Genomic DNA, 72,089 nt, shown 5'->3' with positions numbered 1-72,089 from the left:
CAAATGTAGGACCATGTATTTAGGGCATCACCCCATTCCCAAAACACACCCAAAGGGAAAAAATTTTTTGACCATGCCAATATGTGGCTCAAATGAAAGGTATTTGAGATAAGAAAACGAATTTGGGTGTTTGGGTGACGCTTCATCCTGTAAACTCCTCTTAAGCCAATTGCAATACGGGGTTTAAATAAATGGTATTTGGGAGAAGAGCACGATGCTGATATTTTTTTCAGGGTCAAGTATCTGGGAGACCACCTCTCCCCCGAAAACACCACTAAATCAGACATCATGAGAATATCGGGCTGAAATGAAGTATTTTAAGAGTGAAGTACACCTTACATCCAAACTTAAATTCGTAGACCAATAAAGTTCATGTGGGATTCAGATAAAGGCACTTATATTGTTAAACTGTTAGTCAAGTTAGTGATATACCACTAAAAGATCTTTAATTGTCCAAAATAAATATTCCAAGGAAACTTTTGTTCCATATAAAGCAGAAGAACGCGCAGCGGAGCGGGCCCGGGTCAGGTAGTTGCTTAATAGAATTAACACAAACATTTGACATCAATTATTTATTGCCTTTATCTGCAAATGCAAAATGCAAATTTTGCCCTTGAACATTTCACTAAGGAATAGGCAAACTTCTCACATATCAATGAGTGCAGTCCGATTCAAGTTTAAGCTCAATGACATTCGATTGATTTCATCTACCGAGTAAAAATTAGTGGGCAAAGAAAGAAAACAGCTTACAACTGCAAAAACGTGGAAATCTCTTCATATTTCTGATTTCTAGCTCTACCACCTTATTTTATCTCCAATAAAAGAAAAAAGAAAGAAAAACTTTAGGACTTATAAAGACATGATGCAAATTATAGCCATATACGGCAATAGTTGGATGCAAATTTACCGGACATTTTTTCCAACTAAAACGGATTTTCGATCGATTTTAATAAAGCTCGGAGGAAAAATTAGCGCCATCTCTTAAGCAGTACGTACAAATTGGTAAAAAAGTATTTTTTTGAAATATGTAACATTTTTAGTTGCTTAATTTTTATAACCTCCACGAAATACTAATTTCGTCATTCTGTTTGTAACTACTCGAAATATTCGACAAAGTTTATATATTCTTGTTCGTCATGACATTTTAAGTCGATTTAGCCTTGTCCGTACGTCCGTGTGTCTGCCGAAAGCACGCTAACCATCGAAGGAGTAAAACTAGCCGCTTGAAATTTTGCACAAATACTCTTATTTGTGTAGGTCGGTTGGGATTATAAACGGGCTTATCAGTCCATGTTTTGGTATAGCTGCCATATAAACCGATATTGGGTCTTGACTTTTTGAGCCACTAGAGGGCACAACTTTTATCCGATTTGGCTGAAATTTTGCATGAGGTGTTTATTACGACTTCCAATAACTGTGCCAAATATGTTTCAAATCGGTCCATAACCTGATATAACTGCCACATAAACCGATCTGGGGTCTTGACTTCTTGAGCCTCCAGAGGGCGTAATTTTTATCCGATTTCGCCGAAATTTAGTATAACGCCTTCTCCCATGACCTTCAACACGCGTGTCAAATATGGTCCGAATCGGTCCATAGTCTGATATAGCTTCCATATAAACCGATTAATTCTTGAGACTCTAAAGGGCACAATTCTTTCTCAAATTGGCTGAAATTTTACACAATGACTTCTACTATGGTCTCCAACATTCAGTTCAGTCCGGACCATAGCAATTCTTTTCTTTTTACCTTTGTTTTCCTAAAAAGAGATGTCAGGAAAAGAACTCGACAAATGCAATCTATGGTGGAGGGTATATAAGATTCGGCCCGGCCGAACTTAGCACGAATTTACTTGTTTTATTTTATGCTATCATTAACGTTCGTCTATTAAAGCCCGTCATGTGTTTTGACTGCTTAAATCATTTTTCCTAAAGGAAATCGAGCTAATGGCCATGAGAATTGGGGACGCCTCATCTTGTAAACTCCCCTTAAACCAATGGCAATCTGGGGTTTAAATAAATGGTATTTGAGAGAAGAGCACAATGCTGATATTTTTTTAATGCCAAGTGTCTGTGGGGCCATCTCACCCCCAAAAACACCCCTAAATCAGACATTATGAGAATCTCGGGCTGAAATAAAGTATTTTAACATCTTACATCCAAACTTAAATTCTTAGACCAATAGGGATCATATTGGATTCAGATAAAGGCACGATATATTATTTTTGTAGCATGGTATTTTACTAAAAACTCTTCAATTGTCGAAAATAAATATTCAAATAAAAATTTTGCTCCATATAAAGTAAAAGGAGGCGCAGCGGAACGTGCCCGGTTCAGACTGTTTTATATATTTGTAGAATATAACTAAAAAGAAATGACCAAGTCACCAGATTCCTTGTACACATCGCATCCATTGGTATATATTTCGAAAGGTGGCTAAAGGTGTTCGTTCATTTTATTGCTCTGTTAATATACACATAACTGTCGATGCAATTGCAAATTGCAAATTTCCCATGAACATTCCGTTAAGGAACAGGGGCAAACTGCTCACATATCAATGAGTGCAGTCCGATCTAAGTTCAATGATGAACGAGAACTTATGCACTTATTTATATTTCATATGAAAAAGGAACATCGAATGCAATTGCCATGGAATTCATGGGCCAATTTGCAAGATACACATTTCCATTTGCCTACTTGTCAACATCTCAGTCATAACACTTCCTTCAATCTACCTACATTTATTCTTTTAGTGGACTATGCTGCATTAACTGGGATACATTACTCCGTTTGCGTATACATAGGTAATTATATCATTTATGAAATTTACCTTAATCTGCCTGTGCCAACATTTATTTAATTTTTGGGCTACGTAACACATCAGTTGTACTTTGCTGTCCTTTGGTAGTAAGTACAACAACATCACATAACTTGTGTGTAGTGCAACAACAATCTCTTTTGAAAACTATTTTTAATTGCTAGTTTTCATCACTTGAATTTATTTATTTGTCTACGACGGCAGAACTACTGCTGTAATAGCAACAAAATTAACTATTAGCAGCCAATTATCAGAAGGCTTTTTGCTCTGAGTGTTGGATTTCGCAAACAAGTTTTTGCACTTATTTAGGGAACCACTAGCGTGGGTTTTTTTTTAATTTGGTACAAAAATTTCAATATTTCATTTCACATGTCCCTGATTAGAGTCAACACAAATTATAACAAGTAAAAGCGTGCTAAGTTCGGCCGGGCCGAATCTTATATACCCTCCACCATGGATCGCATATGTCGAGTTCTTTTCCCGGCATCTCTTCTTAGGCAAAAAAAGGATATAAGAAAAGATTTGCTCTGCTATTAGAGCGATATCAAGATATGGTCCGGTTTGGACCACAATTAAATTATATGTTGGAGACCTGTGTAAAATGTCAGCCAATTCGAATAAGAATTGCGCCCTTTGTGGGCTCAAGAAGTAAAATAGAGAGATCGATTTATATGGGAGCTGTATCGGGCTATGGACCGATTCAAACCATAATAAACACGTATGTTGATGGTCATAAAAGAATCCGTCGTACAAAATTTCATCCCAATCGGATAAGAATTGCGCCCTCTATAGGCTCAAGAAGTCAAGATCCAAGATCGGTTTATATGGCAGCTATATCAGGTTATGGACCGATTTGAACCATACTTATCACAGTTGTTGGATGTCATAACGAAACACGTCGTGCAAAATTTCATCCCAATCGGATAAGAATTGCGCACTCTAGAGGCTCAAGAAGTCAAGACCCAAGATCGGTTTATATGGCAGCTATATCAAAACATGGACCGATATGACCCATTTACAATACCAACCGACCTACACTAATAAGAAGTATTTGTGCAAAATTTCAAGCGCCTAGCTTTACTCCTTCGGAAGTTAGCGTGCTTTCGACAGACAGACGGACGGACGGACGGACAGACGGACGGACATGGCTAGATCGACATAAAATTTCACGACGATCAAGAATATATATACTTTATGGGGTCTCAGACGAATATTTCGAGTAGTTACAAACAGAATGACGAAATTAGTATACCCCCCATCTTATGGTGGAGGGTATAAAAATTGCATTTAAAATGCATCTATATTAGGTCCTTTTTACTATACAATACAATAAGTGAAATTGAAGGTTTAAGGTTCCCAACAAAACATTATCTTACTTTTACTTCCAATGCTACATTCAATGTCATGATTTTAACATATGACTATCGCAGAAAAAAACTATACTTTTTTGCTACAGCTATTTCGGTGGATTATATTAAACTTTTGCCAAACAAAAAAAGTAGAATTTTATTCACCTAATTGGCTGAAGAAAAAAATAAATTTTAATGCGACAGCCCTATGTTAAAATCCTGACACATAATGAACCATTGGAAGTAAAGTTAGAAAAAGTTTTGCTGGGTCAAATTTCATTCTTAGAGATGAAACAATGAAATTATTTTTTTTTTACCAAAAATCCCAAAACACTATATTGTCACATTTTGTAACTTTAATAACTTCTGACTAAAGAATTTAAAGTTATCATATGCAAAACGCGTTGGGAATATCATTGCGACAAACAAATCTGTTTAAATGGGGAAGAACTATTTTTGTAGAAACTGTGTAAAATTTACAACCACTGTTGAGCGTTATTCATATATTTTTTAATTTTTATACCCACCACCGTAGGATATGGGGTATATTCATTTAATCATTCCCTTTGCAACAAATCTAAATGTCAACTTCCGACCCTACAAGGTATATATATTTCGGATAGTCGTAAAATTCTAAGACGATTTAACGATGTCCCTGTGTCTGTCCGTCCGTCTGATGTAATCACTCTAGAACCTTCAAAAATTGAGATATGGAGCTGAAATTTGGCCCAGAGAGCTCTTTTTAATGCACGCTGGTTAAGTTCTTGAACGGGACGAATCCGTCCATATTTGGATATATTGGGTTGCCTAAAAAGTAATTGCGGATTTTTTAAAAGAAAGTAAATGCATTTTTAATAAAACTTAGAATGAACTTTAATCAAATAGATAATTGTCATTTTGTTCGATAACCTTTTGCCATCTTCCTGGCAAATTTAGTATTCCACGCTCATAGAACTTCTAGCCTTTATCTGCAAAAAACTGAACCAAGTGCGATTTTATAGCCTCATCATTGCCGAAAGTTTTACCATTTAAGGAGTTCTGCAAAGATCGAAATAAATGGTAGTCTGATGGTGCAAGGTCAGAGCTATATGGTGGATGCATCAAAAGTTCCCAGCCAAGCTCACTCAGATTTTGGCAAGTGACCAAAGATGTGTGCGATCTAGCGTTGTCCTGGTGGAATATGACACCTTTACGATTGACCAATTCTGGTCGCTTCTCCTTGGTGGCTGTATTCAATTTGTCCAATTGTTGACAGTAAACATCCAAATTAATCGTTTGGTTCCTTGGAAGCAGCTCAATATATATATATATATATATACACCCTTCCAATCCTACCAAACAGTCAGCATAACCATCTTTTGGTGGATATCAGCCTTTGAAGTGGTTTGAGCTGGTTCACTATGCTTGGACCATGATCGTTTTCGACTAACGTTGTTGTAAACAATCCATTTTTCATCTCCAGTTAGATTCGTTTTAAAAACGGATCGAATTCATTGCGTTTAAGGTGCATATCACAAGCGTTGATTCGGTTTGTTAAATGCCGACTATATTACTACTATATTACCGACAATTACTTTTTGGGCAACCCAATAGCTGCTATATAGAGCGATTTTCTGATAATGGGCCTGAAGCCCATAAAAGCTTTATTACCCAAATTCGCTGATATTTAAAACAGTGGGTTATTTTAAGCCTCCCAACATCTGATGTAAATATGGTTTAGATCGGACAATATTTAGATATAGCTTTCTATAGACCGATCTCCCTAAAAAAGGTCTGAAGGCCATAAAAGCTTTATTTATTGCCCTATGTCGCTGAAAATTAAAACAGTGGTTATCTTATGCCTCCCGAAGTCTCACCCAAATATGGTTCAGATCGGACTATATTTAGATATAGCTGCCATATAGACCCATCTCGCGATAAAAGATCTGAAGCCCATAAAAGCTTTATTTTTTATCTGATTTCGCTGAAATTTGGAATAGAGTGCAGTTTTAAGCCTCCCAATATCCGACCTAAATATGGTTCAGATCGGACTATATTTATATATAGCTGTCATATAGACCGATCTGCCGATAAAGGGTTTGAAACCCATAAATGCGCTATTTGTTACCCGATTTCGCTGAAATTTGAAACAGTTAGTTTTCTGAACCTCACGATATCCGACCTTAATATGGTTAAGATCGGTTTATAATTGGATATATCTGCCAAAAATACCAATATTTTGTTCTACAAAATTGAATAGTGACATTTATGTCCGTGCCGAATTAAGGTCCTGAGGTGCTGTTCAATGTTTGCCCCGGCCGAACTTAATGCCTTTTTACTTGTTTTATGTTAAATCCATTTCGTTTGTGGCAAAATTTTTAAGCAACTTTGTCTGAGGTAAAGGATGGTTACGTTACGCGAATATTCAAAAAATTGTTGAAGCCATAATGAGATGACCATAAAGATCTACTAGGAAACACTATCTGATGCAATTAAGCCATGTCCGTCTCTCTTTGCGTCCATATGAATATATGTACACAGCGCATTTCATTTCTCAGCCGATACGCGCGAAATTTCGTGAAATGGGATATTTCGTAGAGATATAGCTTCCATATATATGCATTGCCCGATTTTCACTTCAATAGCCAATAGCGTTTATCAACCGATCTTTTCAAAATTTTGTGCAATGTTTTCTTTTATTTCTTTTATAATGGTAAAATCGGTTCGGATTTAGCTCCCATATATACGTTCGAACGATTTTGAGCAATATTTCAATAACGAAATTTAGCACATAACATTCTCTTATGAATTTTGAAAATTCTAGAGAATTTTATCAAAATCAATGCAGATTAGAATATAGCTCACAAATACACGCATCGCCCGATTTCCACTTAGTATATTGCAATTTTCCAAGTGTATTGTGTATTATTATATTAATTAAAAATTCAGCCATTTGAAAAAAAATTGAAAATCGATTCACACTTACCTTTGCAAATGACAAAATACTGAATCAGCTTCGAACAATTTTTTTATCTCGCAACCAAACATGAAAATTTTGAAAATTGCCCCATACACGCAAAAAAATAATTAATTTCACATAAAGGAATTTTTCGTCAAGTAAAATTATTTTCTGAAAAACGTTGGACTTTGTTAATAAAAGTACATGTTATTTTGCAATAAATTCTTGCAAGAGTTCGATGTAACGATACACAATTATACTAAAAGGTGGGCCCTCAAAATTGGTCGGTGTTGCAATATTTTGCTCGGTTTGCGAAAGGCGCATATATGGGGCAATTTTCACAAATTCCATGTTTGGGCGTGAGACAAAAAATTCTTTTTTTGTCGAGGATGGTCCGGCATTTTGTCATTTGCGAAGGTTAAGGTCAAAACGGAATAAGCGCGTTCAGCTTTGTTTTTGAGTGTCACGTTGCAAAAATGCAGCTTTGCACACAAATCCCCCAAAATCAAAGCCGAAAAGTTCAAAAAATGTTCACTTTGACTCCTGAAAGTGAGTGTCATTCAGTGCTGCCACATGTAGATAGTGTTTTTAGTTGTCAAAGTCAAAAATTGTTTAACTTTTGCGTGTTGATTTTTTTGCATTTGTTTGCAGAGCTGCATTTTCCAACATGACGATCCTCAACGCGCTCATTCTGTTTTGGCCCTAAGTGTGATTCGATTTGCATTTTTTTCAATTGGCCTAATTTTTTAAAAAATATGATATTGGGTTGCCCAAAAAGTAATTGCGGATTTTTTAAAAGAAAGTAAATGCATTTTTAATAAAACTTAGAATGGACTTTAATCAAATATACTTTTTTTACACTTTTTTTCTAAAGCAAGCTAAAAGTAACAGCTGATAACTGACAGAAGAAAGAATGCAATTACAGAGTCACAAGCTGTGAAAAATTTGTCAACGCCGACTATATGAAAAATCCGCAATTACTTATTGGGCAACCAATAATACACTTAAAAAATATTACATTAGCCATCAACGATATTTTCGACAAGTAAACTTCTTTTGTAAATAGCATTGGAACTTTATGATAAAATTGCAAGATCTTTTATGATAAAGTCATGCAAGGCTATAAACGATTATGGACCGATTGAAAACCAGAAAACCCAGTTTGCAAAATATCAGCCAAATTGGATAATACTTGCTCCCTCTAGAGGCTCAAGAATTAATTCATGGCATCGTTTTATATGGGACCTTTGTAAGGATAAAGCCCGGTATAAACTGCGATCAATACATAATACATGCATACGGAGAAACGGTTCCCGCTCCGTATCCCTGTCCAGAAGTATCAATATTCATCTGATTTGATTGTGCAACGCCAAAAACCTCCAAGAGCAACACGAAATACCTCCTGTGTTAGTCGTTTAATTGGTCCTCGATTTTCATGCCTGTAGAAGCTTCAATATTTCTCCGATAACTTAATCCAGCGATCAAAAATTTAAGAACACTTCTCTTAGAACATACAAGTTATTAATTCTCAAATTAAATCAATACAATTTAAAGTTTAAAACTGTGGAAATAAATGGGGAATGAAATTTGATGTCACCAAGTAAATGTCCATTTCCGTTGAATTCCTAAATTACAGCGATTTTTCTGTGTGGTGCTTGTAACATACACACAAACATAGGTTTTGTAATAGCGACTTTCAGCAGGGCTTCGTCCGAGCAACTATTTATAGTAAGTGTGCTACTGACAACAAATAGTGTTTTTTATGAATATTTAATAAATGCTTCCTCCCGCATGCAAATTATTTTAAAACACGCAATGGCATGCATTAATCAACAAAGTCCAATGAACTTTAATTTCAGTTTAATAATCTTTTTTTGCCATCAGTTTGAAATAACATCGTTTTAAAGTAAACAGGAAAAAGGATAGAATTTACAATCAGTGTTCATCATTGCACAGCACAGTTGGATAGAATAGCAATAACTGGAGGCCACCGTGATCCAAAGTTTGGCATATCTGCATATGACGCTGAAAGTCTGTAACGGGAACATCGGAAAAGTTGTTCAGCTGTAGTCATCCTCTTCTATTGCTGGCGACATTGGTGAGCTAGTATTAAACATGTAAAAACTTTTCCTCAAAGAAGTATCGCCTTACGGAATGCGGTTTACCATTGAGCTCAAACTTGGGTCGGGCAAAACTCAATGATATATGAGAAGACTGTCCCGTACCTAAAGTTATGGATTTCAGAAGCCCTCCACCATAAGGTGAAGAATATTTCAGCCAAAGCCATTATGCTTGAACTTAAACCGGACAGCACTCATTGATACACTCAGAGACTTGTGTAAGAAAAAAACAGCAAAAATAATTGCTGAACCAACAGAAAGTTTACTGCCAATATTAACATAAATCTATATACATATATCAACATGAAGGAAATGCTTTATATATTACTTGAAGTTCATAAATCTGAGAGGTTTTTTTTTAATAATTAAAAAAAATTTATTTTATAATCAGCAGACAGTGTTTCTTTCTCTGGATGTATGGTACCATTTTCTTGTATCGCACCACAAGTATATGGAAGATTCCCGGGAGAGATTGATACACATCCGTTACCGACTCCATTGGCATATTCGCTCCTAGCATGGCTAGCATATCTGCTTTCTCTTTTACTGACAACACCCTTTGCCCTGGTACCCAGCACAGAGGGAAGCAGTGGCTTTCTTGTAGCCACAATAGACTATCTCTACATCGGCCAAACTCTTTGGATCTTGAGCTCGTATTGGTGATGACCTTCAGTGTCGTAAGACTGTCCTGAATATACTCCGATGAAATTACTCCTTCGGTCGTTACCCATAGCCTTCGGCTGCACTTGCTTATCATACCCCTCCTCCTGGAAAATGATACCCTCATTACGCGTACGAAGAGAGAAGTCAATGTCGAGCTCGAGGCAGTGGACATCACATCCGGCGCCGTTTTCCATTTTGGATATATCTGTTTATATATTAATATCTGCGAACCCAATTCTTTCTTTCTGGCACTCCTATGTAATAGGCACCTGAACAACCAATCGTCTATTGACCTTCTCTATCTGGAAGCCCGTACCACCCGTCTCGCCCCCAGTCCGGGCGAGGAAACAGGTGGCAAAAAAATAACATTTATATTTGCGCCTACGAAATTTTGAAATAATGTATCTTATGTTAACTTTTCAACGATTTCAAAAATGCTACACATACAAATCTCAGCTTTCAAGTTTTGGAGATATGACCGTTCAAAGTTGACCAATTTGTGATTTTCGAAAAACACGGCAATTTTTAGTTATTTTGGTCTGATTTCAAGTTTAATATGTCGAAAACTAGATAAGAAAATGTCTTTTCTTTATTTTTTCTATTGATGGCTATACTTAATAAATGTTGAATTATCAAGAAAAAGTAAAAGCGTGCTAAGTTCGGCCGGGCCAAATCTTATATACCCTCCACCATGAATCGCATTTGTCGAGTTCTTTTCTCGGCATCTCTTCTTAGGCAAAAAAAGGATAAAAGAAAAGATTTGCTCTGCTATTAGATCGATATAAAGATATCATCCGGTTCGGTACACAAATAAATTATATGTTGGAGACCTGTGTAAAATGTCAGCCAATTCGAATAAGAATTGCGTCCTTTGGGGGCTCAAGAAGTAAAATAGATAGATCGATTTATATGGGAACTGTATCAGGCTATAGACCGATTCAGACCATAATAAACACGTTTGATGATGGTCATGAGAGGATCCGTCGTACAAAATTTCAGGCATATCGGATAATAATTGGAACTTCTAGAGGCTCAAGAAGTCAAGATACCAAATCGGTTTATATGGCAGCTATATCAGGTTATAAACGGATTTGAACCATACTTAGCACAGTTGTTGGATACTATAACAAAATACTTAGTGTAAAATTTCATTCAAATCGGATAAGAATTGCGCCCTCTTGTGGCTCAAGAAGTCAAGATTCAAGATCGGTTTATATGGCAGTTATATCAGGTTTTTGAACGATTTGAACAATACTTGGCACAGTTGTTGGAAGTCATAGCGAAACACGCGTCTAGCTTTACTCCTTCGAAAGTTTGCGTGCTTTCGACAGACAAACGGACGGACGGAGATGGCTAGATCGAAACCTCATAAAGTATATATATTCTTGATCGTCATGTCATTTTAAGTCGATCTAGCCAAATCCGTCCAAATCCGAGATCCGTCTGTCTGTCGAAAGCACGCAAACTTTCGAAGGAGTAAAGCTAGCCGCTTGAAATTTTGCAGGAATACTTTTTATTAGTGTAGGTCGGTTGGGATTGTAAATGGACCAAATCGGTCCATGTTTTGATAAAGCTGTCATATAAACCTATCTGGGATTTTGACTTCTTGAGTCTGTAGAGGGCGCAATTCTCTTCCGATTTCACTGTTTTGCACGTAGTGTTTTGGTATCACTTCCAACAACTGTGTTAAGTATGATTCAAATCGGGTTATAATCTGGTATAGCTGTCATATAAACCGATCTGGGATCTTGACTTCTTGAGGCAATAGAGCGCGCAATTCTCATCCGATTTGGCTGGAATTGTGCATAATGTGTTTTGTTTTGTCTTCCAATAACTGTGCTTTGCATGGCGCCAATTGGAACATAACCTGATACATAAACCGATCTGGGATTTTGAACCTCTAGAGGGCGCAATTCTCATCCGATTTGGAAGAAATTTTGTACAACGCCTTCTCTCATGACCTTCAACATACGTGTCTAATATGGTCTGAATCGATCAATAGCTTGATACAGCTCCCATATAAGCCTATCTTCCGATATTGCTTCTTGAGCCTCTATAAGGCGCAATTCTTATCCAAATGAACTGAATAATTACACAATGACTTCTACAATGTTCAGCATTTATTTACCGTCCGAATCTGACTATAACTTGATATAGCTCCAATAGCGTAACAGTTCTTATTTAATATTCTCTGTTTGCCTAAAAAGAGATACCGCGCATAGAACTCGACAAATGCGATCCATGGTGGAGGGTATATAAGATTCGGCCCGGCCGAACGGCCGGCCTGCAGTACGGATTTTCTTATAACTCTCGACATTAGTTGTTTCATAGAAATCGGCCCAGATTTAGATATGGATGTCATATATGTATATCGCCCGATTTTCACTCCCAGAGCCACTGCAATGGCATTTATTGGCCAATCTTCCCTTAATTTTGTACAACGCTTTCCTCAACCACTTCCACAATGTCTATAAAGCTTGCTCGAAATCGGTTCAGATTAACCATAGCTCTCATATATATTCTCGTCCGATTTGGAGTAATATTGTAATCAATTGGCCATTTTTTAATACGGCAGGAAGGATTTTTTCTTGTTTCTCGATATTATAGATGAATTTTATAGAAATCGGATCAGATTTAGATATAGCTGTCATATATATACATCGCCCTATTTTAACTTCTAGAGTCACAGCAAGCGCATTTATTGACCTATCTTGCCAAAAATTTTGCAAAGCGCTTTCCTCGATGACTTTCACAGTATTAAGTTAAGAATCAGATTTAGCTCCATTATATATGTTAGATAGATTTAGGGTAATTTGCAGTAATGTTGTCATTTGTCAACCGTAATTATTACGATTTGAACACATTTGCTCGAAATTTGAAACGGATTGTTTAATAACTCATCTGGAAACATCCACCAAGGTCCATCAAAATTGGTTCCGAATTGAAAATTGCTCCCACATTGTACTTATAGGATAGGTGTAGGGTATTATTCGGTCGGCAGCGTCCAACATTTGCCCTTCCTTACTGGTTTTGCATGGAATTTTTTTATTTTATTTTCTGAATTTTTTAATTTTAAAGCCCTACAAGAGCCCATTCAATAAAATTACAATGAGCACTACTCTCAAACATAAAACTTCTTAAATTAATAAGGGATGTATGGAGTAAAAAAAACCATGTGTCCACTTGGGGGATCAGGGCTTTGGCATTTTCGAACTCGAGGGGTTTATCAAATTTTTTAATAAAGAATTGGCTATTTTGAAGTACATATAGCACCTTTTCAAGTTGACATATCTTGTTCAAATTTCATTTAAAACCTATAATATGTCCTCTTCATAAACAAAGAAAGAAAAAATCAAGGTATTTAAGCAAGTTTTTTCAATAAAGACCAATCAATGAAATTACTTTTTTTTGGCCAAAAAATGCAAAAATACATTTTTTCAAATTTGTTGACTTCCAAACTGTATAAATTTCAACTGAATAATCAGATGATGACAATTGGTGGGGCAAAGTCGTTGTAAATATTGTCACTAATCTAAATCATACATAAATTGAAAATCGTACCACAAATGTCTTCGCAAATTGCAAAATAAACCTCCTCAATATCCAAAAAGCCGCCAAGGTGAACTCCTTTTACTCGAGAGACCTCTCTGGGTGATGAACAACGCTAATACAAAGCGGAATCATCTGATATTCTATTTATGCAAATATGCTAATAAGTATGACACAAATCAGCTTGTTGCTGGTCCAGAATCCTCTTCAGTGTCTTAACTTAGTAGGATGAAATACTTATCCGCCTGAAGTCCTTGGCTGCACAATATTGCAGCTTCTTTGGGGACAACCACGCCCCTGAAACACCCCCCTAATCTGACAAATTTACAGATCAAAATTGGTTCAATTGAAAAGAATTTTGGAGTAGAGGACGAAGTGTTTTTGAAGCCGTCTTATCTGAAAAATATTGCCAATCAGGACATAATTAATCGCCATGGAAATATGGGGGTTGATATGAAAGGTATTTAGGAATAGAATACAAATTTGAACAGAACTTTCAAGTCAAATGCCTGGGGCGACCTCCAGCTCCCAAAACGGACATGCAGAAAATTATTTGTGGTTGTATATTAAGCAAAGGTAGAATATACCATGTAGACTGATAAAGACAATGATAGAAGAAAAGTAATGTAAAATTTAAATTTGGGAACCAATGTCTATGGCGACGTCTCTACAATATTCCTCTAGAAAGTTGCTCGACTTAAGTCCGCTCTTACTTATACATATAAGAAGATAACTGATCAGTAACTCTATTTGACCTCTTAAGCTCACCATAATAGGTTTATTTCTAATTAGACTTTATTGAAAATTAATAGGCAAAAATACATTAATGCTATTAAAAAAATATGACCCACATACTCGTAAATATAAATAACGCTTAAAATAATCTAAATAAACTTAGCTTCTTTCTACTTTCTATAGAACCAATAGTAAATAGACAAGTTTCGGCCAGTTGAAATTTCGTTATTAAAAAATTAGCAAATATTAAGGGAATAGGAAGAAGGAAGTAAATATATATTATTAAAAGCCATTCAAATATTGTAGCACTTAAATTGGATTAATTTTTAGGTTTCCATATTGGTGAAGTGAGTAGGATCATATCATTTACAAAAAAAAAAATCAAAATATTGAGTGTTTACATTTGAATATTGACAGAACATTGAATGACAAGTTCGATATCTGGTTAATAGGTTTGGTGCTATTTATTGACTGGAAATGTTTGTGGTGGCCATTATTACCAGACACACTATGTCGTCGTGTGGGGAGCAAAAAAGCGCATTCATCGAAAACTTGATTCAATCGTGCCCATGTAATAAAAAGAAAAACTTGGTCAAAAGCAAACAAATACTTTTTCTGTAATGAAAGGGCAGTAGCACAGATGTATGTATGTGTTTATTTATTGTACATGTGTGTGTGTGTGTGTATGTGTGTGGAACTACAAGTTGTTCTTTATCAAGATCCTGGTAATGCAATTCCTAGGCAGACTGACAAGATGGATGGATGAATGGAATGTCCAATTGTTCGAATGAATGGCCACATACACATTTTCTGTAACCATTAACGAGGCTTATATTTGTTGTTTGTTCGTGATTTAAGGCAGACTAATACTACCACTGCCATCGACATGCACACGATGTAATCCTTGTAGATGTCATTTTTCATATGCACGCCGCTACATATAACACCCACCGTAGCCTTCGTTACCATTTCGAAGTTTGTCCCCAAGTCATGATTGAGAGTTAAGAACATCATACTGACAGCATTCAGCGTCTCTTCCTGTCTTCAATCTGCAGGAGTTGTGCACAGTTAACATAAGATCGAGTAAGTGCGGCATTAAGTATCCTTGACATCAGGTTCTACAGGGTGCGCCAAAGAAACTTACTTAATAATCCGATAGCTTTAGTCGCTAGTGCTTAGTTTTTAAATTTTTATTTATTTATAATAAATAAATAACTTACTTGTTTGAAAGGACAGTAAAAACAAGAGTTCTTCAGTAATTGTTTTAATTATTTTTTATTTGAGAATACATTATTTCAATTTTGTTCATGCAGTCTTGAAAATTACATCGGGTAAATGGGAACTCCAATTGCGTATACTGTGATTAAGTCGATTTTTGATTAGATTCGATTCGTGTCCACAAATTCAATCATTTGCAAGCGTTGTTTGTTTGTAGCAGGATACATGTTTAAATTATAGACCAAATTAAACTGACATATTTTGGGCAAAAATTATAAAACAAGATGGGTCAAATATTTGACTAATCTGAATGTAGCTGTTCACCCAGAAAGTATGTTTTCTGATATTAGCAAACGCTATTTGCTGATCATTTTGTGGCTTTTGAAGGAAGGAATTTGTAGGCACATAGATGAAAGTTAAGCCTTTTCCTGTCTATTGCCAATTTCTGGCAATTTTACCAAAATACACAAAATTTAGTAAAATTGTATTCTGAAATCGTTTAAAAATAAAATAAACGATATGTATATTGGGGTGATGACATTTTTACAACCTCATATCCGTGTATCATTTTTGGTGAGTTTTTATTTAAGATTAGATAAAATCTTATATAGATTTTATAAAAAAATTTCCACGCAAGAAATAATTTAAAAATTTGTATTTTGGCATTTTTGGCAATTTTTTTAAGTCACTGTTAGCAGTTATATTATTGAACACAAGCTTTAAAGCCACATATATCTAACATCATCCAATACCCAAGGAAGTTAAATATTCACGCTGAATAATCTTAGTTGGAGGTTGTCCTTGATGCTGCAAGAGTAATATAAGATCGCACCCTTACAGCACTGGTTGTTTCGAGCAATGTTGATTGGAGATTCAGTGTGTCTCAGATAGTTCTTCAAAATCTTCAGCGCAAAACAATTGACTATTGAAACAATGATCAGCCTATGAGTAAGAAAATAATGAACAGATTTTATGCAACCTATTCAAGGTTTCAGGCACCAGAATAAATGCAAGAAGAGCTAGAAAGCCAAGAGAGTTCCAGCGTGCATTGCAGATGTTTGGGATTGGTTTAAACTTTACAAAAGGGATTCACTCCTCTCAGTGAAGTGACGGAACCCAGGAATGGGGCGCTAGAGAAACTTTATGTTGCCTCTCCACTCGCCAGTTTCTTTAATCTGAGTTTTACCATTTCTGAGGCTGCTTTCAATGCATCATAATTGCTCATCATTTCCTGCATAGAGCTCATCGTCCATCGCGAAGATCGCTCCAGCCCATGATGATGGCAACAGATAAACTTTGGTGTAGGGTGACCTTTCTCTTCGAACAATTGCCGCAGTCGAACGGCTGTATTTTTGCCGATAATCACGCTTGTTGTATTGGCAACAATCATCACAATTGATCCCCACAGTTTGAACTCATCTAACATATTCTGGCGTCCTACTGAGATTGTTTGAGCTTTCCCCTCTTTTAATTTGAGCGCAGTCAACATAATTTCTTCGCATTCAGTCTTGAGGACCACGGCCTGATATTCAACGCTCTCAAGGTGTTTGCCGTCAAAGTGCATGCTCGACATCTCCAGATAAAGCGCGCTTATCAAGTACTCGTTCACCAGAGCAGCTTTCTTGTTATAGCCTTGTGGATTCTTGACTGACATGGCGTTGGAATTTCAATGCCCTCATCGAAAAGCTGGTGGCAGACCGTTGCTGCTCCGTGGGTCGACAGCTTGTAATAAGGCGTTATGCTATGCGTCTTTAGTTAAGCTTCCTTTTCTCGTCGATGTTGCATTGTAATCCTCCCAAGGACAATCTGTACTGTTGTCGAATAAGTCCGTACTACTTGCCGAACAATAAAGTATCGCTGAGTTGGTAAGTGTGGTAAGTTGTAAGTTGTGGTGGATGTTTCAAGTTTTTATTGGCAACATTTATTTTTTCTTTAAACTTGTTTAGAAAATCTGAAATAGTTTTTTGTATATTCCCCATTTTTTTAAATTTAATTGAATTGACCATATTATTGCTGCTCAGTAATGCTTATTGCGTTATTTCGTCATTAACAAAGTGAAAACGACAGGCTAGACACGTGGATGGTAGATGCGTGGAAGACTACCAAATATAAGATGATGAGTTCAAATCTCCTCGTCGACCACTGACAAAACTTACAAAATTTTTTAAGTAAAGAGAGTGACAGAGAAAAAACTGAGAGCAAGTAGAAAAAAACAAGTAAAAGTGTTATAAGTTCGGCCGGGTCGAATCTTGTATACTCTCCACCATCTCCTTTTAGGCAAACAAATGATAAAAGATAAAAATTGCTATGATATTGAAGCTATTGGGTTGCCTAAAAAGTAATTGCGGATTTTTTAAAAGAAAGTAAATGCATTTTTAATAAAACTTAGAATGAACTTTAATCAAACATATAATTGCCATTTTGTTCGATAACCTTTTGCCATCTTCCTGGCAAATTAAGTATTCCACGCTCATAGAACTTCTGGCCTTTATCTGCAAAAAATTGAACCAAGTGCGATTTTATAGCCTCATCATTGCCGAAAGTTTTACCAGGAGTTCTGCAAAGAGCGAAATAAATGGTGCATGGTCAGGACTATATGGTGGATGCATCAAAAGTTCCCAGCCAAGCTCACTCAGTTTTTGGCAAGTGACCAAAGATGTGTGCGATCTAGCGTTGTCCTGATGGAATATGACACCTTTACGATTGACCAATTCTGGTCGCTTCTCTTTGATGGCTGTATTCAATTTGTCCAATTGTTGACCGTAAACTTCCGAGTTAATCGTTTGGTTTCTTGGAAGCAGCTCAAAATATACCACACCCTTCCAATCGCACCAAACAGACAGCATAACCTTCTTTTGGTGGATATCAGCCTTTGAAGTGGTTTGAGCTGGTTCACCATGCTTGGACCATGATCGATTTCGACTAACGTTGTTGTAAACAATCCATTTTTCATCTCCAGTTATGATTCGTTTTAAAAACGGATCGAATTCATTGTGTTTAAGGTGCATATCACAAGCGTTGATTCGGTTTGTTAAATGAATTTCTTTCAATACATGTGGTACCCATATTAAAATTGACGCCAAACAAACAAATGTAAACAAAATTTCGCGCACTTTTTTCTAAAGCAAGCTAAAAGTAACAGCTGATAACTGACAGAAGAAAGAATGCAATTACAGAGTCACAAGCCGTTGAAGAAATTTGTCAACGCCGACTATATTACTACTATATTACCGACAATTACTTTTTGGGCAACCCAATATATCAAGTTATGGTCTGATTCGGACCATAACTGAACTGAATGTTGAAGTCATTGTGTAGAATTTCAGCCAATTTGAATAAAAATTGGGCCCTTTAGGGGCGCAAGATGTAAAATAGGAAGATTGGCTTATATGTGAGTTGTATCAGGCTATAGGTCGAATCAGACCCCAAGATCGGTTTGTATGACAGCTATATCAGGTTTTATACAGATTTCCACCATACATAGCACGGTTCTTAGGAGTCATAGCGAAACACGTCATGCCAAATTTCATCCAAATCGGATATGAATTGCGATCTTAAGAAGTCAAGATCCAAGGCCGGTTTATATGGCAGCTAATTAAAAACATGGACCAATATGGCCCACTTACAATCCCAACCGACATACCCCATTAAAAAGTATATGTGCAAAATGTCAAGCGGCTAGCTTTACTCCTTCGAAAGTTAGCGTGCTTTCGACAGACAGACGGACGGACGGAAATGTCTAGATCGACTTAAAATGTTATGTCGATCTAGAATATACATACTTTGTGGAATCGTAGTGTACTCCCATCCTATGGTGGAGGGTATAAAACTATTTTTTCAGACATTGACAAATGTCACAAGAAATCAATTACGGAGCTAGTTCGTTGGAATTAGCAGAAGTACTAGTTGTTGTTGTAGCAGTGTGTTATACACTGAGGCGGCGGCCCTTGCCAATGAAGAACTCCTTCGGGTCAATCTGGTACGTACAACCGTCTGCCATGGGAGTGGGAAGTACTAGTTCCATAGTCAACTGGTTACTCCAATGACAAACCCATATTAATTTCACCAATTGTTTACTCTAAAAGTTAATAAAAGTGGAACTAGTCCTGCTTACATTGGAACTAGTGAATAAACAGATTTGAATAGTGAATAAACTGTGGCCTGGACTACTGGGTTTGTACAAAAATATAGACCATAGATAATAAGCTTAGTCGCATTTGTGTGGTGTAAGCAATAAGATCACTCGTTTTAAAATGTAATTTAAAAAAAGAATTCAATATGATTAATTTTTTTTTATTTACGGCGCAAACTAATGTACGTTACTTACAAAAATAAACTGGATATTGACATGTTGTATGAGGGATATTTGTGCAATCGCATTTCCTTGTAAGGACATGTTCAACTTTGTTCTGTAAATTAATCAAATTTATAGGTACGTTTAAGACCATATGAATACAAATAACTAATAACAATAATCACAGTCACAACTACAAATGCTTAGTTGTATGGGGATTATTAAGCATTTTTTGTTTTTACTTTTTTTATTTTTAGGCAATCTCAGTGTTCACACAACGATTTCCGGGCACACTTCACCGCGAGTGTATAGCGGCAACGATAACGGCAATGGCTTTGCCAGTGGCCATGTTAATCGAAATAATAATGGCGCTAAATCACCACCTGTCCTACTGCACAATCCAAACAGTAATTTCGTGGGGGTGGAATCACGGTGAGTATGAAATCGATTGGAACAAAAAGCATGTTGTCCATTTATAATAATTGTATTTTAATTGTGATTTTGTTTATATAGTGCCATGCGAGTTGTTTGATATTTCCTTTTGAAGCAAATAATTCACCTCTTATTTCTTGCTGCAAAAGAAGTGGTACGGCATGTTTGCTGTACCCTACACTTCTACAGGGTAAAATAATATAATGCATTTGTTTGTACCACATGATTTCTTAACGCATACAGTTTGCATAGATCTAACCGTCGCATTGAAAGTTCCGATTTATGCTTGGTTATTTTGTGTGCAAATGGGCTCGAGCTTAATGATCATAAGAGTTATGTTAGGTAGTAGAGGCAGATCCGAGAACGTTACCACCTGCTATTTGTTGCCCTTTAGACTTCAAGTCGTTGAACATTTCTACCATCTTATTGAGAGATTTGCAGTCATCGTTGGGTGTTTTGAATCCAGAAACATATTTCCAAAGATTTTATGACTGCCAGGCAGTTTGAAACTCCCTTTAATGCAAGGATATACCCAAAGCCCTTATAGTCATCTATACTTGAACTATTGTACGTGTACCCAAAAGGTATTTACCCATTTATACCCAAGAGCTGGGTATTTATAATTTTGCAGATATCTTGAAAATAAAAATCATTTCCGATCAAATAAAACCGGACCCTAGTTATATAAAGCTACTATGTAGACCGATCTTCAGATTTGAGTGTTGAGACAATGAACTGCGCATTTTTTATCCGATTTAAATGAAATTCAGCACAATGAGTTTTGGGGGACCCCTACTTATTCCTGTGAAATGTGGTGCAGATCGAACAATATATGGATATAGCTGCCATATAGTCCGACCTTCCCATATAGGGTATTGCGCCTATAAAAGTCGCATTTATTACCCGATTCCGATGAAATCTAAAACAGTCAGTACTGAAACTCGAACTATATTGCGATACAGCTGCCATATAGATCGATTTCCTAATATAGGGCATTGGACCCATAAAAGGAGAATTTTTTATTCGATTTCGATGAAATTTTAAGCAGTGAGTTTTGGTAGACCCCATCACCTTTTTGTTTAATGTGGCCTAGATTAGACCATAATCGGATATTGCTGCCTTATAGACCAATCATCCCATATAGCATGTAAGGAGCATAAGGAGCATAAAAAAGTAGCATCGAAAAAGAAAATCTAAGTTAGGAATTCCTGGCTAATTCAAAATCCTTATTAGTTTTCCATGCCACGCCCGACGTTGGTTCATGTCAGGTATTGTATACCTACTTAAGTACCGGAGTGTCTTAGCCGCGAAAACCGAACAATGACATGCTTCAATGTCTCATCATCTTCCCCATATGCCCTACACATGCTACGCACCGATTTTTCATTAGTGAGCTCGTAGTCCTATGTGTCCCATTATGATACCAAAAGCTATACTGACCTCCTTCTTACTTACTTTCAGTAATAGCCTAGTCCTCTCACGATCCGGATCACTCTAGGACCGCCGTCCTGTCGACAGTTTCGCTATTCCACAGTGTTACATGCACATTCGTCGCTCACGCCCTTAACTCGGACTGCGTTGAACCGACGGCAGTCTTCTGGCCTTCACCGCCAAATCGTCTGCTCATTCATTCCCCTTACTACCCTTCCCCTTATTCTCCTTACTTACTTAAATGCAGCGTTTATGGGCTCATAACCTAAATCGGGAGATTGGTCTAAATGCAAAAATGCAAGTTTGTCAATGAACGTTCCATTAAGGAACCTTCTTACATATCAAGAAGCCCGAACATTTATAAAACCACAAAATTGTGTAGTAAATGGTGCGTTTATGGGCTCAATAACCCAAAGCAGAAGATCGGTCTATTAGCAAAAATGCAAATTTTCCCACGAACATCGGGTAACTATACGACTTTTATGGGGAGTTCCGAGGGAGATCAGTCTGTATGACAGCTATATCCAAATATGGTCCGATCTGGGAGTGGAGGTCTATCAAAACTCACGTTTTAAAATTTCTTCGAAATCGGGTAATAAAATTAATTGGTAGGTTAGGAGATCGGTCTATATGTCAGCTATATCCACATAATGGCTATATCCATAAATTTCACATGGATAGGGAGGGGTGTACCAAAACTCACTGTGTCAAATTTCAGAGACTTTAATAAGTTGGGTGATCGGTCTATTTAGGTGTATATATATAACTTAAGTCCGACTTTATGAGATCAGAAAGTCAAGTTTATATGCAAAGAAGAAAAAAGAAATAAATTGATTGCAAAGTGTTTTCTGTAAATAAATAATCCACCAGGATACCCACCACCTCGGGTATATATGTACACCACCTTTCGCCATAAATACTCCGCCAGGATACCTGCCACCTCGGGTATATATGTACACCACCTTTCGCCATAATTCGGTAAATAATGCATTATTTATGCACCCATAGCAGCTATATCCAAATTTAGTCCGATTGGGATCAAATTCGATCACAGACATTAGGTGGTCTAATAAATACAAGTCACTGTTAAATTTTGGCCCCATTTTGGCTGTTTGACAACTATATCCAAGTATAGACCGATCTGAGCCATTTAGGACACAGATGCCGAAAAGCCAAACATAAGTCTCTGTGTCAAATTTCATGGAAATAATAAAATAACAGGTAAAAGCGTGCTAAGTTCGGCCGGGCCGAATCTTATATACCCTCCACCATGGATCGCATTTGTCGAGTTCTTTTCCCGGCATCTCTTCTTAGGCAAAAAAGGAAATAAGAAAAGATTTGCTCTGCTATAAGAGCGATATCAAGATATGGTCCGGTTTGGACCACAATTAAATTATATGTTGGAGACCTGTGTAAAATGTCAGCCAATTCGAATAAGAATTGCGCCCTTTGGGGGCTCAAGAAGTTAAATAGAAGATCAATTTACATGGAAGCTGTATCGGGCTATAGAGCGATTCAGACCATAAATAATAAATAATAAACACGTATGTTGATGGTCATGAGAGGATCTGTCGTTCAAAATTTCAGGCAAATCGGATAATAATTGCGACCTCTAGAGGCTCAAGAAGTCAAGATCCCAGATCGGTTTATATGGCAACTATATCAGGTTATGAACCGATTTGAAACTTATTTGACACAGTTGTTGAAAGTAACAATGAAATACGTCATGCAAAATTTCAGATTCCAAATCGGATAGGAATTGCGCCCGCTAGTAGCTCAAGAAGTCATGTCCCCAGATCTGTTTATATGACAGCTATATCAGGTTATGAACCAATTTGAGCCATACATACAACACAGTTGTTGAATATCATTACAAAATACTTCGTGCAAAAATTCATTCAAATCGGATAAGAATTGCGCCCTCTAGAGGCTCAAGAAATCAAGACCCAAGATCGGTTTATATGTCAGCTATATCAGGTTATGGACCGATTCTGACCATACTGAACACAGTTGTTGGATATCATAACAAAACACGACGTGCAAAATTTAATTTCAATCAGATACGAATTGGGCACTCTAGAGGCTCAAGAAGTCAAGACCCAAGATCGGTTTATATTGCAGCTATATCAAAACATAGACCGATATGGCCCATTTACAATACCAACCGACCTACACTAATAAGAAGTATTTGTGCAAAATTTCAAGCAGCTAGCTTTACTCCTTCGGAAGTTAGCGTGTTTTCGACAGACGGACGGACGGACGGACAGACGGACGGACATGGCTAGATCGACATAAAATGTCGTGACGATGAAGAATATATATACAATACTTTATGGGGTCTCAGACAAATATTTCGAGTAGTTACAAACAGAAATTAGTATACCCCCCATCCTATGGTGGAGGGTATAAAAATAAAATAATAAATGCGCCTTTTATGGGGCCAAGAACTTAAGTCGAGATGTCGGTATATATGGCAGCTATATCCAAATCTGGACTGATCTGGGCCATCTTCAAGAAGGATATCGAGGGACCTGACACAACATTGTTTCAGTAAAATCGGATAATTATGGGCCTAAGACCTTAAATCGAGAGATCGATCTATATGGGAGCTATATCCAAATCTGGACCGTTCTGGGGTAAACTGAAGAAGGATTTCGAGTAGCCTAACTCAATTCACTGTCACAAATTTTAACAAAATCAGATAAAAAATGTGGCTTTTAGGGACCTAAGACTTTAAATGAGATGGTCGGTCTATATGGGCACTAAATCGAGATATAGTCCGATATAGCCCATCTTCGAACTTAACCTGCCCAAAAGGAAGGGTCTGGGCAAAGTAAGGACCAATTTAAGGTCTTAGATCTATATAATTTCATTTATTATCCGATTTATCGCTTAAAAATTTCAGTGAGCTGTCTTAGGACCCTTGGACTTCGGTATCGAATATGATCTAGATCGGATAATATCTTGATATAGCCTCCATAGCATTTATTACCCTATTTCACCCGATTTTGGGATTATAATCTGTGTTAGGTCCGTCGTCATCCGTGCGGAGTATGGTTCAGATCGAACCATATTTGGACATGGCTGCCAAATATACCGATATTCTGATTTACGGTCTTTTGCCCTAAAATGACTTATTTATTACCCAATTACACTGAAATTTATCACAGTGATTCGTGCTAGGCCCATCGATATTAGTCCCGAACATGATCTATATCGGTCAACTTTGGATTTAACTGTCATATATACCGATCTCCCGAATTATGATCTTGGTCACATAACAGATGCTTTAATTATTGTATTTTAGGCCTTTCGACATCCGTACTAAGAGGCTTATGTGTATAATATATATATCCAATGTATTGGGTTGCCCAAAAAGTAATTGCGGATTTTTCATATAGTCGGCGTTGACAAATTTTTTCACAGGTTGTGACTCTGTAATTGCATTCTTTCTTCTGTCAGTTATCAGCTGTAACTTTTAGCTTGCTTTAGAAAAAAAATTTAAAAAAAGTATATATTTGATTATAGTTCATTCTAAGTTTTATTAAAAATGCATTTACTTTCTTTTAAAAATTCAGCAATTACTTTTTGGGCAACCCAATATATCCAATGTTCCTCCCGGTCGAACTTAACGCGGTTTCTTTGATTTTCAAAACATATTTTCTGTAAAAAAAAATCTTATTGAGAAAAAGGAACCAAAAAACTACTATAATGTTTGACTTAATTTATTTTCCAGATTTCGACGGAAGTATTTTCACAAGTCTTTATTCATTTTGCTCATAGTTTTGATAATCATCTTGTTAATAACCATCATAGTTTTAGCTGTTTTACTACGTGAGTACAAAGGAATGCTCCCTCATGAAAAAACTGCGATTTAATGCATTTTACTCCTTCGATTTTAGATACACAATCAATTAGTACAATATGCCGCACCAATGAATGTCTGAGGACATCGGCAAGCCTTATTTACTCAATGGACGTAGAGACTGATCCCTGTGAAGACTTTTATCAATTCGCCTGTGGCCGCTGGTCCGATGAACATCCTCGACCCGAATCGGTGACATCGAATGACTGGTTCCGCGAAACCCAGTCAAAAATAATGCGTGAGTTGAGAGATTTCCTTAAGAAAAATATTTCCAGTGATGAACCGGTGGCTGTGGGCAAAGCCAAGCTTATGTACAAGGCCTGCATGGACACCGAATTGTTGGAAGAAAGGGAAATGGAACCGCTGGTACATTTTCTAAAAGAATTCAAGTTGCCACTAATACCGCGAGGTCTTAATGTAACCCTCACGCCAGAAAGTGCTAAAAAGTATGGATCAGAGGAATCCTTTAACTGGCTGGAATCCGTTGTGTTGATAAAGAAATTTTTGGGCATGGATTTACTCGTTGGGTTCGATATATTTCCAGACCCGCTGAACAGAACCATCAACCGAATTGCTTTGGGAACACCGGAAATGGATTCTGCGATGCCATTGTAAGTTTTTGAAATAAGATGTAAAATAAAGAAAAAAAAACATGTCGTCGTAGCACTTTCATAATAAACGTTATTATTATCTTTTTACATCCAAGCAATAATGACGACGTGCATAAAATTTTACACAAAGCTCGCAAGAAAACCATTTTCGGCGGCGATAGTGATGATGATGATACAGACATTGAAGGTCGTGAAAAAGAGGAGGCTGAATCGACCAAAGACACCAACAGTGGCTTACAGGCTTATGTTGTATATGTTAGGAAAGTCATCGAGGTCTATTTGTCCTTTCTGGACCCCGACATGAACCCAGCAGATATCGGCGAGAAATCAGAAAAAATGACAATGACAGCAGTTAATGTGGCCAGGAAGATTCAAAAGGTTGGTTAAGAAATAAAGTTATTTTTTGTTTATTGCTTTTTATATTGAATCTATATATAGCTATTGCATTTCTAAAGTAAAAATTCTATGTGAAGTTTATACAAATTTGCTCGATTACTCGATCAATTAAGGTTAGATTTGCTCCAAGCTTTGGTATCAGTAAATGTAGCTATTAGGGCTGGTCCATTTTTTATACCCTCCACCATTGGATGGGGGTATGCTAATTTCGTCATTCTGTTTGTAATCCTCAAAATATACATCTAAGACCCCTTAAACTATATATATTCTTGATCGACATGACATTTTATGTCGATCTAGCCATGGCCGTACATCCGTCTGTCTGTCGAAAGTATGCAAACTTTCGAAGGAGTATCTTATCTTCATCTTAAAATTTTGCACAAATACTTCTCATTAGTGTAGGTCGGTTGGGATTGTAAATGGGCTATATCGGTCCATGTTTTGATATAGCTGCCATATAAACCGATCTTGGATCTTGACTTCTTGGACTCTAGAGGGGGCAATTCTTATCCGAGTTGGCTGAAATTTAGCATGACATGTTTCGAAATGACTTTCAACAACTGTGCTAAGTATGGTGGAAATCGGTTCTTAACCTGATATAGCTATCATGTAAACCGATCTGGGGTCTTGACTTCTTGAGCCTCTAGAGGGCGTAATTATTATCCAATTTGGCTGAAATATTGAACAACGGCTTCTCCCGTAACCTCCAATGTACGTGTCAAATGCGGTCCGAATCGGCGAATAGCTGTCATATAAACCGGTCTTGACTTCTTGAGCCTCTAGAGGGCGCAATTACTATCCGATTTAGCTGGAATTTAACATCCTTGATGGAGGATATATAAGATTCGGCCCGGCCGAACTTAGCACGCTTTTACTTGTTTTTTATTAATCGTAAACTACTACAATTCGAAGAAGTTTCTCCGAAGAAACCAAATATCTGAAATAAAATCCTATTCCGCACCTCTCGACTTCAAGGTATTTTTCCTGCTCTTTCGATATTCTTATGATCTAGATACAGGTCACGTTTGTTGTTCGATTATCGTAAAATTTTGCACTAGTTTTTTTTTATCTATGGACAAATGCTATTGATTTTGATCAAAATCGTTTCGGATACATCTTTCATCCAATATAGCTTTTTAAGGCTGCAGTAGCCACGATTGTGGTCCGATCTTAACAAAATTTTGCACAAGACGCTCTGTTTAATGTTTCAACATAAGTGCATATTTTTATCAAACTCGGTTCGGATTTAAATATAGCTCCCATATATATTTTTTCATCCGATATGGCCTTTAAAGGCTCTAATAACTATAATTTTGATCCGAGATTACAAAATTTTGAACATGCGTGGACAATTTTATCAAAATCGATCCAGCTTTACATAAAGCTCCTATACATATCTTATGTTCAAAATCGGTATTATTCTTCCTTGGACCAAAAAAGTAAAAGTAAATTTTATGATAATCGAACAACAATTGTGACCTGTACCTTGATTACAAGAATATCAAATATCGAATATCGAAAGATAAAGTCGAGTTGAAGCCGAGAGGCGCAGATAAAGATATTATTTTATAGACCGATTACGTCCATACTTGGTATAGATGTTGGAAATAACAACAGAAATAGATACCCCAAGTAAGCGGTTTAGGCAGTCGACGATTCCGTGGACTGTTTGCTATATGGGAGCTATATCTGTTTTTGACCGGTTCTTCCAAAATGTCCAAATTCCAAATTTCCCGATAATGAGCTGCATTTACTTCGACGTAGGCTTAAATTCTCGTACGTTCGCTCGGTTAAGAAAACACGATCGTTTTGGAAGATTACGGATTATTCACTTCTTTGCTTTTGCTGGGCTAGCTTTTTTGGTTTTTGTGTAAAAACGCTTGCATTGTAGAACTTACATTAAGCTCGGTTTTTAAACCCACCACCATAATATGATGGTTTACTAATCTAATCATTCCGCTTATAATATAAATCTGCGACCACATAAAGTATACATATATATTCTTGTTCGTCTCGACATTCTGAGTCGATCTAGCCATATATGTCCGCCCGTCAGTCGAAATCGAACGTGTAAAGCTAGAAAAAACTTTGCACAGATACTTCTTATTCATATAGGTCGTTTGGGATTGCAAATGGGTCATATAGGTTCAGACTTAGATATAGCCCTTATATAAACTGATCCCCAGTTATAACATCTTTGGGTCTTAGACGCTTCAAGTTTCATTCGATTTGGCTGAATATTGGCCTATGGACTATTTTACTTTCAACGAAATGAGCACGTCTGCTACGCAGACGATATTATAATACTTTTAAGGGGTAAGGATCCGAACCAGCTATGCAAAAGGGCCGAAATAGTCTTGCATATGGCATATGACTGGGCTATACCCAGAGATCTCAATGTTAACCCAGAGAAGAATGAAATATGCCTGTTCACGAGGAAGCGTAGGTGGGCCAATTTAACGCACCACGTTTTTTCAATAAGACGATTTCGATATCTGACAAAGTCAAATTCTTAGGTGTGATCTTGGACAGGAAACTGAATTGAAAGTTTCACATTCAGGAGCGTGCTGAGAAGGCTCACAGAAGTTGGGCACTAAGTAGACGGGCCGTAGCCTCGAAATGGGACCTGAATCCGATGATAGTCTACTGGCTCTGCAGGAGCGTGATTGGACCAATACTTACTTACGCATCAGTAGTTTGGTGGACTGCTGTATAGAAAAAGTGCGAAGTTAGGATAAACATACAACAGGTTCAGAGAATATGTTGTCTTGGCATAGGTGGAACGCCTAGGGCACTGGAGACTATTCTAGATATCCGATCCATTGACATACAGATTAAGTGTCAGACTAGGACGATGGGAATATATATTGAGGATGGGAGCGGCTCATACCATCGCGTTATAATCGAGGCGACGATAGGAAACGTGAAAGGAAGGGAAGAGGTTCCCGATCAGATACCTGAGATGAACCTTGAGGTCGGGGCACTGCTGCCGGCGGCACAGTCTTGGATTGACATGAGCCCAGTATTTCCATCTGGAAGTTCATGTTATATGGATGGATCAAAGCTAGAGGACAGAATGGGCCTGGGTGTCCTCATTGAGAACCCAGGGACTGAGATCTGTTTTAGACTGCCTGAGTATAATACGGTCCTGAAGGCGGAGATCCGGGCGATCACGGAATGTGTGAAGTGGTGTGGTACTATAGCGAGGAAGTCGAGTGTGAACATCTTTATGGACATTAAAATTGCCATTAGGGCAATAACAACCAGGACGGTAAGGTGTAAAAATGAGATTATAAGGGGGAATCCAGATCGTGAGATGGCAAGGCTAATAATGAAAAGAAGTAAGAAGGAGGTCAATATCGCTATTGGTCTCATGACGGGACACATAGGACTACGAGCTCACTTATGTAAAATCATTGCGATTACTGACTTAGGTGTATGTCCATAGTGGCATGGGGCGGATTTAGGATGCAGCTATTAATCGAAAGCACGCTAACTTTTGAAGGAAATTGAAATTTTGCACAAATACTTCTTATTAGTGTAGGTTGGTTGGGATTGTAAATGGGCCAAATCGGTCCATGTTTTGATATAAACCGATCTTGGGTCTTGACTTCTCGAGCCTCTAGAGGGCGGAATTCTCATCCGATTTGACTGAAATTTTGCAAGTTGTGTCTTGATATCACTGTCAACAACTGTGCCAAATATGGTTTAAATAGGTTCATAACCTGATATAGCTGCCATATAAACCGAACTAGGTCTTAACTTCTTGAGCTTTTAGAATGCGCAATTCTTATCCGATTTGGCTATAATTCTGCACGTGGTGTTTTGATATGACTTCCAAAAACTGAAGATTATAGTTCAGTTTTTTAAAATCACGGAATGTAATTGTCAACAAGACGAGACAATTACATTCCGTGATTTTAAAAAACTGAACTATAATCTTCTTAATAGCCTTACTGATAATGTCGAATGGGATTCTATATATCAGTTAAATTCTGTGGATGACCAAACAGCATTTTTGCAGCATTATATTAGCTTAATATATAGTCAATGTGTTCCTGAAAAAACCATTACCATAAAAAATCAGCAACCCCCATGGTTTAATGAACAGTTACGTGCACTAATCGATGAAAGAAATATTGCATACAAACGATGGAAACGATACAGAACAACACAACTGCATGAGCGCTTTAAGTGTGCCAGACGAAATGTTGGGAAAAGCATAAACGAGGCCAAAACGCTATTCTTTCGGAAAAAATTTCTGAATGCTGTTAACAGCAGATCTAAATGGAAGGAAATTCGTAAAATTGGCATAGGAGCGAAAACCAACACCAACTTTCCGCCCAATCTAAACATCAATGAACTGAATGAGCATTTTGTGTCTGTTTGCTCTATATGTCCCCATGAAAATATATATGAAAATATGAACACTGTACAAGTGGAAAATCCATTTTCCTTTTACTGTGTAGACCAAACTGACGTTTTGAACAGCATACTCTCAATAAAATCTGATGCAACTGGAACTGACGGAATAAATCCAAGATTTATCAAAATTATCATGCCAAAATTGCTGCCATATGTAACATATATTTTCAATACTGTTCTGACCAAGTCCACCTTTCCGCATGAATGGAAGCTCACTAAAATCATACCGACTAGAAAATCGAATAATGAATACCGCCCCATTGCAATCTTACCGTTCTTATCCAAAGCGCTAGAATGCATAATGGCGAATCAAATCGAACAATTCCTGTGCACTCAAAATCTATTATCAGAATGGCAATCTGGTTTTAGAAAAAAGAGAAGTTGCACATCTGTCTTAATAGACGTTGTTGAAAATATTAGACAAAATATGGACAACAAGATGGTATCCTTTCTCCTTCTATTGGATCACAGTAAAGCATTTGATACTGTAAACCATCAAATTCTTGTAGTCAAGCTCTCAAAACTATTTAATTTTTCCCGAACTGCCTGTCAACTGATATCATCGTACCTGTCTCAAAGATCTCAGTCTGTATATTGTAATGATATCTGGTCAAATACGCTTCATGTTCCAAATGGTGTGCCGCAAGGCTCAATCTTGGGCCCATTGTTATTCACCATGTACATTAATGATCTGTCCGATGTACCTTTAACATGTAAGATACAAATGTATGCTGATGACGTTCAACTGTATACCTGCACGAAACTGAATGACTTTCAAACATGTATTTCTAATGTAAATAATGATTTGAATTTAATATATTGTTGGGCTGTTAATAATGCCTTACGTTTAAATCCTACCAAATCTAAGCTGATCATCATACACAAAAGAAGTGTAACAATCCCTGACCAAGTTGAAGTAAAGATTGAGAACACGATTGTAAACCGTGTTCAAGCAGCAACAAACTTGGGTTTAACATTCAACTCTACCTTAACTTGGACGAATCATATAAATGCAGCTGTGGGAAAAGTTCGTGGTATGCTGCGGAATATGTGGGCAGCTCGTCTGTCAACTCCTTTCGAAATTCGTATGCTTCTTGCTAAATCTTACTTAATCCCAAACTCTTCTATATAATTGTGAATTATTTGCAAGTTGCAGTGCTGATGACAATAGGAAAATCAAAGTTGCCTACAATGATATTGCACGATATGTATACAACAGACCACGGTATGACCACATATCACAATTTGCTTATCAGATTTTTGATCTTTCAGTTGAAAATTTACTAAATGTTAAATGCTTGCAATTACTACATAAGGTTATTTATAACAAAGAACCTGAATATCTTTACAAACACCTACAATTTGCTAGATCAAATCGAGGGCGCAAACTGATTCAACCTAGATTTGAATCTCAAATCACTGAAAGGCAATTTATTGTAAACAGTATTCGTCTCTGGAACACCCTCCCATCATATATACAACTCATAAGCAATGCTATTGAATTCAAAAAGGAGCTACATGATTATTATAAGTAGAAATTGTATGTAGTCTAGTAGTATAAGTTATAATTAAATTATTTATTTATTTTTTTATAAGTTATAGTTTATAATGGAATTATTTGATGAAACTGCACTGTTGTGAACCAGCACAGTAAAATATAAGATATAATCTTGTTGAGCTTGGTGTTAAATAAATGAAATGAAATGAAATGAAAACTGTGTAAGTATGGCGCAAATAGGTACATAACATGATATAGCTGCCATATAAACTGATCTGGGATCTTAACTTCTTGAGCCTCTAGAGAGCGCAATTCTCATCCGATTTGTCCCAAATTTTATACAACGGCTTCTCTTATGGCCTGCAACATAAGTGTTTAATTTGGTCTGAATCAATATATAGCTTGATACAGCTCCCATATAAACCGATCTACCGATTTTGCTTCTTGACCCCCGAATAAGACTATAACTTGATATAGCTCCTCCTCCTTCTCCTTCACCTCCGTCCTTATTCATTATTTTGTTTGCCTCAAAAGTAATACTGCGCAAAGAACTCGACAGATGCGATCCATGATGGAGGGTATATAAGAATCGGCCCGGCCGAACTTAGCACGCTTTTACTTGTTTAAGATTTCAAACAACCGTGTCGAATGTGATCTGAATCGGTCTATAAACTGATATTGCCTACATATAAACCGATTTTCGGATTTGACTTCTTGAGCCCCTAGAGGCCTCCATTGTAATCCACAAAAGCTTTTGTTATGATCCGAATCTGTCTATATGTTGTTATAGGCCCTTAGATACCGATATCCTGATATGAATTGTTGAGACCATAGAAGCCGACGTGGTGAGTACCTAATATATCGCCGGCCGAACTTAGCACGTTTTTATTTATTCTATATATCTATAATATTGAATACGAGTTTATAAGGTTTGTTGTTAATTTTTTTTAAGAGTTTACAATCTATGCTTTAATATACTTTATATCTCATTACTTTCGTAAATAGTTTACAATGTCAAAGGTTTTCTTAGAAGTGACGAGATCAGATTCATTTTTAGACGGACGAAGTTTCTCATCGACATGGCGACTCCTATTGAACTCTATAATATTCAGGCGGTATTTACGAACTTTTTTGTAATAGATTTCTGCCAATTCAGCGCAGGACCGTTCATCACCTCCATATTCCTGTGGTAACATGCAGGGAGGTATGTGCTGGTGTAGGCTTTCTAGACTTGAATGTACAACTACTTTATTTTTACTTTCTTTTTTGATCAGTGGCTTGAGTAGTTTCATTATCTTTCCCACAATGGAAGAGGGATTCACAAAATGCATTTCAAGTAACGGAACTGGAACTACTTCCTGTAAATGGAGAAAGTAAAACTTAAACTTATCAAATAGAATAGTTCAAAATGGCTATGGGTGTTTTAATTTTCTGACTTCTAGATGCCCAATGAGTATGGTCCATATAGCTGTGTCAAAAATTTGCCACTTAAAAAGTTATGCTGTGCTAACAAACATAATTTTGTAGACATCGCCGTGTATTAAAGGCCGTCATACAGTCAAACGCTCTACCACTACAGTACAAAGAACCGACCAAAACAAATTCAAGAAAATCTAAAGTGAGTTTGTGTGATACGTTTTATTTCTCCGTTCTCTCAAAACTTTTTCAAAGTTAAAAAATCCAACCTAGTTTCAGAGATATCTATTGGACCCTTCCCCTCATCCAAGTTTTCAAAAATGCGATATCTGGAAAATGAATGCATCCCATTAAAAAAATTTTATTTGGAACCTTATGGTACCCAAAAAAAAACACGGGTTAAAATAATCTGGGGGAGCTTCCCATCCACAAAATATTCCAAATTGACACCTAACACGATTAGGACAATATGGAATGTTTTATAAGAGTAGAGTGCGGATTTGCATTTGGGCCCAATTTTTCGGGAGCCGTTCCACCCCCAAATAACAAATGGACATTTTCACAAATTGAGTATCAAATGAAAGGTATTTGAAAGTAGAGTACAAATCAGATTAAAATTTGGTCCAAGGTGTCTGGGGGACTCATCACCCCCAAAACACTGTCAACAGGATATATTTACTGATTGGGACAATATGGGATGAAATGAAATGTGAAAGTGAAGTAAAATGCAAATGCAAAAATTTTGCCCATGAACATTCCACTAAGGAACAGGGGCAAACTTCTCACATATCAATGAGTGCAGTCCGATTCAAGTTTAAGCTCAATGATAAGGGGCCTTCTTTTTATAGCCGAGTGCGAACGGCGTGCCGCAGTGAGACACCCTTTTGGAGAGAAGTTTTACATGGCATAATACCTCACAAATGTTGCCAGCATTAGGAGGGGAAAACCACCGCTGAAAATTTTTTCTGATGGTCTCGCCAGACATGCTAACCTCTGTGCTGCGAAGAACATTATTAATATTTGGGACAAAGAGGCTGGCAAGAAACCATTTGCCCCAATTGACTTCTGACGACGGTAGAAAGCGTCAAATTTTATAGAAATTGTACCAATTCGGAAATTTGGAAATTTTTGCCGAAACACGGTTCTATATTTCAATAAAAAAAATCAGTAAGGAAGGGCAAAAGTCGGGTGCTGCCGACTGTATAATACTCTTCACCATCCCTATAAGTCCAATGTGGGACCTATATCCAATTCTGAACGAATTTGATGAACCTCGGCGAGCAAAAATGTTCAAACTGTAAAAACTACGGTTGACAAAAGACCACATTATGCCAAATTACCCAAAATCTGACGAACGTATATATGGGAGCTACAATATATCTAATTCTGGGCCGATTCCGAGCAAACCTCTCAGATAATGTGGTAGTCGTCAAGGAAAGCGTTGTACAAAATTTTGGCAAGATTGGTCAATAAATGCTCTTGCAGTGGCTCTTAAAGTGAAAATCGGGCGATATACATATATGACAGCTATATCTAAATCTGGGCCGATTTCTATGAAATTTACCAATAATATTGAGAGTCATAAGAAAATCCTTCCTGCAAAATTTCGAATCGTATTCAGAATCGGATAACAAATGATCACTTTTTTGCAATATTTCTCAAAATCAGACGAATATATTTATGAGAGCTATTTCTAAATCTAAACCGATTTCGAGCAAACTCCCCAGATACTGTGGCAGTCGTCGAGGAAAGCGTTTTGCAAAAACATGCCCGTACCGAATTTGAAGACGATCGGATGAAAACTGCGACCTGTACTTTGTACACAAATTAACATGGAAAGACGGACAGACAGACGGACGGACATAGCTAAATCGAATCAGAAAGTGATTCTGAGTCGATCGGTATACTTATCAATGGGTCTATTTCTCTTCCTGCGTTATAATACCCTGTACTACAGTAGTGGTGTAGGGTATAATTAACACTCATTCATAAATCGATCTCCTTATTCGTGAGTTTGGGTTCATAGATTATTCTCAAAAAAAAAAAAAAAAAAACAAAACAAAACAAACATAGGTCACCCCCATTTAAATATAGCATGATTACTCGGCTCCTTATACTTCAATTTAGTTGCATCATTCGGTATATCCATATTTAACATAGTTAAATATTCGTATCGTATTCTTTAGCCTATACTCCTGAAATTTTTGTCCGTTTGGCTAAAATTACGCCTGCATAAGACATTAGTGCCATTCAAATATATACACCTCGTTATAAACGCTCGCCTAGCCCCTTATCACACATATCGTGCTAGGCTGAAATTTGTTATGCAAATCAGTTTTAAGTCATTTTACAGGCCACCTTTAAGATAATCAGCATTTGAACTGAGTTGGGGTAAATTGTGTATGACTGTTAACAACTCGGTACTAAAATCTGTTATAATTGCTTCTCAATAAAAATACATTAGAAATTTTACCTGCGCATAACGGCAAATTTTCTTTACATGTGATATACCTATTCGGGTAAGATGACGAAATGAAAATCCGGCTAGGTCGATTACAATTATGATTCCTGGTACAAGACCAACTTCATGCAGCCAAATATCTTGGGCTGCAAAAAATCTGTAAAAAATACATAGAGTTAGGAAAACAACAAGTGACAAGTAAAAACTTACTAAGTTCGGCCGGTCCGAATCTTTTGTACCCGCCACCATGGGTTCGGGTAAAAATGAATACATATCTGGATTAATTTAAAGATTTTCACTCGGGTAATGATTGGCACTTCTATGGCTTCAAAAGTCGAATCGGGATACAGATTTTATTATCCACGTACCAATCGATATCAGGAGTTTTATATTTTTATGGACCTAGACTTCATATCGATCGAAACCTATTTATTGACCCTAATTTCAGCCCAATATTGTTGGTGCTCAAAATCGGATCGGTTTAGGTATTCGTTATATCTATTTCGTACCAAATCGGATAAAAATTGAAGCTTCTATGGGCTCAAAGAGTCAAATCAAGGTATACACTCGGCCAAATTTGTTATTCAAAACATCAAAAATGTTTGGTAAAACAGCAGTTTTTGTCTGCTAAAAATGGGAAAGTAGACCTTCCTGCTGTTTCAGCAAACATAGGGCAGCTGTGTTAGAAAACATTTCTTACTGCTATTTCAACTAACGCAATCTGCTGCTTTGAGTACAAAAATCTGCTGGAAAAATTTTGTATTATACTTTTTATGGTTGCTTGTTAGTTGTTTTGATTACTTTAGCCATTTTTAGAAATTTTGTTGGGAGAGATGATTTTAATTTGTGGAATATTACTGTAGAGAAGCTACCTGATCCATCCATTGGTACACATTTCGAAATGTGGCTGAGCTTGCTCGCATTTTTTGTTATTGCTCTACTAATGTTCACATGACTGACATTTGTCTTTTGTGTACATATTCAAAGAAAACAGAATATGGAAAGTATACTTTCAGTGGTCATTTTCAGCAAACAACAGTCGTCTCAGCAGTAGGCCTGCTACTCTGAAATTGCAGTACTATTGCTGTAATTGCAGAACTACTGCTACAATAGCAGCAAATTAACTACTAATATTCAGCAGACTTACTTTTACTTTAATTGGCTATGACAGAATATTTCTTCCACTAGCCGAACGTAGAATAGCGTTCCAAGCGCCTCGATCATCTGCGCTCATTCTAAAATCTCTGACACCAAGTTTCGAGATGTCTCCCACATCTTGATCTTTCCATCGGGCTTTTGGTCTTCCCGGTTTGCGTGTACCACCGTGTTTGCCTTCAAAAGACTTCTTTGCTGGAGCTTCTTCATCCATTCTGACAACATGACCGTTGTATTTTGATGCGTGTAACTATGCTATCATCGTCATACAGCTCATACAGCTCGTGGTTCATACGTCGCTTATATTCTCCGTTAACGCAAAGTGGTCCATATATTTTACGAAGAATCTTTCTCTCAAATACTCCAAGCACTGCCTCATCTGCTTTCACAGGTACCCATGCTTCAGAACCATATAACAGCACGGGTAGTATCAGTGTCTTGTAAAGTGTAGTCTTCGTCCGTCGAGAGGTGGCCTTGTTTCTAAACTGCTTACTTAGTCCAAAGTAGTATCTGTTTGCCAGTATTATTCTTCGCTTTATCTCAAAACTGGTGTCATTCGTTTCGGTTACGGCGATGCCGAGGTAGATAAAGTTACTGACTATCTCAAAGTTGTCGTTCCCAACTTTCTCCATGTTCTTTATCTGCTCGGTTGTACAAGGCATTTTGGGAGTGGAAACCATCCATTTCGTCTTATCTCCATTTACTGCCAGACCCATTTTCACTGACTCTACTTCTCTACTTCCGGTGACCGACCTATGATATCGATATCGTCGGCATAGGCGAATAGCATGTGCTCTCTTGTGATTAGTGTGCCATATCTATTCACTTCTGCGTTTCGTATAATCTTCTCCAGCAGGATATTAAAGAGATCACACGAGATGCTGTCTCCTTGTCTGAAACCTCGTTTGGTATTAAATGGTTCGGAGAGATTTTTTCCTATTCTTACTGAGGAACGCGTATCAACAAGTGTCATCCTGCAGAGTCTTATTTATTTTGCAGGGATACCAAACTCAGACATGACTTGAAATACCTTTGAACGTAAAGGAGTATCGAAGGCGGCTTTGTAGTCAACAAAGGGGTGGTGGGTGTTGATTTGTCCTTCTCGGGTCTTTTCCGGGATTTGGCGCAGTGTGAATATCTGGTCTAGGGTGGATTTACCTGGTCTAAAGTCGCATTAATAGGGCCCAATTATCTCATTGACTTTAGGTTTCAATCTTTCACACAGTACGCTCGAGAGTATCTAGTATGCGATGGGGAGGAGACTTATTCCTCTGTAGTTGGCACATTCCGTCTTGTCTCCTTTCTTGTGTACGGGACATAGTATGCTGAGGTTCCAATCATCGGGTATGCGTTCTACTAGCCAGATTGCGCAGATAAGCTGATGCATACGCCTTATCAGCGTGGCGCCTCCGGTCTTAAATAGTTCAGCGGGTAACCCGCCGGCTCCTGCTGCCTTGTTGTTCTTTAGTCGGGTTACTGCTACTTGGACCTCATTCTGACTAGGAGGTAAACATTCTATACCATCATCAGGGATTGGTTCTGCAGTATCCTCTTCGCCGCCAACATCAGACACTAGCAGTTGGGTAAAATGTTCTTTCCATATCCTCAGCATGTTGTCTGTGTCAGTTACCAGATTTCCTTCTTTGTCTCTGCAGGAGGATGTGCCTGCACCAAAGCCATCGGTTTGGTGTTTAATTCTTTGGTAGAATTTCCGGACTTCCTTCTGACTCCTGTACATCTCAATTCGCTTGCACTCACGTCTTTCCATTTCCTTTTTCTTTCTGCGGAATAGACGTTTCTCCTCTATCCTTTTCTCCCGATACCTTCATACTTCATCTGGCGCGTTGCTACTGATTGCAGGGTTGCTCTATATGCCGCATTCTTGGCTTCAGTAGCATCTCGACATTCTTGGTCGTACCATGGGTTTTTTGGAGGAGGCTTTCGGTACCCAAGTACGGATTTCGCGGCATTTTCCATGGAATGGGCAATAGTTTGCCAATGCGCCATTATATCATCGGAACAAGGAGAGCTTTCATCAAGCAGTTGGGTCAGTCGAGTGGAGTATGCCGCTGCCATTTGTTGTGTCTGCAGCTTTTCAATGCAGTGCAGTGTCAGATCGTACTTTCCTCGCCATGTTCAAACGGGTGCGAACCTTTGCTGCAACAAGGTAATGATCCGAATCTATATTCGCTCCACGAATCGATCGTACATCTAACACGCCTGGATGAATGCCTTCTATCTATCACAACGTGATCGATTTGGTTTCTCGTGTTTTGATTGCGTGACAGCCATGTGGCTTTGTGGATATTTTTATGTTGAAATCTGGTGCTACTAACTACCATGTTTTTTGCCGCGGCGAAATCTATGAGCCTCAACCCATTACTGGACATTATCTCGTGGAGGCTAAACTTTCCGACTGTTGAACCAAAAATGTCTTCCTTCCCTATTTTCGCATTGAAATCTCCCAGAACGATTTTAATATCATGGGCGGGGTAGCGGTCATATTCTCTCTCTAGGCGCTCGTAGAAAATATCCTTGGTCTGCTCGTCTTTGTCTTCCGTCGGGGCATGGGCACAAATAAGGCTGATGTTGAAGAATTTGGCTTGCTCGCGTATACTGCACCTTCTCTATAAAGAGTGCGGACATTCCAGGTGCAGATCCGCAAATCATGGTCCTTTTTTCATTTGCGTGGGTCGTTAACGTTGGGGGGTCCGTTTTTACTATTCCTTTGTTTTTCATAGTAGTTCTATGTTTTCCGGGGGCGGGTTACTGACCCAGCGCCCCAACCGCATGGGTTTGTTGGATTGCATGTATCCCTCGGTGTGGCGCGCCGCTTGCTCCGAGATCCGACGCTTGCCGCCAGCCGCCCCTAACCTGGGAACAGACGCTGATGTTGGCCATTGGTTGTTTGAAGGCGCCAATAACTCGCCTTGTCATCTCGAGTATCATTGGCACTCAGTATTTAATTAAGAGCCAGTGCCACCTGACTCCTCACTGAGACTCTCCTCTCGAAAATCGCTGACTGCCCGCGGCCGCATTTGCAGCTACTCCGTATAAAAACGGAGCTTTCCACCATCCGCAACCTGTGGACGCGCCCGGTAGCTTTCAGCTAAGCTTCCCGTGATAACAATGGGCACCACACAAGTCGGAGCTCAAAGTTCCAGCCTGTGTGGTGCTCATAGTCATCCCGTATTCAGCAGACAGTGTTTGCTATTTTCAGCAAACTTTTTTGTATGAGTTTAGGATTTTATATGGATTATATGTAGATGGACCTATCTGAGCTGAGTTTGGTGTGGGTATTACAGGGTATGATTATATTTCACATGCACAATTTCATCCCAATCGTAAACATAATAGGTCACGATGAACATAACTTTGAGGAATTTCGGTTATACAAGTTTACCTATGCTCCTTCTGGGAGCATATATACATTTTCTTCGATGTAATGTTGTCTACAGGCAACGACTCACCAAACAGGACCTCAGAATGAACAACTGGTAGCGAGCGTTGACGCCAAGCTTCAAACTCTAAGCACCTCGGTTATTAGTGCATTGGAGATTGAATAGGTCAACCGCGAACCTGCTGACAAGGCCCATGATGGGGAATTAATCGAATATGCGAATAGCGAAACTGCTGACAAGAGCTGTCAGAACTCTCTTACTCCGCAGCCTGTCATTTACTATTATTATAACAAACCTCTTTCTGGTGGCGTTAAGGATGCCTTCTGGATTGGCGAGGGGCAACGATTTTAGCATAAGTACTGGTACTTTTCCTCCAGAAAAGATTTGTACTTCTCACCAGGAAAATAATCTGGGTGTTTTTAGGGGATGAAGAAGTGCGGCCACTCCCTAGAAGCCAAGTACTTGGGCATTGCTCTTGACCAGATACTAAGCTGAAGAAGCATAGTCGAGGAAAAGGAGCTGAGTACCATTCTAGATTTCAGTCCTTTGTATACAGGTAGAAAGGTGTGTTGGAGCGAAGTTTGCTGTATGACTCAGGGCCTTATTCTGTTCTGTTGAAGGATGGAGAATCAGTGTGGTAGCACGCTATACGCATATTATATACCAGAGGTGTCCTCCCTGACGAGTTAGACGCCATTTTCCCAAAAAGGAGAAATCCCTAGTGTAATCCCGCCGCTTCCGGAAACTTATTTATTGAATAGGATCACCAAGTCAAGAGTAGGATAAATCTCTGATTAGCGTAGATCACGGTATCAGTGAACCATTTCCGGTGCGAGCTTCTTGGTAGGGTAGACGCCTTCTACGATAACCGCGCGAATGTGGGTTTCAGTCTGGCGAAGAACGAATATTATACAGAATGGACATCGCTTATCCTGAGGTTGACTTAGGACTGCTGATAAGACACCTGGCTGGTCATTGTAAAGTCAGGTCTTGCCTCAGAGAGAGGCTATGCCATCACAAGGTGAAGTTTGACGTGTTCGAGCACCTTTTGTGTCACTGCCCACCAATGCTAGAATACACATGGTATTGAGTGAACATATACTAATTTCTTCATCCATTTTGTACGAAATATTCGCCTAAGACCCCATAATGTACATACATTATTGATCGTCATGACATTTTAAGTCGATCTAGCCATGTGAATCCGTCGGTCTGACTGTCGAAAGCACGCTCATTTTCGAAATAGTAAAGCTAGGCGCTTAAAATTTTGCACAAATACTTCTTATTAGTGTAGGTCAGTTGGGATAGTAAATGGGCCATATCGGACCATGTTTTCATATAGCTGGTGTTGAAACATTAAATTGAAAATTTCAATCAAAGTGAATAAAAATTTAGAAGCTTGGGGATCCAGTTTTGATGTTTTTATACCCACCACCGACGGATGGGGGTATATTCATTTTGTCATTCCGTTTGCAACACATCGAAATATCCATTTCCGACCCTATAAAGTATATATTTTCTTGATCAGCGTAAAAATCTAAGACGATCTAGACATCTCCGTCCGTCTGTCTGTTGAAATCACGCTACAGTCTTCAAAAATATAGATATTGAGCTGAAACTTTGCACAGATTCTTTTTTTGTCCATAAGCAGGTTAAGTTCGAAGATGGGCTATATCGGACTATATCTTGATATAGCCCCCATATAGACCGATCCACCGATTTAGGGTCTAAGGCCAATAAAAGCCACATTTATTTTCCGATTTTGCTGAAATTTGGGACAGTGAGTTGTGTTAGGCCCTTCGACATCCTCCGTCAATTTGGCTCAGATCGGTCTAGATTTAGATATAGCTGCCGTATAGACTGATCCTCCGATTTAGGGTCTTAGACCCATAAAAGCCACATTTATTATCCGATTTTGCTGAAATTAGGGACAGTGAGTTGTCTTAGGCCCTTCAACATTCTCCGTCAATATGACTCAGATCGGTTTAGATTTGGATATAGCTGCGATATAGACCGATGCTCCGATTTAGGGTCATAGGCCCATAAAAGCTACATTTATTATCCGATTTTGCTGAAATTTGGGACAGTGCGTTGTCTTAGGCCCTCCGACGTCCTCCATCAATTTAGCTCAAAACGGTCCAGATTTGGATATAGCTCCCATATAGACCGATCCTCCAATTTAGGGTCTTAGGCCCATAAAAGCCACATTTATTATCCGATTTTGCTGAAATTTGGGACAGTTAGTTATCTTAGGCCCTTCAATATCCTCCGTTAATATGACTCAGATCGGTTTAGATTTGGATATAGCTGCCATATAGACCGATCCTCCGATTTAGGGTCATAGGCCCATAAAAGCTACATTTATTATCCGATTTTGCTGAAATTTGGGACAGTGCGTTGTATTAGGCCCTCCGACGTCCTCCATCAATTTGGCTCAGATCGGTCAAGATTTGGAAATAGCTGCCATATAGACCGATCCTCCGATTTGGGTTCTTAGGCCCATAAGAGGCGCATTTATTGTCCGATGTCACCGAAATTTGGGACAGTAAGTTAAGTTAAGCCCCTTGACATACTTCTGCATTATCGCACAGATCGGTCCAGATTTGCATATAGCTGCCATATAGACCGATCTCTCGGTTTTAGGTTTTGGGGCCATAAAAAGCGCATTTATTGTCCGATGTTGCCGAAATTTGGGACAAAGAGATAAGTTAAGCCCCTCCACATATTTCTGCTATGGGACATAAGGTATGAGTTTTGCACCGGATTTTGACGAAAGGTATATGTAAACCACCCGAGGTGGTGGGTATCCAACGTTCGGCCCGGCCGAACTTAACGCCTTTTTACTTGTTTACATAGCAATTTGTATTATATTTAAGTTGTAAAGGGTCTCAAAAAATGAAATTGGAAAATCGCTTTACATGGGAGTTTATGTACCCTTTTTTTAGTTTATGTGTAAACCAGTAGGGAAGGGCAAAACACTGCCGACTGTATAATACCCTACACCTACCCTTTAAGTATAATATGGGAGCTATATCGAATTTTGAACTAATTTTGATGGACCTCGGCGAGCAAATATGTTCAAACTGTAATAACCATGATTGACAAATGACAACATTATTGCAAATTATCCAAAATCTGACGAATATGGGGGCTATATCTAATTTTGAACCGATTTCGGGCAAACTTATCAGATAATTTGGTAGTCGCCGAGGAGAGCGTTGTGCAAAATGTTGACAAGATTGATCAAACAATGCGCTGGCAATGGCTCTTGGGGTGAAAATCTGGCGATATACATATATGACAGCTATTTCTAAATCTGAACCGATTTCTATGAAAATCACGAGTTATATCGAGCGTCATAAGAAAATCCTTCCTGCAAAATTTTGAGAGAATCGGTTAAAAAATGGCCACTTTCTTACAATATTTCTCAAAATCGGACGAACATTAATATGGGAGCTATAGCTAAATCTAAACCGATTTTCATTAAATTCACCTTTAATGTCGAGAGTCATTAGAAAATTGTTTCTGCCAAATTTCAAGAGAATCAGGTAACAAATGACCATTTTATAACATTATTTCTGCAAATCGGACGAACATATATATGGGAGCTATATCCAAATCTGAACCGATTTTTTCCAATTTCAATAGGCTTCATCTCTAGGCTGAAAAACCCGAAAATTTGAAGATGATCAGATGAAAATTGCAACCTGTAGTTTCCACACAAATTACATGGACAGACGGACAGGCAGACGGTCGGTATACTTATCAAAGGGTCTATCTCTCTCCCTTTTGGGTGTTACAAACTAATTCACTAAGTTATAATACCTGTACCACAGAAGTGGTGTAGGGTATAAAAATTGACGCAATGTCCCCCACAAATGGTGGGCCGAAACTTACAACTTTAAGGAATCCACGAAATCGTATTTTGCCGCATCAGTTTCGGTTAACTTGGTTATTGTAACTCTGTATCCCTTTGGCGTCGATTCATTCAATGGGAAGGAAGCCCTTAAAGAAATAAAAAAAAACAAGGAAAAATACTTTGGATCAATACACTTTGTGCCTACTTACATTGTGTTCTGGGCTTGAACTAATTTAGGTGATTCCAGATCCAAATTACCAAAAAAGTCTACAGCATGTGTACGAAATGTGTAGTGCTTATCGATCACATGTTTAGCGCGTTCCATTTCATGGTCACAGGCATAATAGAATAGAAGAGCCTCCTGTTCCAATAAGTCAGGCAAATGTGGTTGGGCTTTCAGCCATTGATGAAGTTTTTGAACTTCTTCTCGTTTAATGGTTGGGTGCTCGGCATATTGTTCTTCTAAATTAAACACAGGCCACATTTTTATGCTTCACGTCCCAGAACTATATTTATAAATGTATATCCTTTCTGAAATCATTGATTATGTGTCCGCCGTCTGCAATGACTATCTATTCATTGACAGAATTTGAAGCCACCTTTATTTACTTGAAGCCTATGCAAGCATGTGTCAAAAAAATAAATAAATATGGTAATTATTCAATTGATTGTTTTACATTGGAATATTAAACTACAAAAATCGCCTAAGTTCGGCTTGGACGAACCTTAGGCACATACCACTATGAATTCGGTTAAAAATATGCGCTATGCAATTCAGTATATTTTTGTATTATTTGGAAAAATAAAAGATTTGATGCCTCTAGGAACTCAAAAATTGAAATCAAGGAAGCTTTTTATCTGGGCTGTTTTGGTGTGATTGTTTCACTTTCCAGATTTATATAGTGGCTCAAGGGTTCAAATCGGTGGACGGGGAAAATTCGGGGTTATATCCAAATATGCATCGATTTGGCCTATTTGCAATCCTGAAGACAAAGTTTCTGTGACGGATGGCTACTTCTTTCACATTCAACAGTGATTTCGGCAGACGGACAGACTTGTATTGATCGACTGAGAATGTCGAAAAATTTTCAATATTTCGAAATGTTTCATACTGTATAACTATATAAGTATACAGCCGATCATATGGAGAAGGGTATAAAAGTTTTAATTTGAATCAGAGGAGACAATCTAAATAATAGGCATGGCCAGCTTTGTGGTAATTTTAACCATGGAATGGGCGATGGAATAGTTAAGTCATTCCGTTGCCTTGCGTCGTTTGCTTTTAAAAAATGTCCCTTATTAGTTGCTCGACTTGTGGACTATGACGTAATGTATATACATTAGAGTGTCCCAAAAAACATTTTTTTCCTTTTGATTCCAATAATCCAAAAATGACAAATTATGACCATCGTTTAACGATAATACGTGCCACTACTTCCAAAATTGGAAAAAGTGATTTTTTTGGATCCATTGGAGGATTTTGCATCATAGAATATAATTATTTAATTTGAGCACAAAGTAATATAACACCAATTACACTTGGAACCACTACTTTGGCAGTCAATAGTGTACCGATCGACTCAGAATTACTTCCTGGTTCACTGGCTACTTGGCTTAGACCATAGACTTGAGGTGGCCTCACAGGAAATAGTGTAAGGCGTCAAATTGCAGATATCTTGGGTATAAAAACATTGTGCAAACATTTTTTTGATGATTTTGATTCTTTGTATAAAAACCTAAACTTCTGATTTCATAATTAGTTATATATAGCCGCTATATAGACCAGATCTCCAGACTTAAAACTTTAGGCAATAAATTGGTAATTTTTCCTCCGATTTCGATGAAAATTGGCACAGTGAGTTCTAGTAGATCCCTTCCCATTTCTATGAAGTGCTGTTCAGATCGGACTATATTTAGATATAGCTGCCCTATAGACGACCGACCGATCTCCCGATATAGGGTATGTAGTCCATAAAAAATCCATTTCTTACCCGAATTCAATGAAAATTGGCACAGTGTGCTCCGGTAGACCCCTGTCAAATATGATCTAGATCGGACCATATTTGGATATAGCTGCCATATAGACCGATCTCCCGATATAGTGTAATGAGCCAATAAAAATAGCATTTTTCATCCTATTTCGATGAAATTTAGCACATCGAGTTTTGGCACCCCTCTATAACGTTTTGTTGAATATCGTCTAGATCGGACGATATTTGGATATAGCTGCCATATAGACCGATCTTCCGATATAGGGTATTGAGCCCATAAAAGAGCATTTTTCATCCTATTTTGATCAAATTTGAAACAGTGCGTTTTGATAGACCTTTACACCTTTTTGTCGAACGTCGTCCAGATCGGACCATATTTGGATATAGCTGCCATATAGATCGATCTCCCGATAAAGAGTATTGGGCACATAACAGGAAATCGGTCTATATAGCAGCTACATATAACTAAAATCCGATTTTATGAAATCAGAAGTGGATTGCTGTCTGACAAATAACGCATATTTTGCTAATTGACGAAGCCATTCAGCTAGAAATGTGCTCTATCGCTGAAAATGATTTTTCGGTGAAAACAATTAGGCCGCTGACTCGGAATTTCGGCTCCGTTTGCTGTTCTTAACGGTCTACTTTTGTAGCGTCGCTGTTGTAAAAACCTTTGCAACAATTTGAGCCTATGAACGGCCACCCAAAGTAATCTTCCATCTTAAATGATACTATGGGCAGCGGTGGCCGCCGATGGCGCTCTCCAATCGCTTATATTGAACCTAGCGTCACAAATAATTACGATTTATTATCGGGAAAACTTTTTGGTAGCTGATTTGGAACCGTGGGTGGGCACGCTAATATTTTGGTGGTATATTTTTTGTTCAAACTTAAAATGGTGGCTGTTCAATTCCTCCAATTGTGGAACTGTGGAATAATAAAAGGGTCGGTAGGATAACGAAACCCCTAAAGGGGGTCCGAATCGTGAAAGACGGGGCTTTTACAGAGAGGAAGCAAAAAGAAGGTCACTAGGGCCACATAGCATTACGGGTGCCTTTTGCAGAATAGATTCGGCAGTCGACAGTATCTTTTCAATCTAACCTAACTTGAATTAACATTCTTTAATAAACATATCGACAAAACATGTTTCCTTTATGTGTGTATATTGTGTTGTTTGTGTAACGCTTGCTTTTTTTGTAAAATTTATATGCATATGATGTTTCATTTTTTCAGCTAAAAAGTATCGCCGAAAATTCAACCGAAAGCGCAAAAAATCCTATCGACGATTTGGTTTATAAATCGGTTCAAGATTTCCAGAACCTGACAGACAAACTCTTGTCAACCAAATCATTGCTCAACTGGGAGGAGTATCTGCAGCTGATGTTCGACGGTGGTTCCAACAGCACTAAATTTAATTCTGATACCATGGAAGTAATCACTAGCAACTCGGACATTTTGTATCTGCAAACCATTCTCGAATATCTGCAGGATTTGCCAAGCTCACATCTCGAGTTCTATCTGTGGCTGAGTGCGGTGGAAGAACTAATCCTACATACCACCAGTGAAATGCGTCTGCTACATGCCGAGTATATGCGGCTGGTTATTGGCACTGAAGGCAGTTCGCCGCGCTCCATCTACTGTGCCCATGGCATCAATAGTCTCATGGGCATGGCCCTTAGTTATGCATTGGCAGATGACGACTTCACGCGTCACAAATTGCCGAACGTACGTCGTATGCTGGACGACATACGGAGGTCGTTCAACAATTTGGTACGTTCTACCTCGTGGATGGATGAGCCAACGAAGCACGAGACTTTGCAAAAGTCTGCGGAAATGAAAAGTTTCATTGGCTATCCCGAATGGATTACCAACGGCTCGGCTTTGGACGAACACTATGAGGGTGTCCATGTCAATGCCTCAACCCATCTCGAGAATATGATTGGTGTGCTCCGTTGGCAAATGCAGGATAAACTTAATAATTTCCATGTTCCAGATGGCTTTGGATGGGCCACATCACCTACGAATGTCAATGCATTTCATACATTCCAAGCAAATGCAATAAGTGAGTATTCCACATTCACAGCCAGGCAGTTGTTCTGTCTGTGAGCTGTCAGATGTGTGTTTGCATGATATTGTAATCAATGGCTGGACACCCAAAAACGGGATCAATTAAGTGGTTTACGTTTATATTTATGTCTTTTTTGTTTAATATTAATTGAATATATTCCTTTATTAATATCTCCATATTTGCAGCTATACCAATTGCAATACTGCATTATCCCTTCTATGACTTGGGCTTGGAGTGAGTAATAAAACATTTCGTGGACCACCAATATATGCACCAATTCAATACCAACACACAAAAAAATAATTCATTAGCAATGAACGAAATTTTCGACAAGTAAACTTCTTTTATAAGAAACCTTAGAGTTTTATTTACGGCTAAAGTGCAAAACCTTTCATGATAAATTCATGCACGAATTTGTGACGAATACAAAAAATGTCTGCTCAAGCGTTCAATGTCTAGGAAATTTATCAACAGTTAAGAGAATACTGTATCCCGAATTTCGTGAAGATTGTTTAAAGAACTACCACATTTTTCCAAAGCGGGCAAAAATATATAACAGAGCTATATCTTAATCTCAAACGATATTTTACAGTTTCGATAGGCTTCGTCTCTAGGTCAACAAATATTGTTATCTGAACTTTATACATATATTAAAATGGACCGACAGACGCAATTGGAATCTCTCTCTAAACAAATGAACTAAGATATAAAAACCTATGCCAATTAAGAATGCAAACCAAAAGTGAGACATTTGAGCTTACGCCTCTGCACTCTAACTCCCTCATTCCCTTTGCCAAATGGTAGAGACATAAGAGATGAACAAAGTAAACAATTCTTCATTTCGTATGACAAAACATCTTTTGTTGTAAACAAAACATTTTTGACTTCAATTTGTTTTTGGAATTTTCGTGTTATAGAGCAATCATCTCAGATGGGTAAGCACAGAGTCGCCTCAAGCCATTTGCTATATTTTATCTTCCCTGAAAAAAAAGTGGGTTGCATATTATGTGGCTATCGCTGCTTGGGAATAGTTTCTCGGCTCTCTCAGAGACCTACTTCATGAATATCTACGTACGACGGCCTACGGTCGATCGAAAGTGGAAGGTCTAAGGCAGAAATTGTTCTTTTCAGCAGAAGATAGAAGGTACCTACGGTGCCACCTATCTCCTTGTAAATGAGATAATGTTTTATTTACTTAAAGGGCAAAATTCGTGGGTGTAAATTCGATGTAGAAGACATCTTCATTTACGTGTTCATGCACTCAGAGAAATTTGTAAGTAAAAAGAGCAAGAAAGTTTGCTGAGACAGCAAAAAGTCCGCTGAAATTGGGATACCAGTAATTTTTGCCTTAAAAAAGGAAACATTTTCTGCTATGTTTAGTTGGTAAAATGTAAAAGATAATTTGAAAATGTTAATAGGATGGGGGGTATACTAATTTCGTCATTCTGTTTATAACTTCTAGAAATATTCGTCTAAGACCCTATAAAGTGTATATATTCTTGATCGTCATGCAATTTTAAGTCGAACTAGCCATGTCCGTACGTCTGTCTGTCGAAAGCACGCTAACTTTCGAAGGAGTAAAGCTAGCCGCTTGAAATTTTGCAAAAATACTTCTTATCAGTGTAGTTCGGTTGGGATTGTAAATGGGCTATATCGGTCCACGTTTTTAAATAGCTGCCATATAAACCGATTTGGGATATTGCCTTCTTGAGCCGCTAGAGGGCACAATTCTTATCCGATTTGGCTGAAATTTTGCATGAGGTGTTTTATTGTGACTTTCAACAACTGGGCCAAGTATGGTTGGGCTATATCGGTCCATAACCTGATATAGCTGTCATATAAACCTATCTGGGGTCTAGATTTCTTGAACCGCTAGCGGACACAATTCTTATCCGATTTGGTTAAAATTTTGCATGAGGTGTTGTATTATGATTTCCAACAACTGTGCTAAGAATAGTTCAAATCGGTTCATAACCTGATATAGCTGCCATTTAAACCGATCTGGGGTCTTGACTTCTTGAGGCTCTATAGGGAGAAATTCTTATCCGATTTGTTGTTATAACTTCCAACAACTGTATTACGAATGGTTCAAATCGTTCCATAACCTGATATAGCTGCCATATAAACCAATCTGGGGTCTTGAATTCTTGAGCCACTAGAAGGCGCAATTATTATCCGATACAGATGAAATTTTGCATGAGGTGTTTTGTTACAACTTTCTTTACAACAACTGTGCTAAGGATAGTTCAAATTGGTCCATAAGCTGATCCTCTGGCGAACAAATTTGGGCATAGAAGGCAAAATCGAATAATCCACTCATTTGCAATTCCCAGTGAATTACATCAATAAGAGAGTTCCGGTAGCTGAATTGGTAGTGAGCTTAGATACACCAATGCAGAGGTTATGGGTTGGATTACCACCATAGGTTATGGTTTATGGTCACAGTGCTATCACAATGAACAAAAATTGATTATATGATATAAGACTGCCACTACTACAATATCGATGGATATGTTAGGACGAATACGAACATAAATTAATATATAAAATATACCAAACCGATATATGGGGGAGTTATACACGGAAAACGACAATTTGTGATTTACGAATCGCAAAAAGAAAAGCTGATTCTATATCAACTACCACTCCGAGAAAAGTATTTAAAAAATGTTCATTAAAAAAAAATTAAATTTAAAAAATTGTTTACAATAAATCAAGTAAAAGCGTGCTAAGTTGGGCCGTACCGAATCTTGGGAGCCCACCACCATGGATTCTGTTAAAAATTTATACAAAATAAATTAAGTTGAAGCGCATAATTTTTTTCTACATACCAAACTTATTTCAAACTAGAAAAATTAAAGCTTCCAGGAACCGAACAAGGATGATCGAGAGACCGGTTAACATGAGATCTATATAATTTGGACAGTATTTGGCACAGTTGTTGGAAGTCGTAACCGCAAGTCGGACAAAAATTGCGGTTTCCAGGGGCCCAAGAAGTCAAATTTGAAGATCGGTTTATATGGGAGCTATATCAGGTTCTAGACCGATTTGAACTGTACTTAGCGCACTTGTTGAAAGTCATAACGGAACGCCACGTGCAAAATTTCAGCCAAATCGGACAACAACTGCGTCTTGTAAAGGCTCAAGAAGTCAAATCGGGAGATCGGTTTATATGGGAGCTATATCTAAACCATGGCTTATTTGGAATCCTCAACGATCTACGTAAACTGCTTTCGTGATTTCAACAAACGGACTGACGGACATGGCTAAATCCACTCAGAACGTCGAGACGATCAAGAATATATACATTTTAGGGTCCCAGATGAATTTTTCGAGGAGTTACAAACGGAATGATTAGATGAGTATACCAACATTATTTGTTGGTGGGTATAAAAAAATTAATGTTGTTATTTTATAGTAGACTGCTATATGGAACTATGCTGTTTCTAAGTTCAAGGTCGAGGTCTTTTTGTTTTTATTTCAAGAATTTATTGATATTTCGTATTTGAAAATCGTGTTTTGCGTTTCATTTAAATATATCATATTCTGAAAATACATTCCATTGAAATATTAATAAGTAAAATAAATACAACAAGTAAAAGCGTGCTAAGGTCGGCAGGGCCGAATCTTTTATACCCTCCGCCAGATCAATTCATATGGGAGCTATATCAGTATATATAAACCGAGTTCGTCCATACATGACAAAGTTATTGGAAGTCAAAACAAAACAATTCACGCAAAGCACTTCAGACAAATCGGTTAAGAATTGTGCTCTCTAGAAGCTCAAGAAGTATAATCGGGTTTATATGGGAGCTATATCAAAACGTGAACCGATATGACACTTACCGTTCTATACTAGTAGGAAGTATTTGTGCAAAACTTCACATGCCTTGCTTTACTCCTTCGTGCTTTCGACAGACAGACAGACTGACGGACGTGGCTAAATCGACTCAAAATGTCAAGGCGACCAAGAATATACATACTTTGTTGGGTCTCAGATCAATATTTCGATGTGTTTCAAGCGGAATGCCGAAATTAAAATACCCCCATCCTATGGTGGAGGATGTAAAAACAAAAATATCTCGAGCATGAATTGAAAAAACAAAAACAAGTAAAAGCGTGCTAAGTTCGGCCTGCCCGAATCTTATATACCCTCCACCATGGATCGCATTTGTCGAGTTCTTTTCCCGGCATCTCTTCTTAGGCAAAACAGGATATAAGAAAAGATTTGCTCTGCTATTAGAGCGATATCAAGATATGGTCCGGTTTGGACCACAATTAAATTATATGTTGGAAACCTGTGTAAAATGTCAGCCAATTCGAATAAGAATTGCGCTCTTTGTGAGCTCAAAAAGCAAAATAGAGAGATCGATTTATATGGGAGCTGTATCGGGCTATGGACCGATTGAGACCATAATAAATACGTATGTTGATGGTCATGAAAGAATCCGTCGTACAAAATTTCAGCCAAATCGTATAATAATTGCGACCTCTAGAGGTTCAAGAAGTCAAGATCCCAGATGGGTTTATATGGCAGCCATATCAGGTTATGAACCGACATGTATTTTATTTGACATAGTGGTTGAAAGTAACAATAAAAACCGTCTTGCGAAATTTCAGCCAAATCGGGTAGGAATTGCGCCCGCTAGAAGCTGAAGAAGTCAAGTCCCCAGATCTGTTTATATGACAGCTATATCAGGTTATGAACCGATTTGAACCATACTTTGCACAGTTGTTGGATATCATAATAAAATACTACGTGTCAAAATTTATTCAAATCGGATAGGAATTGCGCCCTCTAGAGGCTCAAGAAGTCAAGACCCAAGATCGGTTTATATGAAAGCTATATAAGGTTATGCACCGATTTGAACCATACTTGGCAAGTTGTTGGATATCGTAACAAAACACGTCGTTCAAAATTTCATTCCAATCGGATAAGAATTGCGCACTCTAGACGCTCAAGAAGTCAAGACCCCAGATCGGTTTATATGGCAACTATATCAGGTTACGGACCGATTTGAACCATACTTGGCACAGTTGTTGGACATAATAACGATTTGAATTTCATTCAAATCGGATAAGAATTGCGCACTCTAGGGGCTCAAGAAGTCAAGACCCAAGATCGGTTTATATGGCAACTATATCAGGTTACGGACCGATTTGAACCATACTTGACACAGTTGTTGGACATAATAACGAAACACGTCGTGCAAAATTTCATTCAAATCGGATAAGAATTGCGCACTCTAGGGGCTCAAGAAGTCAAGACCCAAGATCGGTTTATATGGCAGCTATATCAGGTTATGAACCGATTTGAACCATACTTGGCACAGTTGTTGGATATCATAATGCAAAATTTCATCCCAATCGGATAAGAATTGCGCACTCTAGAGGCTCAAGAAGTCAAGACCCAAGATCGGTTTATATGGCAGCTATATCAAAACATGGACCGATATGGCCCATTTACAATACCAACTGACCTACACTAATAAGAAGTATTTGTGCAAAATTTCAAGCGGCTAGCTTTACTGCTTCGGAAGTTAGCGTGCTTTCGACAGACAGACGGACGGACGGACATGGCTAGATCGACATAAAATTTCAAGACGATCAAGAATATATATACTTTATGGGGTCTCAGACGAATATTTCGAGTAGTTACAATCAGAATGACGAAATTAGTATACCCCCCATCTTATGGTTGAGGGTATAAAAAACATATAATAAAAAAAAAAACAGTAACATTTCATGGATAATTTTCTTGGAATTAATTAAAGTTTAGTTATAGAAAACAAATTCATCTTAATTAAATCTTTTTTTAAATTTTTGTTTTAAGAAACAGTTTCATTAGAATTTTGTGTTAAGAAAAAGTTCTGTAAAAATTTTGTCGTGAAGATCCCACTAAAATTTTGTCCTTAGAGAAAATTGCGTTGAGATTTTGTCTTTAGAAAAATTTAAGAAAAATATCATTAAAATGTTGTCTCTAAAAATTTCTTCAAATATCCTTTTAATTCTGTGTTCAGAAAATTTTGTATTAAAATTTTGTTTTTAAAAAGGATTTCATTTAAAATTTCTCTAAAAAAATTGCATTAAAATTTTGTTTGAAAACGGTTTATTACAATTTTGTTTATGGAAAAAATCAGCGAAATGTTGCATTTGGAAAAAATATCATTCTATGTTCTGGAAAATTTTTCATTAAAATTTTATACTTTAATGGGAGGTCACAACATAGAATCTCTATGGATTTTAAAACGCTCCCCCATAGGATAGGGATATTCTTATTTCGTCATAAAATAAAATTCGGTTTCAATCACGAAATTAATTGATCGTATTAATATTTTAATTGAAACTGCTTCAACCACAAAACTGATAATATCAATCACGGTTTTTGAAAAAGGTCGTTGATAAAATTTTAAAATAAAAAATGCATATTCAATACAAGAAATTATTGAAAATTTTTGAAATATCCAATAATTTTTTAATTGATCCAATTAAAAAAATTATAAAAATTTTTAATTAATTTTTTAATTGATCGAAATAAAAAAATGGTTAAAATTTCCGAAATATCAATAAATTTGTTAATTGGACCAATAAAAAGTTTATTGAAATTTTTAACTAAAAATTTTTGCGAATAGTGCGTTATTTAGGCCACACCTCTATTTCGATGAAACATGGTTCACATATGTAACGCTCTTGGAAAATTAATTTGAGGTTAATGTTAGGACCATTAGGTCCTTAGAAACAAAACTCACCCGCGGGTTTACCAGAAATGCAACTGAAAATATTGCTTCGCGATCTGGGTCAACTGTTCTACATCAATAAAAAGCATTTGTTTGAAATTTCGAGCAGCTAGCATTACATAGCAAAAAACTAACGGAATTTTGCCAGACAGGCTGATAAAGATGGGTTTAAAATATCATGGTGTTCATAAATATAGATATGTACTTTATTGTGTCTTATACCAATGCTCGAGTACCCAATTTCTAGAAAAATGGAATACCCAAACATTCAAAAGATGTTTCTATGAGACCAAATACAATAATTCGGAGTCGCAAATTCCTTCCCAAAAAATTTTCTCCGAACTTCATATCAAATTGCAAAGTTCAATTGACAAAATTGGTTCCTATTTTCAAAAGTGTCCTTAATTTAACCTCTGCAGCCCTCATTTACCAAACTCTTAAAATTTGCTAGCTTTTTGCAAGCACTATTTTAGGGTAATTCGTTGGGTAAGGTTGAATAGTTTGCCCACCATAGATGGGTTCACTCAGATACCAATTTGTCCATTGTGATACACCAACAAGTAAAATGGCGTCAAGTTCGGCAGGGCCGAACTTTGGATACCCACCAGCCCGGGTATATATGTAAACTACCTTTCGTCATAATCCGGTGAAAAATCCATAATATATGTCCCATAGCAGCTATATCGAAATATGGTCCGATTTGGACCAAATTCGGTACGGATGTTGAGTGGTCTAATAAATACAAGCTATTGTTCAATTTTGTAGAACAAAATATTGGTCTTTTTGGTAGCTATATCCAAATAAAAACCGATCTGAACCTTAAACGACAGGGATTCAAAAAGCCTAACATAAGTCACTTTGTCAAATTTAAGCTAAATCGAGCAGTAAATTCGGCTTTTATTAGCCCAAAACTTTAAATCGAAAGATCAGTGGGAGATCTATATGGAAACTATATCGAAATCTGGAACGATCGGGTCCAAATTAAGGGAGGATGTCGAAGGGTCTAACATATCTCACTGTTCTAAATATCGGCGACATCGGACAATTAATGCGCCTTTTATGGGCCCTAAACATTATATAGAGAGATCGGTATATACGGCAGCTATATCCAAATCTGGACCGATGTGATCCAATTGAAGAGAGATATTGAGGGGTCTAACACAACTCACTGTCCAAATATTGGCAAAATCGGACAATAAATTCACCTTAAACCAAGAGATTGGTCTATAAGGCAGCTATATCGAAATCTGAACCGATCGGGGTCAAATTGAATGAGGATGTCGAAAGACCTAACACAACTCAATGTATCAAATTTTAGCAAAATCGGATAATTAATGGGGCGTTTATGGGCCTAAGACCCTAAATCGGCGGATCGGTGTATATGGGGGCTATATTAAGATATAGTCCGATATACCCCATCTTCGAACTTAACTTGCATGTGGACAAAAAAGAGTCTCACCTCGGAGGGATGGGGGTATATTCATTTTGTCAATCCGTTTGCAACACATCGAAATATCTGTTTCCGACTCTATAAAGTAAATATATCTATTCTTTATCAGCGTAAAAATCTAAGCCCATATAGCCATGTCTGTCCGTCTGTCAATTGAAATCACGCTACAACTTTAAAAATAGAGATATTGAGCTTAAACTTTGCACAGATTCTTGTCTTGCTCATAAGCAGGTTAAGTTCGAAGATGTCATATCGGATTATATCTTGATATAGCCCCCATATAGAACGATCCGCCGATTTAGGGTCTTAGGCCCATAAAAGCCACATTAATTATCCGATTTTGCTGCCATATAGACCGATCTCTAGATTTAAGGTTTTGGGCCCATGAAAGGCGCATTTATTGTTCGATTTCGCTGAAATTTGGGACAGTGAGTTGCGTTCGGCACTTCGACAACTTTCTGAATTTCCCTGATCGGTTCAGATTGGGATATAGCTGTCATATAGACCGATCTCTCGATTTTGGGCCATAAAAGACGCATTCATTGTCCGATTTCGCCGAATATTGGGACAGTGAGTTGCGTTGGGCCCTTCGACATCTTTCTGTAATTTGGCACAGATCGGTCCAGATTTGGATATAACTGCCATATAGACCGGTCTCTCGGTATAATGTTTTGGGCCCATAAAACGGCTCATTTATTGTCCGATTACGCCAAAATTTCGGACAGTGAGTTGCGTTCGGCTCTTTGACAACTTTCTCCATATTGGCCCAGATCGGTTCAGATTTGGATATAGCTGCCATATCGACCGATCTCTCGATTTTGGGCCATAAAAGGCGCATTCATTGTCCAATTTCGCCGAAATTTCGGACAGTGAGTGGCGTTCAGCTCTTCGACATCTTTCTGCAATTTGGCACAGATCGGTTCAGATTTGGATATAGCTGCCATATAGTCCTATCTCTCGATTTAAAGTCTTGGCCCTATAAAAGGTTCATTTATAATCCGATTTCTCTCAAATTTTACACAGTGACATATGTTGGGTTTTTCGACATCCGTGTCGTATATGGTTCAAATCGATCTATATTTGGATATGGCTACCAAAAACACCAATATTTTGCTGTACAAGATTGAACATTGTGACTACAAAATTGAACAATGTGACAAAATTAAACAATATGACCAGTCAATATCCCTATCGAATTTGGCCAAAATTGGACCATATTTCGATAAAGCTGCTATGTGGGTATAAATTATACATTTTTCACCGGATTATGACGAATGGTGGTTTACATATATACCCGTGGCGGGTATCCAAAGTTCGGCATGGTCTAACTTAACGCCTTTTTAACAATAGTTTTATTATATTTTATTATATTTTGAACAATTTTGCTTGAAATTTGATACGGATTGCTTTATAATCTCTTTGAAAACCTCCAGCGAAGTCCATCAAATTCGGTTCAGAATTAAATAAAGCTCCCAATTTATACTTATAAGGTAGGTGTAGGGTACTGTATAGACAGAACCACCCGACTTTTGCCTTGTCCTACTTGTTCTTGTTTATTGTAGTTTTTAGTTATTCAGCACTAACACTTTTTCTTATATTTTACCTTTTGTACGAGTTCCTACTAATTTATTAAATAAATGTAAAATATTTATATATGTGTATTTAACTGAAAATTTAGAGCTCTAAATTATGGTTCGATTGGCACAATTTTGGGTCATGAATTGACCCATGGCTTCGATGATAGCGGACGTATGTTTGACAAGAATGGCAACATGGTGCAGTGGTGGTCGAATGAGACCATCAATGAATATGTTAATCGTACCGAATGCTTTATTGAGCAGTATAAAAATTTCTATCTTGAAGATATTGATGAATATGTGAGCGATTTGCAATAAGTGATTGAATTGTTTCTAAAGAATGTCTATGTATTTGCAGATCGACGGTGAACTAACTTTGGGAGAAAATATTGCCGATAATGGTGGGATGCGTGAGGCTTTTTATGCCTATCGTCTATTCGTCAAAGAGAATGGCAAAGAGAAAATGCGTTTACCCGGTCTGGAGCACTATAGTCACGAGCAATTATTCTTCATCTCATTTGGTAATCTGTGGTGTGAAGCATTTACCCCGGCAGCCTCACGTTATGCAGTAGAGGATTCACATTGTCCAGGAAGATTTCGCCTAAAAGGTGTTTTATCTAATTCAGAGGAATTTGCGGACACGTTTAAATGTCCCCGGGGGTCGGGAATGAATCCAAGAGCAAAGAAATGTCGTATTTGGTAAACTTGTTGCATGTAAATGATGGGACAATGTTTCTGGATTCCACATCTTATTATGAATTTATGAATCAAGTTCTCGGTTTAAGGCTTTATTATGCAGTAACTGTGACAAACAATAGTTATATAATATATGCGGTTCTTAGCAAAATTAATATATATATATATTTTTTTTTTTTTTTGAAAATAGTATATATTAGCCCATACTTTGTTTTTGAAAGTCAATATCTGGAAGCGGATTCTGGTTGAACCCAGATTATTGTAGGTAGAAACCAATTCCATATTGTTGGGTGATGCTTTGCTGCAGTTTATGAGAAAACATGTCTCCTTGGTTGTGTAAATTGAATTATATTCGTAAAAAATCTAATTGCATAAATGTATATTGTTTTTCATTTAGATGTTTTATTTATGAAAATAATTAAAATTAATTATACATACATATATATGAAAATGTAAATAAAACAGAAAAGTGATGTTATACTAAGCACTACAAGTATTAAACATTTTTACATCATAAATCGAGTTGTAATATATTCATTACAACACATTCTTGGTAATTAAAGAGCTCAAAAGTATAATTTTTTTCATATTGTATTTTATAAAAACTTAAACATTCAAATAAATTAGATATTGTACAAGTGTAAATATGAGTTCCATTGTTCGTTACATATAGAGGATTTATATTGACGTCTCAAGCGGCAGCCGGTTAGTAATTTATTTTAAAACAATTTTAAATCATGAATTACGCAGGCGTACAGGAGGTCTGAAACAAGGATGTAGATATGAAGAAAACAGTATTTTGCAGGATACTGAGGAAAGTTGGCAAAGGAAGGAAACAGTAACAAACAGCGTTATGAAGCAATCAGGATACGGGCCAAAAGATAAGAATAATATTTAAAGAAATATAAAAACAATTCGTTTATGTTTTATTTGCTTTCAAAATCTCCTCAAATTATGTGGTTAGCTTAGGATTCGCGCAGTCGCAATATCACAAGAGCAATTGAAGGTAGACGCCTAAGACGTTTGAACCAACCAGATCGAAAGTTATCATGAAACTTCTTTTGCTGGCAAGTGCAGGATACGCACATAGCACATAGTCCTCACAGCTTCTGTAGAAATCGTTACTAGCAACACTAACAGAGTTTCTAATCAGACATTGACCTGTCAAGATGGACACGAAGAGTGGCCCAGCATACAGAACACTTGAATATTAAACTGTTCAGCCAACTCGTTGACAGATCTGCGACAATCAATAGTAGCTTTCAAAATCAGAAATATATTCTTCAGTAGTTTAATGGCGGCCTAGCTGTCTCGGAAGATTTTTAGATTTTTATGCCTACCTTCGCCCAATAAATGGGTCTGTTATGGGCCCAAAACCTTAATTCGAGAGATCGGTGTATATGGCAGCTATATTCAAATCTGGAACGATCTGGGCAAAATTGAAGAAGGACGTCGAAGAGCCTAACTAAAATCACTGTCTCAAATTTCAGCGACATCGGACAATAAATGCGTCTTTTATGGCCCTAAAACCTAAAATCTAGATATCGGTCTATATGGCAGCTATACCCAAACCGTGAACCGATCTGTGCGATATTGCATAAGTATGTCAAGGGGCTTAACCCCTTGACATACTTATGCAATATCGGTTTCAAGTCTGCAATATCGGTTTCACTATCGGTTTCAAGTCTGAAACCGATAGTGAAATTGAATATATATTCTTGGAGCTGATAACAAAAGGATCTAAAATTCTTTTGGGAACTTTATACCGACCCAACCGAAATATTCCATTCAATAATCTATTACGCGTAATTGAAACACATTCGGTTTACTACAATGATGTTATCATCGCTGGAGACTTTAACAGCAATCTCTTAGTCGAGAAAAAACTTATGGAGTCTATGAATACACTGGGTCTCTACTCAGTAAATACATCAACACCAACACATTTTTCCTCTGCTGGAAACACACTTCTTGATGCTTTCTTTGTCAACTGCACGTCTAAAATATTACTATACGATCAACTTTCTGCATCAACTTTCTCAAAACATGATCTGATTTTCATTACTTATGACACCTTTGTTGACAGAGCAAAATCTCAAACAGTGTACAGAGATTTTAGCAAAATTGACTTCCACAGTCTCTGGACATTAGAAAATGAAATTAATTGGAGCGTGGTCTATAATTTAGACTCTGTCGAAGATCAAATAGATTATATGGAGTATCATATCACAAATTTATATTACAACGCTTGTGTTCCCTTAAAATCTCGAATTGTGTGCAACAATCAACAGCCATGGTTTAGCCAAGAGATCAGACGCCTAATTAACTACAGAGATGAGCTGTACAAGAGATGGAAACGTTTTAAAACCCACTTGCTCTACGATCAGTTCAAAAAGGCAAGAAAAAAAGTTTCGGATTCAATAAAGACTGCAAAAAACCAATATTATCAGCAAAAATTCTCTACTGCAGTCGATAGTGGATCTAAATGGAAGATCATACGCAACATCGGAATAGGACAAAAAAATAAAGCACCTGTTGAAATCAACTTGGATGAATTAAACTCACAATTTGCTAATTTAAACACCACTGATCCAGTCACTAACTTTTCAAACCAATTGACACTGAGAAATTGTTTTGTTCCACAAAACTCCTTCTCTTTTCGTTGTGTAGATCAGACAGAAGTTTTGCATGCATTTCGCTCAATAAAGTCCAACGCTGAAGGAATGGACGGGTTAAACCCAAAATTTCTTAAATTATTGTTACCCAGATGTCTACCTTTCTTTACACATATATTTAATACAATTTTAACAAAGTCTTATTTCCCTGCTTCCTGGAAGTATTCGAAAATAATACCACTTCCAAAAAAGAATAGCGATTTTAGACCAATTGCAATTTTACCTTTTTTGTCAAAAGTATTGGAGAAACTTTTATGCGAACAGATCAATCATTACATAGCCAGACACAATGTATTAACTGAACGTCAATCTGGATACAGGGTACAAAGAAGTTGTATTACAGTTCTCACTGACTTAGTTGAGGAATTAAGATGCAAAATGGATGAGAATATGACGTGCATTCTAGTTTTACTAGATCACAGTAAGGCATTTGATACAGTTAACCACAAAATTTTGCTCGAGAAACTAAGAAAATTATTCAATTTCGCTAAATCTGTTTGTCGATTGTTATCAATATATCTATATAATAGAACACAATCTGTATGCCATAATAATCTAACATCGAATGTAATAACAGTCAATAGAGGAGTGCCACAAGGGTCTATCTTGGGCCCTTTGTTGTTTAGCATGTATGTGAATGATTTACCATCAATTTTACGTAACTGTGATGTTCACATTTACGCCGATGACGTTCAATTGTATGCCAGCTCACAAAAAAACAATGTAGCCCAGTGTATTGATGATATAAACAATGATTTACTAAACATATATACATGGGCCAGCAGCAACCATCTTACAATCAATCCAACAAAGTCAAAATGCATTTTAATATCAAACAACAAAGTAAACAAAGAAAGTCTACCCCCAATACACATTAATAACTCGGTTATTGAATTTGTGTTGAATGCAACAAATCTCGGTGTAATCTTTAACGAACGCTTAAACTGGACTAATCACATCCAAAGAAATATTGCAAAGACATATGGCATGTTAAGAAATCTATGGGCTGTACAAAACTCAACCCCACTGAATATTCGAATGCTGCTTGCAAAGACCTATTTGGTCCCAGTGCTCCTGTATGGATGCGAATTATTTGCCAACTGTAATAGTGCTGATAAACGATTGTTGACCGTAGCATACAATAGCATAGCTAGATATATCTTTCAAAAAAGTCGGCGGGAGAGAATATCGTCATACTCGTATAAAATTTTTAACATGAGTTTCGACAACTTACTCCAATTTAGGTGTATTACATTCCTACACAAAATAATCTACACTCGAGAACCGTCATACCTTTATACGAAATTGCAATTCGCTCGTTCCAATCGTGGAAGAAAAATTATCCAGTTACGCTACAGAAAAACTAAGTCTGAATACCAGTTTTTGATAAATACCATTCGTCTTTGGAACAACCTCCCCACAACATTACAAATAGTTAGCAACGCATCTCGCTTCAAAAAGGATTTGTCAACATATTTGCAGTAATGCGTAATCTACATAATTTTTTAATCTTAATTTTTATACTTTTACTTTTATATATTTATAGTTTGAAATTGTATCTAATTTAAAAGTCTTCATCTTATACCTAGTACTGTAATTTATAAGATATTATGTCTTGTTGTACTAGGATTTCAGATATTTAATAAAATAACTTAACTCACTGTCTCAAATTTCGACGACATCGGACAATAAATGAGCATTTTATGGGCCCAAAACCTTAAATCAAGAAATCGGTCTATATGGCAGCTAGATTCAAATCTGAACCGATCTGGGCCAAATTGACGAAAGATGTCGATGGGCCTAAGACAACTCACTGTCCTAAACTTCAGCAGAATCGGATAATAAATGTGGCTTTTATGGGCCTAAGACTTTAAATAGGAGGATCGGTCTATATGGCAGCTATATCCAAATCTGGACCGATCTGGCCCAAATTGACGAAGGATCTCGATGGGTCTAACACAATTTACTGTCCCGAATTTTATCAAAATCGGATAATAAATGTGGCTTTTGTAGGCCTGAGACCCTTAATCGGAGGATCGGTCTTTATGGCAGCTATATCCAAATCTGAACCGATCTGAGCCAAATTAATGAAGCAAGTCGAAGGGCCTAACACAATTCACTGTCCCAAATTTCAGCGAAATCGGATAATAAATGTGGCTTTTATGGGCCTAAGACCATAAATCGGAGGATCGGTCTATATGGCAGCTATATCCAAATCTGAACCGATCTGAGCCAAATTGACGAGGGATATCGAAGGGCCTAACACAACTCATTGTCCCAAATTTCAGCAAAATCGGATAATAAATGTGGCTTTAAAGGGCCTAAGACCCTAAATCGGCGGATCGGTCTATATATGGGGGCTATATCAAGATATAGCCCATCTTCGAACTTAACCTGCTTATGGAAAAAAAAGGAATCTGTGCAAAATTTCAGCTCAATATCTCTATTTTTAAAGACTGTAGCGTGATTTCACCGTCTTAGATTTTTACGCTGATCAAGAATATATATACTTCATAGGGTCGGAAATGGATATTTCGATGTGTTGCAAACGGAATGACAAAATGAATATACCCCCATCCTTCGGTGGTGGGTATAATAATAGTTAGCGTTAACATAGAGCTCTAAAATTGCACTGTAATTTGGAGAAAATTGAAGTATGGTCTAAATCAGACTGTAACCTGCTGTTACCCCATAACAACCTATCTCCCGATTAGACTTCTTGAGCCTTTGGAGAGCGCAAGTGTAAACGGATTTGGATTATATTATGCGCAATGACTTTTGCTATGACTCTCAAGAAGTGTGCCAAGCTTGATTCAAATCTGTATATAACCTGGCTTTGCCGTGGCAAAGAACATGGTGGTTAGCAGCACCAGATTCTAATATGGAGGGATTCACACGGTCACCTTAAACCAAATATTGGGTTGCCCAAAAAGTAATTGCGGATTTTTCATATAGTCGGCGTTGACAATTTTTTTCACAGCTTGTGACTCTGTAATTGAACCATACTTGGCAAAGTTGTAGGATATCATAACAAAACACGTCGTGCAAAATTTCATTCCAATCGGATAAGAATTGCGCACTCTAGAGGCTCAAGAAGTCAAGACCCAAGATCGGTTTATATGGCAGCTATATCAAAACATGGACCTATATGGCCCATTTACAATACCAACCGACCTACACCAATAAGAAGTATTTTTGCAAAATTTCAAGCGGCTAGCTTTACTCCTTCGGAAGTTAACGTGCTTTCGACAGACAGACGGACGGACAGGCGGACGGCATGGCTAGATCGACATAAAATGTCGCGACGATCAAGAATATATATACTTTATGGGGTCTCAAGCGAATATTTCGAGTAGTTACAAACAGAATGACGAAATTAGTATACCCCCCATCTTATGGTGGAGGGTATAAAAATCAATTTGTGTTTGTTTGTAGGTTTGTGTGTTTGTTTGCTTGTTTGTTTGTATGTTTGTGTGTTCCTTATAGAGTCAGAAACGGCTGAACCGATTTCCTTGAAATTTTCACCGATGGTGCATAATGCTCCTGTGGTGAAAATAGGGTACTACATATTTTGATATCTGAAGGGGGGGGCGGACCCTCCCCCTTACCTTAATTTTCAAAAGCGCCAGATCTCAGAGGTGGGTGGTGCCATTTAAACGAAATTTTGTGTGCTCTCATATAGTACCCTAAAAATAAAAATTTGGTATCCAAATTTCAGATGGGGTACCCAGGGGGGCCGCCCCACCCTAAAACCTACCAAACATGTACTTAGACCAATCATAACAATATGGGACTCAAATGAAAGGTATTTAGGATAAGAAAACGTAGCTGATATCCAATTGGTGGACCAAGTGCTAGGGGGACCACCCCAACCCTCAAAACACCCTTAAATCGGACATATTTACCAACCATGGCAATATGGGACTGAAATGAAAGGTATTTGCGAGTAGAATACGAATCTTATATCCAAATGTGGGTCCACGTTTTTGGAGAACCACCCCTTCCCCAAACCCCCCCAAACAGTACTTATTTAGTGACCATGGGAATATGGGGCTTTAATAAAAGGTATTGAGTGTAGAATTCGTATCTGATATCCAAATAAGGGACCAAGTGTTTTGGGGGGCCGCCTCTCCCCAAAAACATCCCCCAAAGGGGACAAATTTACGACCATAGCAACATGGGGCTTAAATGAAAAGTCTTTGTAAGTAAAGCACGAATCTGATATCAATATTCGGGAAAGGTGTCTATGGTGCAACCCCACTCCCACAACACCACCCAAAAACGGAAGTATTTGCTGACTATTGCAATATGAGGCTCAACGTCCCACCACTATAACAACCCCCAAATAGGACGAATTTGCTCACCAAGTCAATTTGGGTCTTAAAGAGAGTGGAACTAAATATATAAAGTTTTTAGGGCCAATAATCCAAACCGGATATATTTGCAGACTTTTGCAATAGGGAGTTTAAATGAGATTAGAAAACGAATTTGATATCCAATTTTGAGACTAGTTTCAAAATGGAGTTAAAATATATGATATATAGATATATGAGAATACAACACGCTGCCGATATATTTTCCGGGCACGAATTTAATAACCTATTTTGGGGCCAGGTGTGGGACGCTCCCAGGTGTAAACTCCCCTAAACCAATGGTAATATGGGGTTTAAATAAATAGTATTTGAATGAAGGGCACGATGCTGATATTTTTCAGGGCCAAGTGTCAGGGGGACCCCCTCACCCCCAAAAACACCCCTAAATCAGATATCATGAGAATATCGGTCTGAAATAAAGTATCTTAGGAATATAGTACACCTTACATCCAAACTTAAATTCGTAGACCAATAAAATTGGGATTCAGATAAAGGCACTTATATTGTTAAACTGTTTGTCAAGCGGAATACTATATTCGTAGCGTGGTATTTCACTAAAAGCTTTTTAATTGTCGAAAATAAATATTGCAAGGAAAATTTTGTTCCATATAAAGTAAAAGAAGGCGCAGTGGAGCTGGCCGGGTCCAGCTAGTAGCCCCATATAGACCGATCTTCCAATTAAAGTCTTAGGCCCATTTGAGCCACATTTATTATCCCTTTACAACCATATCCAAGACGGCCCAGATCGGTCCAGATTTAGATATATCTGCCATATATTCCGACCGCACGATTTCAGGTTATTATTCCCATAAAGGCGCATATTGTTCAATTTCGCTGAAATATGAAATAGTGAATTTATCAATCGATTTTGCAGATATTTGACATAATGAATTGTGTTATGACGTTCGTACCGAGTATGATCAAAATCTGTTTATTTTGGATATAGCTGGTATATATACCGATGTCACGATTTAAGTTCTTGGGCCCATAAACTCAGCGATTAGCAATAAAATGCGCTGAAATTTGGCACAGTGAGCTGTATTAAGCTCGTCAATACCCGTGTTTAATATGTTCCATATTTGCATAAAGCTGTCATATCGACCCTTCTCCCGATTTAAGATATTGGGCCCTCTTAAGGCGCATTTTCTGTCCGAATTCTTTGAAGGTTGTCACTAGCTTCGGACATCCTTGCCCTATATATCTCCCAATTTAAGTTCTTGGGCCTATTAAAGTTGATTTTTTTCATCGATTTCGCTAAAACTTTGACAATAAGTTGTATTTGACCCAACATATTCCTTCTGGATATGGTGGAAATCGGACTTTATATAAATATCTTATATATAAAAATCAATTTGTGTTTGTTTGTATGTTTGTGTGTTCCTTATAGACTCACAAACGGCTGAACCGATTTTCTTGAAATTTTCGATGGTGCATAATGATCCCGTGATGAAAATAGGGTAATAAATTTTTTGATATCTGAAGGGGTGGTGGGGGGGGGGGGGTGGGCGGACCCTCTCCCTTACCCTAATTTTCAGAAACGCCAGATCTCGGAGATGGGTGGTGCGATTTAAGCGAAATTTTGTGTGCTCTCATATAGTACCCTAAAAATAAAAATTTGGTGTCCAAATTTCGGACGCCCCACACTAAAACCTACCAAACATATATTTACACCAATCACAGCAATATGGGACTCAAATGAAAGGTATTTAGAATAAGAAAATATATCTGATATCCATTTGTCGAACCAAGAGCTAGGGGGACCACCCCAACCCCCAAAACACTCCTAAATCGGACATATTTACCGACATTGCCAATATGGAACTCAAATGAAAGGTATTTGCGAGTAGAATACGAATCTGATATCCAAATGTGGTACCACGTTTCTAGGGGCCCACCCCTTCCCCAAAACACCCCCAAACAGGACTTATTTACTGACCATGGGAATATGGGTCTTAAACAAAAGGTATTTGAGTGTAGAATTAGAACTGATATGCAAATATGGGACCAAGTGTTTGGGGGCAGCCTCTCCCCAAATACCTCCCCAAAGGGGACAAATTTAAGACCATAGCCATATGGAGCTCAAACAAAGGTATTTGGTAGTAAATCACAAATCTGATATCAATATTCGGTAAAAGTGTCTATGGGGCACCCCACCCTCACAACACCACCCAACCCCCAAAACACCCCCTAAATCGGACATATACCGATCATGGCAATATAGGACTCAAATGAAAGGTATTTGAGAGTAGAACGCGAATCTGATATCCATTGTGGGGCCACGTTTTTGGGGGTCCACCCCTTCCCCAAAACACCCCCAATCAGGACTTATTTACTGACCATGGGAATATGGGGCTTTAGTAAAAGTTATTTGAGTGCAGAATTAGAATCTGATATCCAAATATGAGATCAAGTGTTTGGGGGGGCGCCTCTCCCCAAAAACCCCCCCAAAGGGGACACATTTACGACCATAGCCACATAGGGCTCAAAAGAAAGGTCTTTGGGAGTAAAGCACAAATCTGATATCAATATTCGGGAAAAGTGTCTTTGAGGCACCCCACCCCCACAACACCACCCTACCCCCAAAACACCCCTAAATCGGACGTATACCGATCATGGCAATATAGGACTCAAATGAAGGGTATTTGCGAGTAGAATGCGAATATGATATCCAAATGTGGGACCACGTTTCTGGGGGGTGGACCCCTTCCCCTAAACACCCTCCAAACAGGACTTATTTACTGAGCATGGGAATATTGGGTTTAAATAAAAGGTATTTGAGTGTAGAATTAGAATCTGGTATCCAAATATGGGACCAAGTGTTTGGGAGGGGGGGGGGGAGCCTCTCCCCAAAAACTTCCGACAAAGGGGACAAATTTACGACCATAGCAATATGGGGCTCAAATTAAGGTCATTGGGAGTAAAGCACGAATCTGATATCAATGTTCGGGAAAAGTGTCTATGGGGCTTCCCCACCCCATAACACCAACCAAATAGTAAGAATTTGCTGACTTTTGGAATGTGAGGCTCAAATAAGGTTTTTAGAGGGTATAACGAATCCGATATATATTTTCAAGGCCAACTCACTGAGTGGCCGCCCATCCCCCAAAACACCCCCTAAGCCGGTCATGTTTGCCGACTATGGAAATATGGGGCTCAAATTAAAGGTATTTGGGAGAAGACCATGTATCTGATATCAACATTAGGGACCAACTGTCTAGGGGACGTCCCACCACCATAACAACCCCCAAATAGGACGTATTTGCTCTCCAAGACAATTTGGGTCGTAAAGAGAGTGGAACTAAATATTTATAGTTTTTAGGGACAATACCCCAAACCGGACATATTTGCTGACTTTTGCAATAATGAGTTTAAATGAGATTTGAAAACCAATTTGATATCCAATTTTGAGGCCAATGACAATATGGGGTTCAAATGCGAGGTATTTGAGATTAGAAAACGAATTTGATAACCTATTTTGGGCCATGTGTTTGGGGGACGATAGAGGTCGAAGACGTGAAGGTAGCAGCTTGAAATTTCGTACTGATACTTAATATCGATGTAGGTCGTTGGGGGTTGCAAATGGGCCGTGTCGGTTCAGATATCTCCCGATTTGACTTCTTAAGCCCCTGGAAGCCGCAACTTTTGTCTAATTTAGCTCAAATTTTGCAAATATTATTCTGTTATGACTTCCAATAACTGTGCCTAGTACGGTCCATATCGGTCTATTACCTGATAAAGCTTCCATATAAAACTATCTCCCGATTTGACTTCTTGAGCCCTTACAAGCCGCATTTTTTGTCCGATATTTCTGAAATTTTGAATCTAGTGATTTTTATGACTTGCAAAAACTTTGCCAAGTACGGTTTAAATCGGTCAAGAACCTGATATAGCTCCCATATAAACTGATCTCCCGATTTCACTTCTTGAGCCTTTGGCAATTTTTGTCCGATTAGGCTGCAATCTTGCATGCGATGTTCTGTTACGACTTCCAACAACTGTGCCAAATACGGCCAAAATCAGTCTATAACCTGATATAGCTCTCATGCAAACCGGTTTCTCGATCATCCTTGTTCGGTTCCTAGAAGCTTTAATTTTTGCTTTTTTGGCAGAAGTTTGGTATGTCGAATAAAATTATGCGCCACATCTAAATTTATTTTGTATTAATTTTTAGTAGGCCGAACTTAGCACGCTTTTACTTTTTTATTTAGAGTAAGCAACCTTTGCTCGACTTAGTTGTTTTTATTCTTTTGTAAAATGATAAATACTCATTGTGCAACTATCTTTTGAGAAAACCATTTTTTTGTGACCTTTTCAAAATCAATCAAATTCAACAACTGTTTCAAATCTCAAATCGAAAAGAAATATCTGTGCAAAAGTTCGAGACTATATCTATCAAATTTATTGTACTTTGGATAGACAGACTGTCGGACATCGCTAGATCAATATAGAATATTTGTGAACAATATTTGGAGGTTTGTCAAAGCAATGACGCAATTAAATCGCATGCAAATAAACCAATACACATCCAAAGTTATGCATACATATTCACAAATGTATGTTAGGGAGATATGCAATGAATGAATGAATGGCTTAACATTCCTGCAAATGAAAAGTGACAGACAGTAATTCGATTTTTACTGGCTATCCAAAGACACTGGTACAATTGTGTTATTCATAATAATATGAGTTCAAAGAGCATCTGCATACTAAATTTTAATGTTTAAAAATTCAAGGAAAATTTAGTATATGGACAATCCACAAAAATTAAATTTTAGGACTTAATAATAAAATTCATTCAGACGTAGAGATAGGCCTGTTGTAAAGTGTACCGATAGACTTTGAAGCACTTCAAGGATCAATGTAAATATATCTTTATGTTCGTATTTATGATCCTTAGAAAATGTCTGGTGCGGTCAACTTGAACGGGACCGTTTTTTGTAACCACTACCTCATTCCGTTTGCAATACATAAAACTGTAGATTTTTGGTCCTATAAAATCGAAAATTTTTGGAGGAATTATTCGCCTGACTGCTCATCAATCCCAATCACTTTACAGCCTTTGCAAATGGAGCTGAAATTTGTCAACGGATCATAAAATAAAATATAAATAATATAAAACAAGTAAGAGCGTGCTAAGTTCGGCCGGGACGAATTTTATGTACTCTCCACCATGGATCGCACTTGTCGAGTTCTATGAGCGTTATCTCTTTTTAGGCAAACATAGAATATTGAATAAGAACTGTTATGCTATTGGAGCTATCAAGTTAAAGTCAGATTCGGACCATAAACCGTTCTACAAAATTTCTGCCAAATCGGATGAGAATTGCACCCTCTGGAGGCTCAAGAAATCAAGATCCTAGATCGGTTTATATGGCAGTTATATCAGGTTATATACCGATTTGCGCCGTACTTAGCACAGTTGTTGGAAGTCATAATAAAACACGTCATGCAATATTTCAGCCAAATCGATACGATTTGCTCCCTGTAAAGGCTCAAGAAGTCAAGACCCAGATCAGTTTATATTTCAGCCAAATCGGATAATAATTGCGTCCTCTAGTGGCTCAAGAAGTCAATACCCCAGATCGGTTTATATGGCAGCTATATCAGGTTATGGACCGATTTGAACTATTCTTAACACAGTTGTTGGAAGTCATAATAAAACTCCTCATGCAAAATTTCACGAAATCGGATAAAAATTATGCCCCCTAGCGGCTCAAGAAGTCAAGATCCAAGATAGGTTTATATGACAGCTATAACAGGTTATGGACCGATTTCAACCATGCTTAGCACAGTTGTTGGAAGTCAAAAAAGTCGGATAAGAATTGTGCCCTCTAGCGGCTCAAGAAGTCAAGATCCCAGATCGGTTTATATGGCAGCTATATCAAAACG

General features: G+C 37.7%; 2 protein-coding genes across 2 annotated transcripts; one reads left to right on the top strand and one right to left on the bottom strand.

Moving 5' to 3' along the window:
• Positions 1 to 17,041: 17,041 nt before the first annotated feature.
• On the top strand, positions 17,042 to 59,284 carry LOC106093481 (neprilysin-2). The gene is made up of 9 exons (XM_059361625.1): positions 17,042 to 17,099; positions 19,941 to 20,115; positions 25,283 to 25,380; positions 25,449 to 26,022; positions 26,118 to 26,400; positions 47,858 to 48,686; positions 48,878 to 48,926; positions 58,558 to 58,756; positions 58,815 to 59,284. Exons 1-9 carry the CDS (start codon positions 17,042 to 17,044, stop codon positions 59,157 to 59,159), a joined length of 2,610 nt encoding a protein of 869 aa, XP_059217608.1. The 3' UTR covers positions 59,160 to 59,284.
• Positions 33,201 to 45,196, bottom strand: LOC106093482 (clavesin-1-like). Its single transcript, XM_013260536.2, has 4 exons — positions 44,843 to 45,196; positions 44,672 to 44,779; positions 36,231 to 36,375; positions 33,201 to 33,699 (listed from the first exon to the last, which is right to left on the bottom strand). The coding sequence occupies exons 1-4, from the start codon at positions 45,115 to 45,117 to the stop codon at positions 33,331 to 33,333; spliced, it is 897 nt and encodes a 298-aa protein (XP_013115990.2). The 5' UTR covers positions 45,118 to 45,196; the 3' UTR covers positions 33,201 to 33,330.
• Positions 59,285 to 72,089: the final 12,805 nt, after the last annotated feature.

The sequence above is a fragment of the Stomoxys calcitrans genome, chromosome 2, assembly GCF_963082655.1.
Source record: "Stomoxys calcitrans chromosome 2, idStoCalc2.1, whole genome shotgun sequence".
In the NCBI taxonomy this organism is placed as follows: Eukaryota; Metazoa; Arthropoda; class Insecta; order Diptera; family Muscidae; genus Stomoxys; species Stomoxys calcitrans.
This window is presented reverse-complemented; position numbering and strand designations above follow the sequence as displayed.

Coding starts and splice junctions, on each gene's coding strand:
- LOC106093481 (XM_059361625.1), top strand. CDS start 17,042: ATGGCGTTGGAATTTCAATGCCCTCATCGAAAAGCTGGTGGCAGACCG. Junction 48,687..48,877: donor ATTCCAAGCAAATGCAATAA/GTGAGTATTCCA, acceptor CCATATTTGCAG/CTATACCAATTGCAATACTG. Junction 58,757..58,814: donor TTGAAGATATTGATGAATAT/GTGAGCGATTTG, acceptor ATGTATTTGCAG/ATCGACGGTGAACTAACTTT.
- LOC106093482 (XM_013260536.2), bottom strand. CDS start 45,117: ATGTGGCCTGTGTTTAATTTAGAAGAACAATATGCCGAGCACCCAACC. Junction 36,376..44,671: donor TTCGTGGATTCCTTAAAGTT/GTAAGTTTCGGC, acceptor TATTTTTTACAG/ATTTTTTGCAGCCCAAGATA. Junction 33,700..36,230: donor AAATTTGCCGTTATGCGCAG/GTAAAATTTCTA, acceptor CTCCATTTACAG/GAAGTAGTTCCAGTTCCGTT.